Source organism: Gossypium hirsutum, chromosome D06, assembly GCF_007990345.1.
Source record: "Gossypium hirsutum isolate 1008001.06 chromosome D06, Gossypium_hirsutum_v2.1, whole genome shotgun sequence".
Taxonomy (NCBI): Eukaryota; Viridiplantae; Streptophyta; class Magnoliopsida; order Malvales; family Malvaceae; genus Gossypium; species Gossypium hirsutum.
Window position 1 is genome coordinate 33,050,749 of NC_053442.1, and position 72,089 is coordinate 33,122,837.

Here is a 72,089-nt window from a genome sequence, read left to right on the forward strand (position 1 = left end):
GGAATCATTACCGGCTGAAGTAAACCCGATGGTACTTGATGCTCAGCTTTCACTTGTTGACAAATTAAACACTTTGATACAAATTCCGAGATATCCTTTTTCATGCCCGGCCACCAACACTATTTCTTCAAATCATTATACAATTTCACACTACCTGGATGAACTGACAAATCACCACTATGTGCCTCACATAAAATGGTCCGAATCAACTCATCATTTCTCGGTACACATACCCTATCTCGAAACATTAGACAATCATCTGATCTAATTCGAAAATCTGAATCCACACCTGCTTCACACTGAGCTCTCTTGGCTTGTAATTCACTACCATTCTTTTGTGCTTCCCGAATTTGCTGAAGGAATAACGGTCTAGCCCTCAATTCAACCAAAATTGAACCATCATCAGATAAAATTAATCTCGTACTCATAGCTCTCAAAGCAAATAAAGATTTTCTGCTCAAGGCATCAGCAACAACATTAGCTTTTCTAGGATAATAATCAATCACTAGCTCATAATCTTTTATTAGCTCCAGCCATCTTCGTTGTCGCAAATTCAAGTCTTTTTGATTCATTAAATACTTCAAACTCTTATGATCAATGAAGATTCGGCATTTCTCACCATACAGATAATGACGCCAAATTTTTAAAGCAAAAATAATGGCAGCCAATTCTAAATCATGCATTGGATAATTCTTCTCGTGCAGTTTCAGTTGTCTCGAAGCATAAGCTATTACTTTGCCCTCTTGCATTAACACATATCCAAGACCATTCAACGATGCATCACTGTAAATTATAAACTCCTTCCCTGACTCAGGTTGTACCAACACTGGTGCCTCAGTCAATAAAGCCTTCAATTTCTCGAAACTTTGTTGACATTTATCGGTCCATTCAAATTTGACATTCTTCTGTAGTAACATAGTCATAGGAGAAGCAATCATCGAGAATCCCTTGACAAACCGTCTATAATACTCGGCTAAGCCTAGAAAGCTTCTAACCTCGGACACATTCTTTCGCGGCTCCCAATCAACAATTGCTGAAATTTTACTTGGATCAACCTGAATACCTTCACTTGAAACTATATGTCCCAAGAATCTGACCTCACGAAGCCAAAACTCACTTTTACTGAATTTAGCATACAATTTCTTCTCTCTCAAAATCTGTAAATTCTCAAATGTTCGGCGTGCTCGGATTCATCCCGATAAAAAATTAAAATATCATCTATGAACACCACCACAAACTTATCCAAATACGGCCGAAAAATTCGGTTCATTAAATCCATAAAAATAACCGGAGCATTAGTCAACCCAAAAGGCATTACCAGAAATTTATAATGCCCATACCTCGTTCTGAAAGTGGTCTTTGGCACATCGGACTCCCTAACTCTCAACTGATAGTAACCAAACCTTAGATCAATCTTTGAAAACACTGTTGCTCCTTTTAGTTGGTCAAACAAATCATCAATTCTCGGTAAAGGGTGCTTGTTCTTTATAGTCACTTTGTTGAGCTGACGATAGTCAATGCAAAGTCTCATAGAGCCGTCTTAAATTCACACATACATATGAATGAGTAGACCCAGGGTTAATCAAAGCAACAACTTTAATATCATGAAGAGAAAATGTACCAGTAATTACGTCAGGAGATTATGCATCCTCACGAGCACGTATGACATAAGTTCTGGCAGGTGCTCTAGTTTCTGATTTCCCATCTGTATTTTTCACCACACTTTTACCATTGACTTTGCTCCTAGTATTCCTCGGTGGTCTACCTCTACTAATAGCATCACTCGACCCAACCCTCTGTAATCTTTCTTCCTCTATTCTCTTAGGGCAATCTTTTATATAGTGTTCTTAAGAACCACACCTGAAACAGGCTCGTCTAAATCCCCAACACTCACCAGCATGTCGCCAGCCACACTGTCGACACTCAGATCTATTATTCCCCACATTGTCCACACTTGCCATTGAGGTAGCTTGAGTTTTAGCTCCGGGGTATGATTTCCCTCGATCTCTACGTGAATATCCAACTAAACCAGTTGATCGTGGATCCATCCCTTTAAGCTTCTTTGGTTGGGATTGAAATGTCCTGCTCGTTGACCTTTTTCTTACATCTCGAGCTTCAATCTCCGCTCTTCTCTTTTCTTTACTCAGTTCTTCAGCTTTATAGGCTCAGTCAACCAGTACTACAAATTCTTTCAACTCTAAAACCCCAACATACAATCTGATATCTTCGTTTAACCCCTCTTTGAATCTTTTACACATAATGGCCTTCGTGCGTACACATTCCTGGGCATATTTGCTGAGCCTAATAAACTCCCTTTCATACTCTGCCACAGACATTCGGCCCTGCTTCAACTCAGGAAACTCCTTACGTTTCTGATCAATAAACCGCTGACTTATATATTTCTTTCTGAATTCCTCCTGTAAGAAGTCCCAGGTAACTCTTTCTTTTGGAATCACCGATATTAATGTTTTCCACCAACGGTATGCTGAATCCTTCAGTAAAGACACAGCACATTTCAAACATTCTTCAGGAGTAGAAGATAGTTCATCAAATACCCGGATAGAGCTTTCAAGCCAAAACTCTGCTTTTTCTGGATCATCATCAACATTAGCCCTGAAATCTTCAGCCCCATGCTTCCGGATTTTGTCAACGGGAGGTTTAATTGATCTTACCAAATCAACACTTTGTGGAGCTACGGGGACCGGTTGAGGAATAGGAAGGGGTGAAGGAGGTTGAACATTCGAATTTGCACGAACAAAGTCTTATACCAATTACTCATCATTCGAAGAAAGGCTTCCCGAGCCTCATCCTGACTATGCGTCTCATGTCTACTTTCTTCATGCGCGATCCCTTGTGTGGGAGCCGGCGCGTTACTCTCAACATCATCTGCTACACTTCAGTCAGGATCCATTTACTATATAAAACAAAATTTTAAATTGTCAGAAATCATCACACTATCACAATATATTTGTGGCATGTATAGATTGACTTTCACGCATATTTTATTAGTCCGATAATCGGCTAAATCGTAGCTCTGATACCACTAAAATGTAACACCCCTTACCCGTGTTCCTTATCGAAACAGAGTATGAGGTATTACTAGAACTTAAACACTTATATATTTTTTTAAAAAAATTTCAGCAGCATTTCTGCTTATTTTTACATAAAACCCCCTGCAAATTTCTAAAGACAATTTTAACCAACTTCAATATTTCCAACCAATTACAGTTATATATCCAGACATAATTTATCCATTAATAATCACCTACTTATTAAACCGAACAATACTATATATACATATTTATACCACATTACATAAAGTCATCTATACATGCCATGTTTCGAAAGTGTTGATTGCCAAAATACCCAAAAAGTTGATGATAGTGTGGATGATTTCCTGACTTTGTCCAAGTTCCAAACTGGCTGATGTCACTATAATCAGGGGAAAATAAAAACGAGGAAGCATATATCTTAGTAGTAAACATATGACAAATACATAAATTTCTCACAAGATTACAAAGTAACATAATTTTTATCACACATAAATTTCAATGTTTGTTCAATTTCCAGCAAACTATTTTTCTGCGTCACTGTCACCAATTTATTTTTATCTGGAGCTACAGGGCTCCAAATGAAGTTCTGTAAATTTTCCCAAAACCTAAACTCATATACCTTTCCACCATAAAATTTTCAGAATTTTTGGTTTATCCGATTAGTACATTTTATTCTCTAAATATTCCCCTGTTTCACTGCTTGATAGTTCTGACATATCCTAACTAAAATTTACTTAACTCTCTGTAAAAAATTTGAAAAATGTTCTCGTTTCTTTCTCTTAAAAATAGACTCATTAAGAAATCCAAGCATGTAAATTTAAATCCATAATTATTTTTGTACAATTTTTGGTGATTTTCCAAAGTTGGAACAGGGGATTTCGAAATCAATTCAGCCCTATCTCAATAAAATTCAAATATCCCCAAATATACAACTCTTTTGCTTTCCATTTTTCTTTCATATGAAAATAAACTCATTCAGATTCAATTTCATATATTACTCAACCTCTTATTCATTTTACACCATTTATGGTGATTTTTCAAAGTTTCCCAACTGTTGTTGTTCAAAACAGTTTTACATTTAAATTTGCTCTTTTGTAATTTTGATATTTCCTTCCTTCTCACACATGGGTTGATTAAGTATCAAACTAATATTGCTCATTTAATCTTATCCGCCATCGATATATATTCACCTTTCCAATTTTCCTATTTAACACTCGAAATATTATCCGTTATCGGTGGATTCAGCACTTAGCAACCACCAGTGATTCAGGGAATTAGCACTTAGCAACCCCTTCACATTTAAGATACGATGGGATCAGCACTTAGCAACCACTAGTAATCCGGGGAATCAGCACTTAGCAACCACCAGTAATTCAGGGAATCAGCACTTAGCAACCCCTTTCACATTTAAGATACGGTGGGATCAGCACTTAGCAACCACCAATGAGTCGAGGAACCAGCACTTAGCAACCCCTTGGGGGAATCAGCACTTAGCAACCCCCTTTTATATTCAAGGATACGGTGGAATAAACACTTAGCAACCACCAATGAGTCAGGGAATCAGCACTTAGCAACCCCCTTCGTATTAAATGTACTCTGGCTTATTTCTAGTGTTCAACCGGAAACCGTGTTTTCAACACTTTACCACCTTTCCCAACTTAACCACATTTTTAAGATCTTGACAAATATTTATTCTATGCTCTATTAAATCTCAACATGTATTGAATAATATCAAAATAATGCATTAAATCACATGTTTACTTACATCGGTGCAAAATATCGTAATTTTACAATTTACTCCACTATCTTCTCTTTTCCACGTAATTTTGCAAAATATCGTAATTTTGCAATTTTGCAATCTCTAAACATTTTTCCCTTCTATGGAAACATCAAATTCTCACTCTAACACACACTTTTGAACATTATGTATTTTTACCGATTTTGTCAATTTACCCGTTTTCGTTTAAAATCGCTTAGCAAAAGTTGTTTAACATAATTTCTAGCTTCATATTCTACCATAAAATAGAAAACTAAACACTTTTCACCTATGGGTATTTTTCCAAATATAAACCCTAGGTTAAATTATTGCTAGAATAAGCTAAATTAAGCTATCGGGACTCCAAAAACGTAAAGAACATTAAAAAAGGGGCTTGGAATCACTTACTATTGAGCTTGGAAGCTTAAAAACCCTAACTATGGCTTCCCCCTTGCTGATTTCGTTCACCATGAAGAAGATGAGCACATTTTGCCATCTTTTTCCCTTTTTTATTTTTTTATTACTAAATGACTAAAATGCCCCCCATTTAAAAAAATCTATTTCACCCATTTCTTATGTCTATTTTTGTCCATCAATTAACTAATTGTCTAATTGTCATATAAGGACCCCCAATTTATAATTTCATAACAATTAGACACTTCTAACATGTAGAACTCAACTTTTACACTTTTTACAATTTAGTCCTTTTGACTAAATTGAGTGCCCAAACGTCAAAATTTTCGAACGAATTTTTTACAAAATTTTTCCGTGAAATTGTATACCATAAAAATATAATGACAATAATATTTTCCCTTTTCAGATTTGTGGTCTTGAAACCACTGTTCCTACTAGGCCCAAAATCAGGCTGTTACACTACCCATATACATACTATACTTTTTCATAGTTACAGATTCATAGTTCAAACAGTTTCCTATAGGTATTTTATAGATACGAATAGTATACATGCAAGAGTTAGCATAGTACTCACCTGACACTCGCTTACAATTGCTCTACTCTAAACCAAACATCCATCAAGCAAATCAGCAACAAAGACTGCCATAGAACATAGAAACACCCTTAAAACTTATTCACATACATTTTACCATCATCACTAACATTAGAAACCCCATGCAAAGTCATATATCTTTATCTTATTATTCAACCACTTCTAATAGACTTAATCTTTCAAAACTCAACATGCAGAGTTGATTACTTACCAAGACATGTACTGATTGATGAGATCCAGAATTACAACTTCCAGCTTAAAAGAAAAAGATATGTTTTTGGTTCAAAAATGAACCAGATAGTAATGGTTTAGAAGAAGGAAGAAGAAGAACCCTCTATCTCTAAGTTAATTGACCGCCTTTAGATGTACTAACGTCCAAAGTTTGAATATTGCAACTAAATATATAGATTTAAAGCAGTGTCCGTAAGTATATGGATCAAGTTGTAATATAGTTACAACGAAATAGGTAAGTACTTTGAGGATCGTACCTCAAGGATTAAAGTTTAGGGAATAGTGTTATCAAACTAATTACGGGACATAATTACTAATCTACTTGAGCCAGGAATTACTAGTTTGAATATGGAAGCAAGATGATAATAATATCAATAAACTAAATAAATTAAATTAAATCTAAATCTACTCCTAAGTTCATGTATTAGCTTTTCTATCCCTTGTTTCGACTACACGAGTTTCTTTAGCCCAAATTCAATTATTTTACCTAATTACTTATTAATTTAGGGTTTTAATCAATCATCTAGCCAATACTCTAGCAGGATCTCCCGATACATCCACTAGAATAATGACTTGACAAGAACTACTTATCTTCCAACCTCATAGTTCAGACCAGTTCAGAGTTAAGGTGTTCACAGATAGACCATGCTAATTTTGGGTTAATTCCCACCTAAATGACTTCCTAGGGTCGTCAAGCCTAGGGTTTAAATTCTTCCTCTCCCAAATAGTTGGTTTGCTAATAAACTATATCCTTCAATCAATTAATAAGATTATAATAGTTGAAACCATGTGAGCTATGTATAAAGCATAAATTGATTCTAATCTTTACACAAACACTCAATTAAGCAATGTTAAAGAAAGAGATATAAAGAATAGAATAAAGGAAAGAGATATAAACAATAGAATAAAGGAAAAAAGATGCTCATGAATTTATCAATGAAAACATGGCTCTGGAACAATCTCAACTCACGAGACTCTCACTTCGGAATAAGATCTTTCGAATACAAGAACATAAAAATGCCCCAAGTAAAAACTAAGAATAAAATAAAAACCCTAAGTATATTTTCTATCTCCCACCAAATTTTGTGTTTAAACTTATTGCAATGACCTTTATATAGGCTAAACTCAAAATATTAAAGTGCCTAAATTATTCTTAAAGTCTTTAGAGTTCGACTAGGACAGATACTCTTAGTTTCCCTCAAAAAACATAATTAAAACGTGCAGGAGTTTTCAGGCTGTGTAAGGGCTTGGTTGCAACATAGGCCTGCGATGTTGCAACCACCCACAGAGGGTATGTTGTGACATAAGAGGGTCGTGTCACGACATTGAGGGCAGTTTCGCTCTAGAACTTGTTTTTGGCTTCTGTCCTCGATGTTGTCAATGTCTTGGTGTCGCGACATAGGCATCGATTTTGGCCCAAACAAGCATCTTTAGCTCCCGACTTGACTTACAAGACCATGTAACCTTATTTAGATATATAAGATATAATACAAACTATTAGAAACATAAATTACTACTTTAATTATGAAAACCTAAATATATACTAAGATGCTTTGATTTAACTATTAAACAAGTTAAAGGTATGTGTAAAAAGGATGTAAATCATAGTGTAATTCATTCCAAATCAATCCCCTACACTTAACTTTTTGCTTGTCCTCAAGCAACCAAAACACATATATTGGAAAAAGAGAAAATAAAAAAATTAATACGAAAATGACTTAATTTATTTCTTTAAACAAGCTAAAGTTAGTGGATAAGAACCTCACACCTAAACTTTTCCCCCACATTTAACTTTTTGTTTGTCCTCAAGCAAACCAAGTCTAGACACAAAGCATGCAATAAGAAGGCACCCTTTGAATTTTATTACTACCATAAACATGGTTGTCAAATATTAAATGTATAACAATTCTTATCGCATATATAAGTTAATATTGATAGTTTGATACCTTGAAATTTTGAAAGTAAATTAGGATTAGTTTTCAAAGTTACATTATTAGCAAATTAGAAATAATTTTGATGACCAAATGTTTAACAATATCATCATTAACATAAATATATATAGTAGACACAATCATGTGAATCAAAAAAAATCATTAAATAAAATTGTTAGCAATTCTAGAGGATTATGCATAAATCATGCTTATGTCACATTGGTCTTCTCGACTTGTAACGTTCTGAGGCTTAGGACAGTGTGAGTTCAAAGAAAAATATGGCTCAAAATGGTTCAAACACTAGTAGTAGTTAGGCACATGACATTGTTCTCTCTCTTCTCCCTTAATGTCCTATCCAAGCTCATCGCCTTTTGTCTCCCTCTCTCACCTACCTTATTTCTCCATGTAGGAAGATACAATATAATACTAGTAAATATGGTCAGCTTAAAGAGTTTTGGTGTACTAATGATTGAGTTTTCTCTCACTTTTTTGACTTTTTTGTCACTTTGACTTTTTACTCTTTTCTCAGTCATAGTGCTTTTGTTTCTGTTCTGTAAATTTTCTTCTTTTAATTTTGATGTTTTCTAGATTTTTCTTTGTCGCACATTTTTGCCCGACCTATAATCACTGTATCATATTGTTTCTTCCTTTTTTGCCCTCTCTCTTTTTTTTCCATACCATTGTGATGTATCTACCTAAATCATCAATATCCATGACCCGGCATCTATTTTGTAATGTATTAAAGGACCAACAATAGGGAAGAGTTTAAGTTTTATGTGTGGTCCTTGGGTTTCAATTTTTTTGGTTTCATCAAAAAGGAGTTATTAGGTTCAAATAAGAAGACTAGGGATTCATAGCATCAAGGTATGGTTATTTGAGAACAAGTTATTCAAACAATGCCTTAGGTCATCCCTAAGCATCCCACCATACACAGTTTCTTTCATGCTTCGAATTAAACCAAATGAATAATAATCAATTCAAGCATTCATGTCTCTATAACTATCTATAAGACTTATATCTCATATGGCATCATCAAACATTCTTACTTTAGTACTTTTAATCTATTATGCAATTTAACTAGGTAACCTAATCAATTTCCCTTAAAAATAATCAATTTATCTTATATCAATCAAAAATTTCATGCTTGACAAGAAACATTACATGTCCAGCAGTCTATTTTTCAGTGGTGTCGGAAGCTGTGGCTTCGGGACCACGAAACCGATGTGTCAATTAGTAAATATTAATTATTCAATATTTACGAGGTCATTAGTATCGTATTAAATTTTAGTTATGAAATTTTATCATTTAGATACTTAATTAAGTAAAAAGGACTAAAGTGTAAAAAGAGAGAAAGTTGATTTCTAATTGCGGAAATTACCAAATAGCTAAGGTAAGGTTAATTAAGGGTCTTGGATGATAAATATACCTTAGTGTAATTAGTGGGCAGTTCTAAGGTTTGAAATTGCATGAAATTTGATTATAATGGTAAAGGCAAATTTGTAATTAATTAATTATCATTATAAACAAAAAGGAAACATGATGAAAATTAAACCATCTTCAACCTATTTTCTTCCTTTGCTGAAACCCTAAACAAAAGAGTAGAAAACATTCATTCTATATTTGTTCCTTCAATTAGGAAAGTAAACTTCGTCTGTTTTTAGTGATTTTTATGTTTTTGAGTTTGTATTAGTTTAATCTAGCTAACCCAAGGACTAATTTGTAAAATTGTCAAACATTTTTTATTGTGCCATTGATGAGTTTAGTTATTTCTTGAAGCATTTGAAAGATTTCTAAGCTTAGATGTTACATTGGACTGTTTTGTAAAGTAGTTTTTGATAATTTTAATGTTAAAGGACTAAATTGCTAAAATAATGAAATTACTTGTACATCATATGAAATATTTGCAAATAGGAGCTGCTGGAAAACCATGAAAGGTTTCGATTGAAATGGGTCTAAGAGAAAATGGGTAATTTGCATGTTTGGGCCTTAGGGATTAAATTGAATAAAAGAGAAAAGTTGAAGGCAATTTTGTAAATTTCAAAAGGACAAAAATTGTACATAGTTTATTTAATTAATTTAGTGAAACTATTGTTTTAGATCACAAACATGTTGAAAACCGAGGAAAAGACAAGGTATGGGAGTAGTCCCTGTACTTTGGTTATTGCTACAAATTAGCCTAGTAAGTTTGTATTTCTAAATTTTATAACTAGTGTTTCTTTTCATATAATTTCTATATTTAAGTTTTGGAATTTCTAAGCATACTAGATCAATTAAGAGTTGGTAATACGAATGATTAAAGTGATTCAGCCTTGGGCCGGGGCGTGAAGTGATGAAATGATTAAATATTATGTCCGATGATATGGGCTATTCTGATGGCTGAGTATCCTGTATAAGTTGTTGATTCTCAACAGCTTGTGTGAGCAGCATCGAGATCTAGTGAAATGACTAAATGCTCTGTTCTGATGAATGAACCGTAGTGATGGCTGAGGTCCTGCATACGTTGCAGACCCTCATCAACTTGTGTGAGCAGTATTGCGAATGGTCAATGTTCTGGAACTAGATTGAATGAGCGATACTTTGCATTTCTGAAATGACGAACTATGATATCTGAGCAAATTGATTTAATGAAATGTGTAGCACTTACTTGTGGTAGATTGTGAACGACAAGGAATTTCTATTTTTTATTCAATTGTGTTGTTAAATTAAATTGTAGTAAGCTCTATCATTATTTTACAAACTTACTAAGTTTCAACTAAGCTTATCTCTATTTATCCTTTCTTTTCCTTTTTGTAGATTTTATTTTGTAGTTGGGAGATCGGATCAAGCTCAAATAAACATACTATCTCAAGGACTATTTTCGTAGATTTTTTATATCTTGGTTATATGGCATGTATAGGATTTTGTGTAGTGATAGTTCATGAATGTGTTAATGAATGTGTTAATGATCACTTTGGTAAAAATATGCTTTTGGAGTTTAATTCTTGTTTGATAAACTTTAAATGCATTGATAAGTTTATGTCTTTTGGTCACTTTTAGGTACTTGGAATATATAACCCTTTTGGTATGTTTGAAGTGAAATGTGAATGGTTAAATTGATTGTCATTTGGTAGTTAAAAGAACTAGGTATTGTGCTTGAAATGTGGTTATATTGCTTCAATTTTGGTTAGTGATGTTTTGGTATATGTATTGCGGTGCCTTTGAATAGCATATTGGTTCGTTGAATTAGGTTGTTTGAAATGGCATGATTATGTGTATTTGAATGATGCTTAAGTCCATCAAAAGTGTGCATAAATGGATTGGTTAGTTATGCATGAATTGGTTATGAAATGGCTTAATTTTAGGTAAATTTGGGGTTCACATGGCCTGGCAATACGGCCTTGTGTCATTTGAGATTTCTTAATATTCTAAGTCAGTGAGTTACACGGCCTAGAAAATGGCCTGGCACAGAGGCATGTGTGGAAACTTAGACAGTTACACAACCTAGCACACCGCCTGGCATACGGGCATATGGGGCATCTTAGTGAGTTACACGGGTGAAGACACGGGCTGGGACATGGCCTTGTGTCCCTTGTTCGAATGTTACACAACTTGGGCTTTGTCACACAGCCGTGTGACCCCTGGTTTCCAATTTTTGCATCTTTTTCTTAAACTTTCTATTTTGTTTCATATTAGTCTCGAATTACTTTTAAACTATTTTTAGGGCCTCGAAGGCTCGATTTATGGACAAAATGCATGACATTGAATGATTTATACTATGTTTAATTTATCTAAATTTTATGATGTTAATTATTTTTCAATTATACGGTAATGCTCTATAATCCTAATCTGGTGACGGAGACGGGTTAGGGGTGTTCCATTTCGTGGTATCATAGCTACGGTTTACTCCATTCTTGGACTGAACATAGTATGTTAAAGCTTAGAATTACATGCCATATAAACCTAAAATAAGTGTGAGTTTGATTGATCCGATCTAACTCCCATCTCTCTTGTATATTATTAAAGATGTCTAATAATGAACGAGGTGAGACTAATGAAATGAATAGTAACATCCCGACTACACCGATTTGAGTGCGAGTTAGAGTATGTCGATTGCACGAATGACTGAAACTGAAGTTAAAAACATGTTCTTTGGCTTAATGGGACAGTGGATTTTTGAATTCATGAGAAATAAGCTGATGGTTCAGCAACCTCCATCCTCTATTGCACATCCTGCTGTACCTTCAATAGTACCTGCACCTCCAGTAACACGTCCTATTAAAACTCCACCCCCTCTATTGGTTGAACCAAGTCGACATATTCCTGTTGATAAGGTGAGAAAATATGGGGCTAAAGAGTTTTGAGGCAGAATCGAAGATGACCCGTCCAGAGCCGAATACTAGTTAAAAAAATCCAGAGAGTTATTGTTCAAATGGCATGTCCACCAGAAGATTATCTGAGATATACAGTGTTAATGTTAAAAGATAAGGCTTATGGTTGGTGGTCTATGTTGACGGTAGTCAACATTAACTGGGAATTCTTCCAAACAGAGTTTAGAAAGAAGTACATTAGTAAGAGGTATCTGGACCGTGAAAAGAAAGAATTTCTAGAACTGAGACAAGGAAACAAGTCAGTGGTTGAGTATGAAAGAGAGTTTGTATATTTCAACAAGTATGCTCGGGAAATTGTACTGGCAGAGGATAAGGTGTGCATCCATTTTGAAGATGGGTTGAATGATGAGATTAAAATGATGATTGGTGGTACAAAGATTTGATAGTTTGTAGTTCTGACTGATCGGGCACAAAAAATGGAAGAAAGTTACAACCATAAGAGACAGAGAGAAAAGAGAGCCCGAGAACTTAGCAAAAGACATCCTTCCAAAACATATTCTGCATCTCGACCGAAGAAAATGAAAAACAAAGATAGTCGTGTTACTGCATCATCTGGGTATCCGAATAGAAGCAGATCACATCAGCCTGAGTCAAATTTTCAAAATCGGCCTGCTGATAGTGTGGCCAGTGTACAAAATGCTCCAAAACAAATGTGAGATCATTGTGGCAGATTTCATCTAGGTGAGTGTAGACTTAAGGCAGGCACATGTTTCAAAAGTAGGGTGGTTGATCATTTTGTGCGAAATTGTCCGAAAGCACCGGAAGAAAAAGATGACCAAAGTGTAAAAGCCCCGACCACAGCAAAAGGTAGACACCCTAGCCAGAGTAGTAACATGAGAGGAAACAAAGGTGACACTAAGGATGGGACTGCTAGATCTGAAGTTCGAGCACCTACACGGACATATGCTATTAGAGTCAGAGAAGAGGCTACTGCCCCTGATTTTGTTACTAGTATATTTTATCTTTTTGATATTGTTGTATATGCTTTAATTAATCCTAGTTTGACTCATTCCTACATTTGCACTACCTTGGAAACTGATAAAAATTTACCTGTTTAGTCAATTGAGTTTAATGTTCAAGTTACAAACCCACTGGGTCACAGTGTGATAGTAAATTTAGTATGTCGTAAGTGTCCACTGAAAGTACTAGGCTGTGAGTTTTCTGCCGACCTATTGATGTTACCTTTCTATGAGTTTGATGTAATATTGGGTATGGATTGGTTATCGCTACATGATGCGATAGTTAACTGTAGATAGAAACGAACTGATTTGAGATGCCCATCAGGAGAAATGATTACAATTGAGCCTGGAAGACTGAGTAGTACTACTAGAGTCGTTTCAGCAATGTTTGCACAGAAGATGATTCATAAGGGCTACAAGGCATTTTTAGCTTACATACTGGATACCCGAGATTCTAGATCGAAGTTGGAACAGCTGCCTGTTGATAATGAATTCAAAGATCTATTTTCTGAAGAATTACCGGGTTTACCACCAAAAAGGGAAGTGGAATTTTCTATTGATCCGATACCTGGGACTGCACCAATATCAATTTCACCATATAGAATGGCTCCGACTGAGCTAAAATAACTTAAAGCACAGTTTCAAGAATTACTAGATAGAGGTTTCATTGGACCGAGGTGTGCATCAGTTCTCTTTGTGAAAAAGAAGGATGGTTCGTTGAGATTATGTATAGACTATAGATAGCTAAACAAGGTAACAATAAAGAATAAATATCCATTACCCCGTATAGATGAACTATTCGATCAGTTAAAAGATGCAACTATATTTTCAAATATAAATATCAGATCTGGATATTATCAGATGTGGGAAAAGGATTGTGATGTACCAAAAACTGCCTTCTAGACCCGATATGAACACTATGAATTTTTCGTAATGCCTTTTGTGTTGACTAATGCCCCAACAGCTTTTAAGATCTGATGAATAGGGTTTTTCAACCTCAGTTGGATAGATTTGTGGTTGTATTTATTGATGATATATTGATCTACTCCAAAACAAAGACCCAACATACTTAACATTTGATTATAGTACTGCAGACTTTGTGTGAGAAGCAGTTATATGCAAAATTTAGTAATTGTGAGTTCTGGTTGCGGAAAGTTGGATTTCTTGGGCATGCGATTTCTACAAGGGGTATATGTGTTGATCCGAGTAAGCTATCTGTTATAATTAATTGGAAAGCTTTGAAAAATGTTTCTGAGGTATGTAGTTTTCTAGGACTGGCAGGTTATTACCGAGATTTGGTTAAATTCTTTTCTATAATAGCTTCTCCAATGACCAAATTACCGCAGAAGAATATTCAGTTTGTTTGGTCAGACAAATGCCAACAGAGTTTTGAACAGTTAAAAATAATGTTGATAGAAGCCCCAGTTTTGACATAGCCTGAGTCTGGAAAAGAATTTGTTGTTTACACTGATGCTTCACTGAGTGGATTGGGATGTGTACTGATGAAAGATAGAAAAGATTATGCTTCTCGTCAGTTGAAACCTCATGAAAGGAATTACCCGACGCATGACTTATAGTTGGCTGCCATTTTTTTTACTCTAAAGATTTGGGGCCATTACCTCTACGGTGAAAAATGTAACATATTCACAGATCATAAGAGTATGAAGTACTTGATGATGTAGAAAGAACTGAATCTGAGATAGCAACAATGGTTAGAGCTATTAAAAGATTATGACCCTGTGATTAATTACCATCTTAAAAAGGCTAATATAGTTGTGAATGTTTTGAGCTAGAAATCATTATTTACTCTAAGGGCAATGAATATACATTTGTCTTTGGAAGGCGATGGTTCTGTTATAGCTTAACTCAAAGCTAGGTCGTTATTTCTTCAGTGAATTCGAGAGTTGCAAAAGGATAACCAAAAGTTATTAGCCAACCGTGAACTGATCCAGAGTAATTTGACTACAGGATTCACTATAAGTGAAAATGGTATGATGTTTTTTTCATAACCGGGTGTGTATTCCAGATAATCCCTGGTTAAAGCGAGATATTTTATCAGGAACCTCATAGCAGCACATACTCCATTCATCCGGGTAGCATAAAGATGTTTAATGACCTAAAGAAAATGTATTAGTGGCTAGGTCTGAAGCGTGAGATCTCTGAATTTGTGACTAAATGTTTGATTTGCCAACAGGTAAACGCCGAGCATCAAGTACCATCAGGATTATTACAGTCTTTCACTATTCTTAAATGGAAATGGGAACGAGTTACGATGGACTTTGTATTGGGGTTATCGGCAACACTGAGGAAGAAGGACTCGATCTTGGTTATAGTTGACAGACTAACGAAGTTAGCTCATTTCATTCCGGCACGTACTAATTTTTTACTTGAAATGTTAGAGGAGTGGTATGTATCTGAGATTTTCAAACTGCACGGAATACCATTACCTATTATTTCCTACAGAGATTCGAGATTTACCTTGAGATTTTAGGGTAAACTTCACGAAGCTCTGAGTATTAAACTTAATTTCAGCACCGCATATCATCCACAGATAGATTGGCAATCTGAACAAGTGATACAGATTTTAGAAGATATGTTACGGTGTTGTACGCTTAAATTTGAGGGTAATTGGGAAAGATATTTATCGTTGGTAGAATTTGCATACAATAACAGTTATCAGTCCAGCATTAGAATGGCACTGTTTGAGGCTTTCTGCAGAAAGAAATGTAAAATGTCGCTTTATTGTCTGAATTGAGTGAATCTAAGTTGGTTGGTTCTGATTTGATACGAGAGACAGAAAATAAATTTCAAATAACTCGAGACTGATTGAAAGCGGCATTTGATCGTTTGAAATCATATGCTAATCTAAAAAGAAAGGATATAGAGTTTGTCATTGGCGATCGAGTGTTTCTAAAAGTTTCACCATGGAAGAACGTACTTCGATTTGGCCGAAAGGGAAAATTAAGTCCAAGATTTATTGGGCCATATGAGGTTACAGAGAGGATTGGCCTTGTCACTTATAGATTAGCTTTACCCTCAAAACTTGACAAGATTCACAATATTTTCCATGTTTCGATGCTAAGACAATAGAGTTCACATCCTTCGCATGTAATTACCCCTTGTGAGGTTGAGATTAAGCCTGATTTGTCGTATTCAGAAGAACCAATTAAAATTTTAACACGTGAAGTAAAGGAACTCCGAAACAAAAGATTGTCGTTGGTTGAAATCTTATGGAATCGTCATGAGGTGGAAGAGGTTACATGGGAAATAGATGATTCGATGAGATCACAATATCCGAATCTATTTACCGATAAGAAATTTCGAGGACAAAATTTTCTAAGGAAGGAGAGTTGTAACACCCTATTTTTTAGTGGTGTCAGAAATAGTAGTTTCAAGACAACAAATCTAACGTGTCAATTAGTAAATATTAATTATTTAATATTTACATGGTCATTAGTATCGCATTAAATTTTAGTTATGAAGTTTTATCGTTTAGATAGTTAATTAAGTAAAAAGGACTAAAGTGTAAAAAGGGAAAAAGTTGATTTCCAATTGTGGAAGTTACCAAATAGCTAAGGGAAGTTTAATTAAGGGTCTTGGATGATAAATATACCTTTTCATAATTAGTGGACGATTCTAAGGTTTGAAATTGCATGAAATTTGATTATAATGGTAAGGGCAAATTAGTAATTAGTTAATTAGCACTATAAACAAAAATGAAACATGATGAAAATAAAACCATCTTCAACCTATTTTCTTCCTTAGTTGGAACCTTAAAATAAAGAGTAGAAAACATTCATTCTATCTCTATTCCTTCAATTAGGTAAGTAAACTTCTTCCGTTTTAGTGATTTTTATGTTTTTGAGTTCGTATTAGCTTAATCTAGCTAACCCGAGGACTAATTTGTAAAGTTTTCAAACATTGTGGATTGTGCCATTGATGAGTTTAGTTGTTTCTTGAAGCTTTTGAAAGATATCTACACTTAGATGTTAGATTGGACTGTTTTGTAAAGTAGTTTTTGATTATTTTAATGTTTAAGGACTAAATTGCTAAAACGATGAAATTGCTTGTAGTTCATATGAAATATTTGCAAATAGTGGCTATTGGAAAACCATGGAAGGTTTTGGCTGAAATGAGTTTACGAGAAAATGGTAATTTGCATGTTTGGGGCTTAGGGATTAAATTAAATAAAGGAGAAAAGTTGAGGACAATTTTGTAAATGTCAAAAAGGACTAAAATTGTACAGAATGATTAAATTTGGCTGTTGATTTAATTAATTGAATCAAACTATTATTTTAGATCGTGAACTTGTTGATAACCAAGGAAAAGACAAGGTACCGAAGTAGTTTCTATACTTTGGCTATTACTACAAATCAGCCCAGTAAGTTCGTATTTCTAAATTTTATAACTAGTGTTTCTTTTCATATAATTTCTATATTTAAGTTTTGGAATTTCTAAGCATACTGGATCAATTAAGAATTTTTACTATGAACGATTAAAGTGATTCGGCCTTAGGTTGGGTCGGGACGTGAAGTGATGAACTGATTAAATATTTTGTTTTGATGATATGGACTATTCTGATGTTTGAGAATCCTGCATAGGTTGCGCGTTCTCGACAGCTTGTGTGAGCAGCATCGAGATCTAGTGAAACGACTAAATGCTCTATTTTGATGAATGAACTGTAACAATGGCTAAGGTCCTACATACGTTGTAGACCCTCGTCGTCTTGTGTGAGCTACATTACAAAACGGTCAAGTGGAACTAGCTCGAATGAGTGATACTTTGCATTTTTGAAATTACTTACTATGATATCTGAGCAAACTGATCTAATGAAACGTGTAGCACTTACCTATGGTGGATTGTGAATGACAAGGAATTTATTTTTGTTATTCAATTGTATTGTAGTAAACTATATCGTTATTTTACAAACTTACTAAGTTTCAAGTAAGCTTCTCTATTTATCCTTTTTTTTGTAGACTTTGTTTTGTGGTTGGGAGATCGGATCAAGCTCAAAGAAACACACTATCTGAAGGACTATTTATGTAGATTTTGGATATCTAGGTTATATGGCATGTATAGGATTTCTGTAGTGATAGTTTATGAATGTGTTAATGATCACTTTGGTACAAATATGCTTTTGGAGTTTAAGTCTTGTTTGATGGGCTTTAAATGCTTTGATAAGTTTATGTCTTTTGGTCAATTTTAGGTACTTGGAATATATGACCCTTTTGGTATGTTTGAAGTGAAATGTGAATGGTTAAATTTATTGTCATTTGGTAGTTAAAAGAACTAGTTATTGTGCTTGAAATGTGGTTATATTGCTTTGATTTTGGTTAGTGATGTTTTGGCATATATATTGTGGTGCCTTTGAACGACATATAGTTTAGTTGAATTAGGTTGTTTGAAATGGCATGATTATGTGTATTTGAATGATGCTTAAGTCCCTCGAAAGTGTGCATAAATGGATTGGTTAGTTATGCATGAATTGGTTATGGAATGGCTTAATTTTAGGTTAATTTTGGGTTCACACGGCCTGGGACATGGGCTGCCACACGGCTGTGTTAGACACACAGCCTGGCGACACAGCCGTGGGTTATTTGAGATTTCTTAGTGTTCCAAGTTAATGAGTTATATGGCCTAGCACATGGCCTGGCACACGGGCGTGTATGGCATCTCAGAGAGTTACACAGCTTGGCACACAGGTGTAGACTTGGGCAAGGACACGACTGTGTGTCCCTTGTGCGAATGTTACATGGCCTGGTCATACAGCCGTGTGACCCCTGTTTTCCAATTTTTGCATCTTTTTCTTAAACTACCTGTTTCGTTTCAAATAAGTCTCAAATTGCTTCTAAGCTATTTTTAGAGCCTCGAAGGCTCGATTTAGGGACAAAATGCATGTCATTGAATGATTTATACTATGTTTAATTTATTTAAATGTTATGATGTTAATTGTTTTCTGATTGTACGGTAATGCTCTCTAACAAAAATTATGAAATATAATGTAATAAAAATAAAAATAAGAGGAAAATAATTAGTGTCGATAATGGATGACAGAACGTCTCAAATTAACTTTGCCCTTCAACGTTTTGAGGTTGTCTTCTATCTAGGATGTCGTGACATTAGGGTGTATCGAGCATAGTTTCTGGCTTCTTCGATTTTTTTGGTTCTGTCACTCCATGGTATCTACACTTGCTGTGGGAAAAAAACTAAACACAATTAAGATTAATAAAATAAATGAATAAAAGTAATAAATAAATAAATAAAACTAACAAAATTTAAAGTAGGAAATAGAAGTTCTTTTAAAAACCAAGATGATCTGTGTCGCCACCATAGAAGAATTTCCAACTGGTTCTTAACACTTTGATTCGATGTTTATTTCACTACTGATATATATATCAACTTGCCCCTTCAGTCACTTCCAATGATGTTGCCTTATTTTCAACCAATGCGACATTCATATTACAACCCATTTGGTACCAAATCTGAGCCAACCCCAAATTCTTTTCTAGGGTATTATTTCCTCGAGCTTCCTCCCTTCCATGTCGCATGAAATTTTGATCACTCTAGCTTTGTTTCCTTTGTCAGATAAGAAGGAGTTGAACTCATCGATCTCTTCGGCCGACACATTCTCTGCTATAGCTAGAAAGTGTATTAGCTCTTCTACACTTTATAGAATCGGTTTAAGCTCCATGTTAGTGGTTACTTCTACTTTTACGCCAGTGGCTACATCCATTGTTATGTCTGATTCTACGTCAATTGGATTAGAGACTGCTTCATCCATATTCAATTTATCCTCATGATCTTTAGTTCTAAACTCTTGTTGGCTATTATTATCTAATTTAGGGTGGTTAATGATAATACGGGGATCCTCTGGATCAAGCTTGGGAACATCATAGACGACCTCTTCCCTTGGAGGTAACGCCTTAAATATCTCTTAGAGCATTTCCCTCATTTGTTCCATAATGTCTAACATTTTTGATAACTTTTGGAGTTTGACGGCTCAATAGTTTCACATGAAGGAATCATATGTAAATCACAAAGAGATTCATCTTAGTGTTTGGGTATATCATTGTCTTTGTCGTATGACTCATAAAAAAGTTCGTATGAGTACTTATTGTCCTCACACTCATTATCACCGTTCCATTGGTTCGTCGTGGCTCCATTCGACCAACCTATTATGTAATTCCATTCGTTGTCCCAAGAATTCCTTTCATCATTAAACCACCTATATCAAAATTTTCCATAATTAAATATTCTAGTCAACAAGGTAAATAAAAAAATTTGAGAAAATAACACAATTAATGAATATAAAAATTAGTACACTATCTAACTCGTTCGTCTTTCAACTAATATTATTTCCAAGTAATCGATTCAACCGTTGCAATCCCTGATAACGACGCCAACAACTTGACCGCCTCTGGATGTACTAACGTCCAGAGCGTGAATACCGAAACTAGATATATAGATTTGAGGCGGTGTCCACAAGTATACGGGTCAAGTTGTAACATAGTTGCAACAAAGTAGGTAAGTACTTTGAGGATCGTACCCAATGGATTGCAATTTGGGGAAGTTTGTTATCAAACCAATTACAAGAAATAATTACTAATCTACTGGAGTCACGAATTAGTAATGTTAATATGGAACAACCTGATAATAATAATAATAAACTATATAAAGTAAATTAAACCTAAATCTACTCCTAAGTTCTTGTATTGGCTTCTCTTATCCCTTGTTTCGACTACATAAATTCCTTTAGCCTAGATCCAATTATTTTAACTAATTAAATGTAGGGTTAATCAATTAGTCGATACCCTAGTAGGATCTCCCGATACGTCCACTAAAATAACAAGTCGAAAAGAACTACTTATCTTTCGACCTCATAGCCTAGACTGTTTCGGGGTTAAGGTGTTCACGGATAGATCATACTAATCTTGGGTTAATTCCAACCTAAATTACTTCCTAAGGTCATCAAGCCTAGCTTTTAAGTTCTTCCTCTCTCAAACAGCTAACCCGCTAAGAAGTTCTATCCTTCAATCAATTAATAAGATTATAACAGTTGAAACCATACGAGATATGTATAAAGCATAAATTGATTCTAATTTTTACGCAAACATTCAATTAAACAATGTTAAAGAAAAAGATATAAATAATAGAATAAAGGAAAAGATATGCTCGTGAATTTATCGATGAAAGCGTAGCTCTGGAACAATCTCCATTCGCTATAGTCTCACTTCAAAATAGGATCTTCCAATTACAAAACATAGAAATACCGTAAGTTAAAACTAAGAATGAAATAAAAACCCTAAGTATTTTTTTTATCTCCCTCTAAATTGAGTGTTTAAACTGGTTACAATAGCCTTTATCTAGGCTAAACTCGGAATATTAAAGTGCCTAAAATATTCTTGAAGTCTTTAGAGTTTGACTAGGACAGATACTCCGAATTTCCCTCAAAAATGTAATTAAAACGTGTAAGAGTTTTTGGGCTACATAAGGGCTTGGTTGCAACACGGGCTTGCGATGTTGCCACCAACCACAAGGGGTATGTCACGACATAGGAAAGTTGTGTCACGACATCGAAGGTAGTTTCACTCTAGAACTTGTTTTTAGCTTTTGTCATCGATGTTGAGACATTAATGTCTTGGTGTCACAACACAGGCATCAGTTTTGGCTCGAATAAGTATCTTTAGCTCGCAACCTTAAGTATAAAACCTTATTTAGATATATAAAATGCAATAAAAACTACTAGAAAGCATGAAAACCTAAATATATACTAAGATGTTTTGATTTAACTATTAAACAAGCTAAAGTTATGTGTAAAAAGGATGTAAATAATAGTGTAATTCATCGCAGATCATTCATACACATATATAAATAGTCAAATTTCACTTATAAGAGCTCAACATGTGTCACTTGAATTTAGAGCTTATCTTTCATAATGGGCTATAGAATCTAAGAATAAAATAAATGAAAATCCAATATTTTGAATACTCGGTTATGCACTCCAATTGACTCCTAACTAGCTTACCTTGCATCATAACTTGAACAGTACTTTAGACATACTAGCGCACTATACCTCTAGCATGAACTCATACCATAACTACCTTTTTACTTTGTTGTTTTCATTTTTCCAACTAACATAGTATCTAGCAAAGAACTATCATTAACTTACACAAAGATTGAAATACGCCCATCCTATACGCCAAAAAAAATATTTGGGTGGATACTACTTCGCCACACAAACTATTTTAAAACTACACGCTATAACCTAGAATCCACAAAAACTGGGGTGTTACAAAACATTTAGCTAATAGCCCCTAGGTACATGCCACAAGACCACAACGTTTGTGTAACACCCCAAACTCGGCCTAGACGTTATGGTTGAATCTAGCGTGTCACATTGAAGTGTCTTTCAAAAATTGGACTTGTTGGTAAAAAATACGTTTCTAAGTTTAAAAAACCCCTTTACTATTATTTAACAAATCATCTAGTCAAAACGTTTGCCTTGTTATCTGCTATTGTTATAATAGGTTGATCTAAAATCGCGGAGCTTTTGAAAACTCTAATATTTAAATTTTGTGTCTTTGAAAACAGTAATTATTTTGTAAATTCGTCTTCTACTAAATTAGCAGTTTAAGATAAGTAATCAAAAGCCCAAAAAATTTAAACAAACATAATTGGTCTTATTACATAAACAAAACCCAACGCAAACTTTAAATTTAAATAAAGCAAGTGTAGAACAGCTGTAGTTGTGTGGCCACCTCCGAGTCCCTCGCAGCACCGACCCGCCTACAACTGGGGATTACCTGTACAGTTAAATAGAAGAGTGAGTTTATGAAAACTCAGTGTGTAATCCCCTAATAAGCAAACAATCAATTAAACAGTAGATAAATGCAGTTTGAGCCCAAGCCCATTGCAGTAACAGTCCAGTTTAGTGTGGGCCTAAGCCCTTTTCCATAACAGTAAACGATTGGGCTTGAGCCCATCATAATACCAATAATCACTAGGGCCTTTGCCCAATTTCAGTAATAGTATCAATGGGGCCTTGGCCCATAACAATAACATATATCAGCATGCAGTGAACAGTATGTAATATCATTAATCGATGCAGTAACAGTAATCATTAATCAGTACAGATATGTTGTTAGAAATCCTATCCAATCCAACCTCTACACACCACTCCGCCCCGCCAAACACACCATGTAGGGATAAAATCGACCCACCCAGCCAGACACACCAAGATTAGCACCGGTTGCGGCACTAAACAGTATTGCAGCAAAGCTGCCAGTAAAATAAATAGCATATAGCCATCAGTAGGTCCACAGTCGTCTTGGGCAACCCGTGCAACCTTATCAATACGATACACTTCCTCCAAATATAACAACTCATCCCCATGTAATATAGCGTGACATAATATCATACGTGTATGCAAAATGTCATGCTCAATCATAGTCATACATATCATAGAGCAAATAAGTCATACATAACATAAGGTCATAACAGTCATTTCATCTTCTAAGGGTATAACAGTCATTTTACCCTATGAGGGTATTTCGGTCATTTTACCCTATGGGGGTATTTCGGTCATTTCACCCTGTGGGGGTATTTCGGTCATTCTACCCTATGGGGATATTTCGATCATTTTACCATATGGGGATATTTTGGTCATTCTACCCTATGCGGAGTATTTCGATCATTTTACCATATGAGGGTATTTTGGTCATTCTACCTTATGGGGGTATTTCTGTCATTTTACCCTATGGGGGTATTTCAGTCATTTTACCCTATGGGGGTATTCCGGTCATTTATCGACCTCTCGAAAGATCTACAGTCGCCTCGAGCAACTCAGGTAATCTAAATGGTCATAACAGTGTAAATGGGCCCAAGGCCCATTACTCGGCCCAAGTGGGCCCATACGCTCGTGCAACTCGTTCAGCCCAGATTTCACCATGGCTATGGGATCTACATAGCCCAGTCCAGTATTTTTCACAAATCGTGGATTTCATCCGTGTGAGGCCCACGAGCCCATTAAGCCCACACGGCCTAAGCCCATGAAAATGCTCATGGAGGCCCCTACAGTCTACTGCCCATGATTCGCAGGTTTGGCTTACCACACGAGCGATAGCACACTCGTGTGGTCTTAAACGTCGTATTTCAGCTTTTTGGCTTTTGCCGTTCTACAGTTATAGTGGGGTGGTTACATACCTGATGCGATTTGTAGATTCCTTTTGTTCTGAACACTCTTATTCCGAAAATCAATGATAATCACACCTTTGGTTCCCAGGCAATGTGCCAATCAACCTCGACCACCTCGTCGATCTCCCATCGAGAACAAGGAACAAATGAGATGTGATATATATCTCTCCACAACAACAACCTTCCCAAATCCCAATATTCTCTCCAAATATCCCTCATCAAATCTCTCTATGACCAATTCAAACTCCATTTAGCAGTATTTTAATCCAGCTTTACCACCCACACGAATTAGGCAGCAGAATAAATATTCCCTTTTTATGTGCCACCACTCGAACCTTAGACCCCATGTACACTCCACACGCCCCTTACCACTAAACTAACAACTCCTTTGTATCATATTTTAACCACAATAATTTAAGAACCTACTATCTAGATCTAAGGATTTTATTCACTTAAAATAAAAAATTGGCATAAGCCAAGGCTTGAACCCCTGACTTCTCAGACACTTCCAAGCACTCCTAAATCACTTAACCACTAAAGCAGACAATTATTTATGTCACTTCCTTGCACAACTAAATATTTATGTGCAGTCTCCTAACTGCTCCCTTGTTTAAAACCTATTTCTTCTAGGCCCAAAATTCAGGGTGTTACAGATTGAACTATACAAACTTTATTGAGTCAAAATCGACCGTCTGGATGTTGACTTCAATTCTCGGGGCTTTTAGGAATTCCTAAACATGCGCACAGAAAAAATAAGTTGTACGCTGAATAATAAGGCTCGGTGGTACATTTATAATTCAAGGTATATGCAACATAAGATTGAACATTATAGTTCATGCTAAAACATGCAATTTGCACATAACACCTAACCAATTCATATGCTAACTATTAACCTTTCTATCGTCAATCCAAATACACAAGACATACTTATATCAAATACCAAAATAACATAATCAAATTGTACCACATATATGTCCAATTCCACTTATATATTAATAGGCAACTATACATTTCATACCAATACAATATAATTAAACATTCTTTTATAATTCTTACCACATATCATTAACATTAAGCCAACCACATACTTTAACGCAATTCTAGAGTCTATCGACTTATGCACAGTCATTTAGGTCCTCAAGGCTCAATTTCATTTGATTTTCATAATCGTCAACATATTTCCCATTTTTTTCTCAATTCACATATATACATATTTAGTTCAGTAGCATCATATATTGCCATATGCACATAATTTATTAAACCTAAAATTTACCACCCCTATTAACTTGACTACGACTCGGACGGATACTTGAATCGTCCAACCAACACACCAAATTTGTACCAAAGTGCATCATTGAATAAACTGAAGTAGGGTAACTAGTACATAACGTGCATAATGGCATACAAAATGCATCCTGGTGCACAAAGCACATACTGGTACAAAAAATGCATCTTGGCACATAAATACATAATCCTGTACACAACTCAATTCTATGGCATGCCAACTATATCTGACTCAGCTCGAATCACTAATAGGGTATTATAATCAACTCATTTGCCATTTAGTACAATTACCAGTTATACACAAACACAATCCAACCAATTAACATATCACACAAGCTTCATGTCATTCAATACAATTCCATCAAATCTTATAGCACATCATAATTCAAATAATTCATAATATTTTATAACTTATTCAATTTAGTCCCTCATTTAGGCAATTCATAATCAAGATCAATTCAATAGCTTTTACCATCACTAGGTTTACCTTGATATTTCTAGATGTAGTTAATATGAAGATGCAATCAATTAATACGAGCCTAAATCGTAAATGTACAAATCGTGTTCTCACATCACTCGTCAACATCCCTCAATTTGCATTTCTCTCTCGAAGGTTCTGTGCCAACATTAGCTATGAATAATCACAAGACATATCATACTATTAATTTCCATCCAAATTAGAATCAAATATCAAATTTCACATATTTTGAAAATTATCCAATTCAGTTCCTAAAATTTGGACGAGCATAACTTTCAATTTAAGGCCTTGGATTAGAATCTGATTTCACCATGACTCATTAGAGACATTCTAATTTCTATCCCTACCAACAATTCATGAAAATTTTGCATTTTATTTAATTTGGTCCCTAATGTACGAAACTAACAATTAAGCTTTGCAATCTAGTCCTTTTCATATACTAAGCTTAATTTCTAACAATTTCACATGAATTTCATTCCATTCTCAATAATGGAAACTTTTAAAAACTTTAGCAATTTTATAAATTAGTAAAAGCTAAATCAAGCTCCCATGATCTCAAATCTATAAAAATTACAAAAAATGGACTTAAATTTGCTTACCAATTTATGGCCGAAAGGTTAAGAATTTACTTAGGTTTTTCAAACAGTAATGGATGAAGAAGATGACAAAATCCACTAACTTTAGCTTTTATAGATGGTGTAATGGTTAACTAAGCTTAGTTTACTTAATTAATTACGCTTTCTTAACTAATAAACCTTTATTTTCTAAATTTAATTAACACATACTTTACCGTCCACTAGCACATGATTTAAAACGGTTTATTAGCCATCTTGTCCCTTTGGATAATATCAATTTAAATGCTCAAGCCTTATTCTAATTAAAAATCTATAGCGATTAGACTTTACAATTCAGTCCCTATACCTTAATTAATCACAATTTGGCTAAATTACTTATCCAAATTTCAATTCATCTATACACTAACTTCGTAAATATCCTTATTTAATATTTACAGACTTAGTTTACATAAACGAGGTCCTAAAATCACATTTTCTGTCACCACTAGAAATCTAATCATTACAATTTGACTGATTTGTCCTTTAAAGGTGTTGATTTGGCTAATGTGGCAACACCAGGAGATGACCATTTGTCAAGGTTAATTTGAATTTGGAATAATCTCCATATGCAAAATTTTAATTTTTTTAAATTATTTAAAAAATAATTAATAAAAACTACATTTGGAATGAACCTGGACATATGGATGTCTAAGACCATTTGAATTTGGACACCAGTTTGTCCATATTCATTTTAGATGAGTTCAAATCTAATTTTTTTTAAAAAAAATTATACAAGATTTCAATAATTATTTAGAACTTCTAAAAATTTGAAAAAAAAAGTTCAATAATTTTATAAAAAATAATTTATACATATTTGAATAATTTTATATTATATAAAAGATTACAATAATTTTTATGAATAATTTGTTAATAATAATTTATATATGCGAAATTCGAATATAAAAATTAATGATTCAATTTTTCATTTTAAATCTTTTAAATTTGATTGAAAATTTTATTTTCAATTTTCAATTTTTCAAATTGAATTTTTTATATTCGAATTTCAATTTTCATTTTTAATTTTTTACATTGGAAATTTAAAAAAGTCAAATTGAATATTTTGAATTAATAATTTTGTATTCAAATTTTGCGTATAGAAATCATTATTAAAAAATATTAATAAAATTATTAGAATATTTATATATAATATAAAATTATTTGAATATATAATTTTTTTATAAATTTATTGATTTTTTCACCTTTTTAGAATTTTTAAATAATTATTATTATTTATTATTTTTTTTAAACTTCTTTTAGTTTTAAACTTATGGTTGTTCAAATTCAAATGAACCTAGATAATAGTATGTCCAGGCTCATTTCAAATGTAATTTTTGTTAATTTTTTTATATTTTTTAAAAATATTTATTTTAAAAAAAATTGGGATTTTTTCTACCGTCCTACCACATGTCATCTTCTAATATTGTCACGTCAGCGCCTTTAACGATCAAACCTGTCAATTTAACTTTATCTCTCAAAGTTATTTACTCCTCTCATCATTCTCTCTTTTACTTCTTTTTCTCATCACCAACTTTCCATGGTTGAAATTATGTAAAAGAATGCTCATGAATTATTTTTAAATATGTAAACACTTTATTTCCATGAAATTTGTAAGACCCCTTATTCCCAACCCAACTACCAAGTCCAATATAGGAATGTCACATTTGAGTTCCAGAATAATCTTGGCTAAATTCAATTATATAAACCCTTTTTCGATCATATTTTAACCTTACGAACATGTTTTTAATATATTTTCAGTGTACAACTTAAAACCAAGTGAAACTTTTCAATAAAAATTCATTTTGAATCATTTATATGCATAACAAGGCCTAAAGTATTGATACTAGCACTAATGTATCGATACTTGGGATTAGGTATCGATATCCCTGTGCTGTATCGATATCGTTTTAAGCTTTGGAGTTGAAAAATTCAAGAAAAATACCTTATGTATCGATACCTTGTCCAATGTATCGATACTTCCTTTAGAATATCGATACTATGAGCTTGATATCGATACCAAAATGTCATTCGATGCTTTATTTTATTGCAAGGTTAATTTACCACCTTAGTTCTTCATATGTTACCCTTTTTAGCACATGTTTACTTGTCAACTTTATCCATATCAATCCATATACCAAATTATCTCCAAACATCATTTAATCCTAATTCCATGCATCAATTCATAAGCATATAATTATCTCATATAATTTTAAGCAAATATCAAGTTTTACAATTAAGTCCCTTTTTCATTTAAACCTTAAAACATATCAACTTTAATATAAAAAATCATTACCCATCCACTTATTTCTTAAACATATGATGTTTTGTAATGAACTTTATGAACATGCCATTAATTTCAAATTTATAAATTTAACACAATTATAAACTTTTTACTAATAAGTCCTTTAGAAGGCTTACTCTAAAAATAGTTTATTCTCTCTATATGACATTATTATTTACCAATCAAATTGTCAATTAGGGCCTCCTTAATTCATTTTATGTTAGCTACTTAGTATTTCAATAAAACGTTTGCACTTCCTTTATGTATTAGTAAAATCATCCTATGTAACAATTTCTTAGAATTATAACTCTTCAATTATTTTCCTTCTCCTCCTCTGTAATCCACATGCTTATTGTTTTTTTAATATACATAAATATTTGGCTCTTAACATATCATGCCTATGTGTGACATTAATTAAAGATTCAACCTTGTATACCTAAATTTTTCAATGAGGAACTAATGGTTGATTTTCAAAAAGAAGTTATTGAAGCAGGGAAATCAATGTCACCTCTAAAAGCATTTGGTAAGGATGGCTTTCTTGTTCTTTTCTATCAAAAGTATTGGCATGTTATATGGGATAATATTTGTAGATACTATTTGGACGTGTTGAAAGGAACGAGGGATTTACAGGAAATCAATAGAACAAATATTATTTTAACCCCTAAAACAATTTCATCAAACAATATGAACCAGTTTAGACCGATCAGTCTGTCCAATGTGCTCTATAAAATAGTACAGTTCCTACAATATAGTAGGAAAAATATTATTTAGTAGAAAGTAATTAATATTTGATTCAATTAATAAATTCAAAATACCTCGTCATTAGCTACACAAGCAAAACTTTTCCACCCAACTGTGTGCGTGAATTTTTGTTTTTGCCTACTTGTAGTTCCAACTCGCTCATGATCCTACATTATGAAATTACTATTACGTATATAGTAAATACTATAAACTAAAATAATGGAAGTACGTAATACCTCTCCTTTCTTTGAATTCCAAAATCTAACAGCATATTCCCATTGGTACCTCAGCATTCCCAGCAGGACATTTCGCAATTTCTCTTTGAGGCTTATATTTTTCTTAAAATATTCCTTCTTTAAAACACTTTTATGGTCTCTCCATTTTTTTCCTAATGCCTTCTTCACATAATTATCCAAGACCTCTAAAGCAAATCTCTCCTACAAATAACACAAGTTTAGAAAGTAAATATAAATTAAACTTAAACCAAAGTATTATAAATTACATTCACGTTATTACCTTAATATTATCGAGAGCTTGATTTTTGTTACTATTAGGCATTTGATGTCATGACTCGTAGTTGATAGGCAACAGATTGACATTTTGTGCTATAATGCCCAAGTGCCTGCTAAAAGTTGAGCTTCTAATCCAATAGGCTGACCATGATTGTTTCTAGCTAATTTGACACGCTCGATTAAATTTAACTCATATAAATCTTTTAATAGCATACTTCCTCGAGTTTTGCGCCTCCCACCACTTTTAGCTAAAAAAATGGTATATTATAATATAAGAATTTGAAACAAAAATCAATAATAAAAGTCAACATGCATGTAAATTAAAGTTAACATTACTTTGAATTTCTGCAGGTTTGTCAGTTGTATTCAGAACATTCGAAGATCCAATAGCAGTCTGTTGTTCATTATTTGTTTCTTCTGAATTTGGAGGATTTTGAATAAGACTTAGATCTCGCAATCTTCTTCTAGGCATTTTATCTGCAATACACATAAAATAGTTGAAATATTAGTAACTAATTACAACAATAATAGTACATGTAAAATAGTTGAAATATTTAACAAGATCAAGATTTAAATTATAATATTACATATAATTAAAAAATCATAAAATCTAACTATATCATGATTCGTAAATATCTTCATCCACATCCTGGCGAACCCATTGAAATTTTGTACTAGTACTAGGGATAGTTTCATTTAAGTTTTGTTCTTGAAAAGGCAAAGTTTCTGATCTTCCATCGATGTCATCTCTACTTCCATTGCCCATGTCAATTAAGTCTCTAGGGGTGTTACGGAGTACAACATACCAACCCTCATCAGTTGGATCTTTCAAGTAAAAAGCTTGTTTGACTTGAGAAGAAAATACATACGGCTCGTCTATCAATTGTTGTCCAGTGTGAATTAATCGAGAGAATTTCATCATTGTAAAACCAATTTGATCTTTTTTAATTCCGTGAGCAGTATTAACATCAGTCCAATCACATTGAAATAATATAACCTTCCATTTATCATAGTAATCCAACTCAATAATGTCAGTAAGAAGTTCGTAATACTCCACATTTCCCTCAACAGGATTACTATCATTAGCACTAGCATAACTTGTAATTGAAAAATCAACAACTATTCCAAAATTCTGAGTCCTCTTCAATCTTTCGCGAGATTTTGTATGAAACCTGAATTCATTAATGAAAAAGGCAATATATCTTTTTACTACTCTATTCGAACCTTGGGAAAGCCATTTAACTTTGTAATTAACGTCCTTTTCACTCCAAACCTATTGAATCGAAAGTAAATTGATTAATTATAAATGTTATACGAAACCATTATTATTTGTCGTGAAAACTTCAGTTGCATAACATTTGCCCTAACCATTCATGAAAAGACTCTGTGAATAACTTATGAATCTCCCGATGTTGTAATCTTCAATAGCGTGAACGAGATCTCAAGACTTATTTGTACTCACTATGTTAAAAAGTGGATTACTTGGTCAGAAGATAAACAAATTAAAAAGATGAATATTTATCAAATTTTAAAACTTCCTTGCGTAATGTTTCAATTGAATCGTGGTGAAAAAAAACATATCGATGTGCTTGTACCCAAGATCTATCTTCTAAGTGTGCAATTTCAACTTTACCGATTGGTTCTCCATAACTTCAAAATAGATAAGTTTCGGCTAAGTTATGATTAGTAAGCCCAGCATTTCTACTTGGTTTATTCAGTCTTGTTTCAACATCTTCTAAATATCTAGAGTAGAAATTCATACACTCCTCTGCCAAGTAACCTTCAGCAATTGATCCTTCTGGATAACGCTTATTATGACAATAAGACTTCAATTTGCATAGGAACCTAAACACGATATACAACATTATCAAAATTTGTAACTAAAGGTATATTCATGAATGAAAACTTTACAAATAAATTAGCACCTCTCTATAGGATACATCTACCGATAGAAAACCAGTCCACCAAGTTTTGCTTCATAAGGGAGATGAATTAGCAACTGCACCATAATGGTGATCATTATATTGTACTTTCTCAATCTTGTACTTTCTCAAGTTCTTCAATAATAAAAACTTTGCCACAAATAGCTTTCATTATATCGGGTAGGTCAATTATGCAAGACGTCACATTTTTTGACATACAACACCGTAAAGCAACTAGCAGTAAATCTTGCATCAAGATGTGATAATCATCTGATTTTAGGGAATATAGTCTTCAACCTTTAAGACTCACAAATCAAGATATATTTGATGCATACGCATTTGGGACCTTTATATCCTTCAACACCGTGCAGAACACTTCTTTTTCTTTCTTTAACATTGCAAAAATAAAAGGCGACAATTGAGATTTTCCATTCAGTAGTAATTGGGGATGAAGATCATGCAGAATTCCTAAGTTAACTAGATCAAGTCGACGCTGAAGATTGTCTTTCGATTTTCTATCATCATTCAGAATTGTCCCAATGATGTTCTCTCAAAAAATATTTTCTATATGCATGACATCAAGATTGTGTCGCAAAATATGATGCTCCCAATAAGGCAACTCAAAAAAAAAACTTCTTTTTTTCCATAAGTCTGCCTCATTAGGATCATCCTCTTCATCAGATTCATCATCAATCTATCGATCAAAATCACCAACATACGCCTCCCTCGGTCTTCTCTTTGTTTGCGTGTTGGGTGGTTGATTTATCTTCCCATAACTGAAATTGATATCTTTTAACATGAACAAGATTTCAAATCCACTAGTTTGCTCAGTAGCTTCTCTGAACTCCTCAGTACCATCAAATATAGTCCTCTGAAATCTAAATCTATAATTTTCATTTAACCACCGATGATGCCCCATATAAGAGAACTTTTTCCCATTATATAACCACTTCGAACATGTTTGTGTCGCATAACAAGGACAATGATAACGTCCTTTGGTACTCCAACCAGATAAATTGGCATAAGCTGAGAAATCATTAATAGTCCACAACAAAGCTGCACGTAAATAAAAGTTCTTTGTTCTCAAGATATCACATGTTTCAACACCCGCCCATAACTGTTTCAACTCTTCAATGTAATAGCCCGTTTTTTAATGGTGTCAGAAACAGTGGTTTTGGGGCACCAAATCTGACAAGTAAGTTTGTAAATATTATATTTAATATTTACAAGTTATTTGTGATTTTAAAAAGGTTTTTGATATAGTGATTTTTATTGTATAAATGATTTATTAAGTTTAAATGGTTTTAGAAAATAAGGTATCGGGGCCTCGTTTCTATAAACAGAGTCGTAAATATTTTTATAAGTATTTACAGAGTGTAATTAAGGTGGTATTAAAGTTTTGTTGGAAAATTTTCTCGTTTCAATAGTTAATTAAGCAAAAAGGACTAAATCGCATAAAGTACAAAAGTTGTGTTCTATAAGCTAAAGGTATTAAATAGCCGTAGAAATTTAAAGTGGAGGTCCTTATATGGTAAATAGACCATTAAAGGTGATAGTGGACGTGCATGGCTTGGCATTAGTGTAAATTTTAAAGTTAGTTAAGGGTAAAATAGTAATTTGATTATTAAACTAAATAAAATAAAAACCAAAATGTTATATCATCATTTTGGTGTCTTCTTCACGCATGAAAAAAAAAAAGAAGCCATGGATGCTAGAAAATTTCAGCCATGTTTATTCATTGCATGTAAGCCCCTAAGCTATCAATTTCTTGTAATTTTTATGTTTTTGAGATCGTTGCAACTAGGTCCAGCTAGCTCGTACCTTCGATTTTGAAACTGTTAAAGATTTTGAATGTTTTCATTGATTGATCTTGTGATTTTTTATGTGAGATGATGAATTTGGAATGTTGATTTATATTTAAAAGTATTTTGTTAAGTGATTTTGATGAATTTTTTATTAAGGACTAATTTGTTAAATTAATAAAAGTATAAGGATTTAATGTGAAATTGTTGCATAAATGGGCTGTTTTGGATGCCATGAATATTCGAATAAGCTCAATTCTGGGTAAAAATGCTTAATTTTCATGTTTGGTGGCTCAATGACTAAATTGAATAAAAGTAAAACTTTAGAAGCAATTTTGTAAAAATATAAAAAATGACCAAATTGTATGAAATGAATTTTTTTATTGTCTAAATAAATATATTGAATGAAATTATTAATTTAGACCAAGATCAGGTGGAAAATCAAGGAAAATGGAAAATTTCTAAAGTGCCCCTAAACTTTATTATTTCTGCAATTTAGCCAGGTAAGTTCCTATGAACTATACTATGTATATTTTTGATTAAATTGAATGTTATTATATGAATTTTATTGAAAATGAAACGATATATATGTTATTATACAATTTAGCTTATAATGAAACGAGGAAAATTCAACGACGCACGAAGAATACCGAGCCCCATTTGAACCTTAGGAATTCATAGGATACAAATGACATGTCATTAGGGTTACCGATTCTAGCTCTTATGAGCTTATTGATACTCAGCTTGTATGAGCTTACTGCTATTCAGCTCGAAGGAGCTTATCGTTATTCAGCTTAGAGGAGCTTACCGTTTATAGCTCGTATGAGCATACATAAACAGGAATTGACAGATTACAGTTCAGTATACCTCGTGTATACTACCCGTGCATTTAACAATATTCTAAGTGGTTCAACGGGCACAATTCTATTACGAGACAATATGAGTTCGATACAAACTAATACAGGTATATACATGAAATACATGGAAAAGATGGTACATGATATATTGATATATTGAAATGGATGATATATGTATATAATGAAACGGTAAAGTAATGATATGCATCATGACATGTACATATATGAATATCTTTGATATGTTGATACATGGTAATTATGTAAGTTGAGACGAGTAATGAACTCAAGTGTGACATGTTGAGAAAATAAGGTTATCAATGTTGAATTTATATGAAATATGTTCAAGTATGCTAACATGTGTTGCTGTTTTATGCTTAGGCAAGTCCAAGCTGTTGGTTGAATGGTATTATGTTTACTTATAAGTCGTATTGAAATGGTAAGTGCTCAAATGAAAATATACTTGTACTCTTGAATAAGTGGTAAGGTTTAAATTATGCAAATTCTAGTGAAATGGTTTATCATGTGATTAACTCTAAAAGAGCTATGTTTAAATGCACTAGCTTGTGGCTATGGTTGATGATATGCTTGTGTCTTGTGTATTATGCATATGAAATGGAACGATGAGTTAAATTGATGATGTTATTTAAGCTAAAGAAAGTAAATGTAATGGAAAGTAATGACATGCAAACGAAAGAAATAAAATTGAAAGAGATTTAAAGTTTTTATAAAATCCTCCTTTATTAGAGATGATAGGTATAAGTGACGCTGTGGAATTATTCAATTTGTGAGTTGTTAAATTTGGTTTCATGAATCGTGTGGTATCTATATATGATTATTCTTGATATGTATAAATTTCATATTTGAAATGGATAGATATGATTAAAGTTTATACGATATTACTAATCATTCATTGCTTACGTAGTTATTTTTCTTTACTTTTCAGACTATCGGAAGCTTGATCAGGTTGGGAGCTCATCGGAGATTTATCACACGATCTAGCGATTATATTGGTAGATGTTGATGTCTTGGTTAAGGTTATAATGGCATGTATAGGTATTTTGGCTAATGTTAGCCTGTGTTTTGGTTGTGGAAATGATCATTTGGTTAGTTTGCATTTTGGCCTTGTATTGGTAAAATGATATAGATTATAAGGTGTATATAAGTAGCCTTGTAATGATTGATATATGACTTGTTATGGTTGAATGATGGTAGATAGAAAAGTAATTGAATGTGCATATTAGATATGGCATATAACTTGTTGTGAATTGGTGTTTTGCCATAGTAAGCATATATGTATTTTGATACTAATAATTATGTGGTATTGATAGAGGGGTTGCGCGCGGACCAAGATCGAGTTGCCAAGTCACAGGAAACTCCTACGAAAAACCCTAAACAATCAGATCTGAAACGAAATAGAAAATTAAAAGATTAGAATTTTGAATTTCCAGATCTGAAATAAAATCCCCAAAACAGCAAAGAATCAAATTGAGAAAAGAAATAAGTGTTAATAAGGGTTCTTGAAACCCTAAAGGAGATTGCGATTCTGCCCAATTGAACACCAAGATAGTTTTCCCCAAATTTTGACAATCTAATTTCACCCAAAAAGAGTATGGAAGAACCCTAGAAATTGGGGATTTTTGGGTTGATTCCTTAAGATAGAAAAAGGCTGAAAACACAATAAGAACAGAAAATAAATTAGATAAAGATTCAGCACAAGCAGAAATAAAGAAAGAATTGACACCAAGAAATTAAAAGATAAGTCCTAAGAAGCCTGGAAATCCCGAAAGATCTTACAACTCCGTTCAAACGGCTCTAATCTCCCCTCCAAAGAATATCAATGGCAAGAAGAAGGCTGAAGATGGCTCCCACAATCAAAAGATTGTTAAAACAACTTCTAAAGAAAACTCAAGAGAGAATTCTTGGAGAAAAACTCAAAGAGAATTCTGCACTTAAACAAATCTGATATTTTTGATATATTTGAGAAGTTGTTTACAAGGTGGCTAGCCATGCCTTTAAATAGGCCTTATAACTAGTCCTAATCTAATTAGAAAACTAAAATAAAAAAACTCCTAATTATTTTAATATGAAAATTCAGCCAAGGGTCTTTATTTGGGACTCTGGGACTGAATATTTACATAAAAATTAAACTAAGTAAAAATAAATAAATAAATAAATAAAAATAAAAATAAAACTTTACAACTTGGGCCACATTGACAATTTGCCCTGATTTTCAACTAAGTATGGGTGGATTTCTTGATTGGGCTTGGAATCTTCTTATTGGGCCTTGCCTTCAAGAATTTGGGCTTGTGATCCATCTCCTACTGAAATTGAATCGTTGATGCTCGTAACGGAGATCCAATGCGCTTTGGCTGCCAGATTTGGTTTCTTGGACCAAGATTCCTAATATTTGAAATCTTGATTTTCCCGTTCTTTCATGTACGCATCTAAGGCCTTGCTAACAAACTCCTGAATGGTCCCATTTAGTTTGGAATGCATTTGTCGGGCCTTTGATCTCGTATCAGGTATAGTAGGTATCAAATGGTATGTTTTGGTAAGTGATTTACATGTTGAGTAATGATGCAAACTTAGTTAGAAGTTAATCAATTATTTTGGCCAAATTGAATACATGGTTATACATGTTTTAATGTTGTCATTTGAGGTGTATTTGGGCATATTGGTTGGATGTTATTATACCATATGTGTTTAAGTTGATTATGCATGATTTTGGTGCCCTTTGAGGGCTTAGGTATATGTGCAAAAGAGATTATAGGTACATGTTGAAAAGGGTGAGAAAAATGGCTTGTAAAATAGCCTATTTTCGTCCACACGGGCAGAGACACGGGCGTGGGTCTCAATCGTGTGTGACACACGGCCAGGTAACACATCCGTGTGTCCCTGTAGTTTTCAAAGGGTTATAAGTCAGGTTTTACATGGCCTAGCACACGAGCATATGAGGTTATTTCGAAGGGTACACGGTCTGGCACACGGGCGTGTGGTTTGGCCATGTAACCCAAGTCAGTGAGTTACACGGACACGGGCTGGGACACAGCCGTGTGTCCCTATTTTGAATGCCTACATGGCCTAAGACACAGGCGTGTCTCTTGGCCGTGTGATCCCTGCAATTTGTAAATTTTCATCTTTTCCTGAAATTTCTATATGTTTCTAATTTAGTCCCGATTTGTTTCTAATGTGTTTTTAGAGCCTTGAAGGCCCGTATAAGGGACAATATGTATGCTATTGACTGGTTTTACTATGATTGATGATATGAATTAAATGTACTAAAATTTTTTATAGTTCTGAAATGTAAACTCCGATAATGCTCCGTAACCTTATTCTGACGACGGATACGAGTTAGGGGAGTTACATTTAATAAGTGGCTTCATATAAATGTCAATATCATTTCTGGGACCTTTCTCTCCAGGGATAATCATAGATTAGATAAAAGAAGATTGCTTCATGTAAATCTATGGAGGCAAATTGTAAGGAACAAACACTACAGACCAAGTACTATACGAAGTTATGTAAGTTATGATCTAAAGTTTTTTTTTATTCTTTAAATGTTTATGTAAATTATGATAATCATAAACTTTAAATGTTTATGTAAGTTATAATTATCATCTTTAAATTTTAACTTTAAATTTTAACCCTTTAATTATACTCTTTTAATTTATAAATTTGTGTTTTTTTATCACCTTTATGTTTACTATACTTAAAATAAAAAAATAAAAAAATTAATAATTATATGTTAATATTTGTTAATTTTTCATCTATTTTAATTTAATATTTAAATTAAATTTCCATGAACTTTTTAACTTTATACTACACATTAAAATCGATCAATTTATTTTTATGATAATATTTATGAAAAACATTAAAATAAATTTAACATTAAGATAAATATTATTTTCCTTTAAAAAATTTATTTAATTAAATAATATTTATTTCTATGATAAATATTATATTATGTTTTATTTTTGAAATTTGAACTTTAAACTATATACTTTTAAGGATAAATAAAAAAATATTATTTAAATTAAATTTTCTATGAAAATTTTAACTTTAAAACTAAATATAAAAATTAATGAATTTAAATTTAGAATTTAAAATAATAAATTAATAACACAATTAAAATCCAAATGTTAGAACTCAGGTTATTTTAAATTTTAAAATAAAAAAATTAGAATCAAAACTAAAATAAATAATAAAAATTAGATTAAATATAAAGATATCAATAAAATAAGATATTATAATGAAGTTACTTAAATGAAATAAGGACTTAAATCATAACCATGTAAAATATAAGATTTGAATATCTATTCCTATGTGAAATATCAACATTGATTATTTAAATTGATCAACTTAGGCTGCTAATGAATATTCTCTTTTCTAAGTCAAAATTCCAATTCGTGTTTTTCTTCTTTCAACTCAAATAAAAATAAAATGTTGAAAACAAAAAAATTGAATAAAAAAATAGAATAATAGCGAAAATAATAAAATAAATGAAAATTAAAAGAGTATAAATAGAAAAATTACGAGTTCAAATAGAATAAACCAATTTGATAATATATTTAACTTCAGGGTTGTAAGAGATAATAGTTAATAATGGATATTCTTTTATCTTTGGTAAGTTCGTAATTTGGTCAATAGAGCATCCTACAAAGGCCTATCAGGACATTACCTACCCATAGAGTAGTGACTGGAACTTAAAGTTCACAAGGAAGTAAAGGCTGAAGGTTCCTTGGACTGCTCCAAGATTGAATTCCCAGCAGTTTATCAAATGATCGAAAAGGCTACTTTCTGATGCAGTTGACTACAAAAACATTATACAGGTCAGATGATCAGTAAGGGAAAGAATTTAATTCATAGACAAAAAAAGAAATGGATCATCTATACAGAGATGAGCCAAGCAATATCCTTTTTTATAATTTCATGAAATTGCAAAGCATGCAAAAATGTTTACAACTAAACAACCTATTGAAATTCAACTCCATTCTCAAAGTATCTACCAAAGAAAATGTATTGTATTTAGCATATTGCAATATTTTCAAGCATCAAATATCCAATATCTTAATACAATAAACATTGCTGAGTAGATATCATCAGTTTACAGAACACATAAAAGCCAAGCTAGAGAAAACAATAGTTTCCTGATCTGGCAAGACCAAAAAATGGAGAAAAGAAATAGTTTCCTAACAGCATCTTAAATGCACCCATTTCTCATCACATTTTCCATAAATCATATTATGATAAATAAAAATAAATAAAAAAGAACTCAATGAACCAATGACACCTTGGCATGCAACCCACAAATTTTCATGTCATTTTATGAACTTTTAACATATATGGTTTCTTCTTTTTTTTAACAAGAACACACACAATTCAATCATCGAGGAATTATGTTCTTTAATATGTCAATAAAATAATTTTATGCTACAATAACAACTTAAACTTAATCTATCATTTAATACTACAACTATAGAATATAAAATATCTTGATGATCTTACAAATTTTAAGGAAAAATTTAGCATGTGAATTAATGTCAATAGGTCAATATGTTCTACTTTTAGAACCATTAAAAATGATGGTAAAACATGCCCATATAGTTAATTGCAGTATAAATTGGACAAAAAATAAATGTAGAACAAAGTAACTTCAGCCGTGTTTAGCAGGTAGACCTGTCCATGGGCCGGGCTGGACCGGGCCCACAAAATTTTCAGCCCGTTTACTAGGCCCAGGTCCGGCCCGAAATATGGGCCTGAGATTTTGCCCAGGCCCGGCCTGAATAAAAAATATGGGGCTCGAGCCCGGCCCGGCCCGGCCCGTTTTTAATTAAAATTAAAATTAAAATTATTTTTTTAATAAAATTAAAACTAATTGTTATTAAAATTAATTGTTAGTAAAATTATCAAATTATTAATTGTTAATTGTATTAATTGTTGTAATAAAATCTAACATTTGATTAGTAAATTTATCAAATTATTAATTGTATTAATTGTTGTAATAAAATCTAACATTTGATTAGTAAATTTATCAAATTATTATTTGTATTAATTGTATTAATTGTTGTAACAAAATCTAACATTTAATTAGTAAAACAAACTTGATGTTTTATTATTATTATTTTGTAACACTAGTCAAGGAAATGAAAGTAAATAAACTTAAAATAAAAAACTATTATATTTTAAAAATAAAAAATATATATTTAATATTATTCGGGCCGGGCCCGGGCCAAAAAAATCTTGCCCGAGGCCCGGCCATTTTTTAAACGGGCCTAAAATTTTGCCCAAACCCATATTTTGGGCCTATATTTTTACCCAAACCTTTTCATATTTCGGGCGGGCCGTCGGGCCGGGCCGGACCACCCGGCCCATGGGCAGTTCTATTAGCAGGCATGCAAAGGGAAAATTGAAGAAACAAATGATTCAAAAACAATAATGGAAAATCAAACTTCTCAGGAAAGAAATCACAGGCTTGCAAGTGAAATGAAGTACCAAAAATTGAATAACTAATTGAGGCAGCAACACCCATCCCACCCTTTTTACCTAACACAGATAAAAATGACTTCGAAACAAAGATTCTACCATAAGAAGACTTTCTAAGTTTTCATGATCTGAAATCTTTTAATTTTGATTTCGTTTTTTGGTTTAATAAAAAATGTCTTCGTCCGTTTTACAGTTAAAGAGACTAGTCTGGTCGAAGACTAATCTTGTTTAGACTGAAGTGATATATAGGTAAAAGTAAAACTCTCGGTGATGATTCTAGAATTCGAACTCCCTTGAACTTCTTCTAACCAATGATTTCATTTAAACATGATCAATTATATAACATGATAAATAGAATCATAGACTTCAACTTTTACAGATAATAAAACAAACAAGAAATAAAATAAATGGTAAAAAATAAAAAATAAATAAATTTCGGTTCATTTGCTCTCTTTATTTTAAAAAGAGAATGACTTAACTTAAACCACTTTAGATAGGTGAAGATATGTACTATCTTTCGTCTCCATGAAAATATCTTAACCAGCCATGAGTAACAAAGTTTTGAAATTCAAAATTAAAATATTTTCCAAAAAACTCTGTTAATTTTAAATTTTGAATTTTCAAAAAAAAAAAACTCTAGACTTGACTGAATCAATCGGTTATTTCAGTTATAACAATATCTTTGATCGTAAAACAATTCTTTAAAAATTTTAAAAAATGCTTTAAAAATTCAAATATATTCTCAATTTGCTGCCATACTTTTAGCTCCGATAAGAAATAATAAAAAATATAGAAATAATATTTCCAAACACAATGTGAGACTTCATTCTTTCTAACATCTGCAACTTTACCCCAAAAGATATGACGTCATTTTCCTATAGTTAGTTTCATGTATTTCCAAATTCATAATCCGCATGATTCATTCAAAACGAAAATAAAAATTGTGATAAAACCAAAATGAGACAAATCATACAAATTTCTTTATACAACATACCTGTTGTTTCATCTACTGCTTCCACCCAATCTTCCACGTGTCTTGTAGCGAATGGGAAATGAGTACTCGAAGATGTTTCTACAGGTCTTTCCCATTGACTCTTTCCTTTACTTTCATTATAATAATATGAAGCATCAATAGAGGGATCTTTTGCTCCCACCTACAGACGAACTAATAGAAGTCAACATTGTCGCAACAGAAAGCAGGAAAAAACATCTTCTAGAAATAAGGAAAAAAAATTGACATCCAGTTAAGAAAGTTTTCATTTTTCCCTTCTCTTTCTCTAGCATAAGGTTACACCCATTTGTAAATAGAACACCAAAAATAAAAGAAACCTAGTCAATAGTAATTAATTCGGATTGCAGAAAGCTCACATGAAAAGAATTCTAGCAAAGAAGTAGTTGCCTCTAGCCGAGCAGACAATTGATATTTTCCTACAAGCATTAGAAAGAAAAAAAAAATCAAAATTCAATGGAAACAGTTATAACATTAGAAGTAAGAAATAAAAATTGGGCAACATTCAAATAACACCAGCAACAATGTTTCTCCATCATGACATCAATTGCACAGAGACAAAGGGACCACGCTTTCGCTGGGCCATAAGCTACTAGATGTTGAGGATGGTTTTGAGTTTGTTAATGTGCATAATGAGCTTGTCTAGTTTTAAATCTTTAGTTTTGGTTTTTAAGTAAGTCTGGGCTGAAACAATTACTTTTTTCCAAACCTAAGATTGCTTAAGGTATATATTATTTGATTCGTAAAAGTATATTGTGAAAATTTTATGGACTAAACACCATTGTAAATCACATATTTCAGTTTCGGTAGGTAAAAATAAAAAAATAATAAAAAAATCAGAAGAACTGAAACATCAATGAAAACCCCAATTTTCAAACCACCCAACTAGCATAACCCATAATTCAAAAGAAAAGAGAAAATAAATTACAGTAGATCTAGAAATTAAAGAAAAACACAAAAATAAAAAGCGAATAAGAAAATTAAAAAAGAAAGAAAGAAATGAAGCAGAACTGTCTTACATGAGACAATGTCAATTGAGACTGAGAGAATACTGATATTTTTTTCAATGTGAGGAGTAGCTAAAATAGAAGAACAAGGTATGTATATTTTTCTCAAGCAACGAAAAGACTGAGAAATAAAAGGGGCGGGATTTTGGGGTTTCAAGTAAAGAAAAGTTTGAGAACGAAAAGGGACCGAATTTTGGGGTTTCAAGCAAACAAAAGACTGAGAAAGAAAATAATTCGTGTGTGCAAGGGAGTTGATATCTTTGTGAAAAATGGTGCCGTTTTAATAAAAAGTAAAAAAAAAATTGTGGCTTTTTTTCCATAAATGCCGCTATTGCTTTACCTGTTGTGGCGTTTTTCTCATAAACACCGCTATTGTTTTACTTATTGCGGCGTTTTTCTATTAGCGCCACTAATAGTATACATTTGCAGCGTTTTTGATACAAACACCACTAAAAATGCCGCTAAAAGCCTAATTTGCTGTAGTGAAAATAGGGTGTATTCTTTGTGCAAGCTTTAGGTTTCTCATCATGCCATCGGGCATTGCAAAAAGCTATCAATCTTCTCCCAAATAGTGAATGGTTAACCATGAGCTGATATTTCCTTCAAATTGCAGTAGTTGAGATAGCTTTGAAATTTCCATATGCCCATGCATACTTGCATGGTCAAATGAGAACTTGTCCTCATTACGTAAAACTTGGTTAAAATCACCCAATCATATTGAAATTGAATTTTTAAAACTCAAATTTAGCTTGCCGCATTTTTTTTTTCAATTTTCAATTATTTTTTAGGCCCGCAACAAATTGCAAGTCTTATTCAAGTATATACAAAGTAATTAAACAAAAGTATCTGAAATAAATATACTATAAAACAATTTATAGAACTCATATCTGAGTTTCACGAGTTAATTGAAAAATTATTAAAAATGAGATTTAATATTAAAAGTGGGAAATAAATAACATGATTTGAAATTAGAACACTAGAATCTTCCCAATATATTTTTGCATAATTCCTTTTTACTTACAGGGTGTGCCAACTACATATTCGGGTAAAATTTTCACCAAAATTCAAAGTGAAACCCTTCTTTATTGAATTTTTCACCGCAACCCCAGACGAACGGTAATTCCACTAGCCGTTCTCTTTTCCCATTCCTGATTTTCTTTTTCTCATCTCGCTCTCTTTTCTCTTTTATCGTACGCTCGTATCAATTTACCTTCGCACGTGCGATTCAGGCGGTGTTTCGCTGTCCCTTTTTCCTTTTCCGATCACCATCATCGCTTCGTCGCGATTCTTGGTCTTAGTATCGCAATACTCGAAGCTTCGATCGCAGCTGCTCTTGCTTCTGCCTTGAATTTGAATTTCCCCAGCTTCCATCTTAGGGTTTTCATCTTTTTCCTTGATTGTTTTAGGAAATTAATGTTCTGGTTAGTTCTTTTTTAATGCTTTATTCACTAATTAGGACCGTGGTTTATTTTGGAATTCTCCATTGGGGTTTTTTCTTGCCTCATTGACTGAAATTCCCCTAATTCTCATCTAATTTTGCTAATTTCAGTTTCAATGCTGTTAAACAATGTTGAAAATTTGAAGTTAAGATTGCATGATTGAATTTTGAGTTAACTTTTGAAATTTTCTTGAATATATATAACCAGGATAAATAAAATACAAAAATGCCATAAAGTGATGTATCTGAAGTGAGAAGCATGAGTGGTGGAGGATGGTGCAACTGTAAAGCTAGAGAGTGTAAAGCGATTTTTTTTTAGTTGTGGCCACTACTAAGACAAGGGGAAGATGAAGAAAGAATAAGGATAGAAATGAATGTGCAGTCACATATGTCAGGACAGATATCAGGACAGTTTTCTAATCAAGGGGGATTGCCCCAGCAAAATGGGAACCCTCTTCAGTCTGCTCAGGTGCAGAATTTAGGCGTTGCTGGAGTTGTGAGTGCAGGTGCCATTGTTGGTGCTGGAGGTCCTCCCCAAAATACATTGAATATGGTCCCCGACATCATCAGAACACGTGAATATATGCAAGGACAGATGTAAGATATTCTAAAACAGTAATTTTATTTACCATGTATAAAATGCTTATGTTTGCCAATTGATTTAATTTAGATTATGGAAAATTGAAATAAAGCTGCCATAGAGGTTGAGTTATTGCTGTCTGAATGCTCTGTAATACCATAGAAGCTTCTTGTTTATTTGCATTTCATTGTTTCTGAGTGTGTGTGCATGCGTGCATGTACAACTGTACATGTTTGCGGTGTGCATGTACTGCTGGATGCTCAGTTGCTTGTTAGTAGCATTCTTTTGTATAGATGGTGGCATCATTGGTTTCTGTTGTTTGTATGCCACTTTTAATTATAGCCTTCAGTCAAGATAATGTTTGCATTTTTTTTTTACTTCTACAAAAATATGCATGAAAGCTTGCATACTAAAATGCTTTAATCGCAAAATCACTTTGGACATTGATATCTATATTTCGCTTAGACTTAGCGATCTATGCTATATTAAGCTAATTGGTAGGACTCTAGATCCTTGCTTTGAATAGTTGTGTTGATTCTTCTTGAAGATACATTGATATATGCATAGTTGGAATAGTTGTGATATTGACCTTTGGAGAATCACACCCCAAAAGCTACCTATTGAGGTTGGAGAATCACACGGCTGGCTTTGCGCTAGATTAATCTTGGCTCAGGTGAAAACTGCAATACTGGCATCACCACTTGCGCCACACAATTGCAATTGATATGGACCTTTGGAGAACCACATCACAAAAGCTAGCTATTGAGGTTGGAGAGCCCAGGTCCATATAAACCTCACTAGGAAATCCCATGCTTTCCTATGTTTGGGCACACAACAGGTTGTTTCTAGTTTCTACAAATTAGGGGTCCATTTTCTAGTGCAATTGAAAGGCTTCTTGTTCAAGTTCAAGTTTCTTAGAGCTCTCTTCTGCTGTCTCTTTATATATATACACACACATATATCTTCATTCTCAAGCTCAAGTTATATATATATGTATATCTTCAAAATAAAGGAAAAGCCTTGCTTGTTTGTTCTTCTTAAGACTGCAGCTGGTTGGGAGAAGATGCATGTAATGATCCTAGTAATTTCACATTGATATGGAGATGGGTATTTAAATTATAAGCAATGGAAAATTATTTTCTTGTCATTGATTTTGTATAATCACTATAGTTCTTTAGCTTCTGTGTGAGATCAATCTATGTATCAAGATTAGTATTTTCATCGTCGAAAATTTTGTTATTATATTTGTGTTTAGATTTCAATTTTTATGACTAATGCATTTTTAATCTCCCTTTTCGTCAGCACTGATTTCTTGAAATCGCGGTACCAACGTCCTATCACTGAGACATCAATGCTTAAGTTACGTGATTTCGCAAGACAGTTGGAAGAAGGCTTATTTAAGATCGCTCGTACAAAGGTTAAATCATTTTGTTAAATTTCCATGTTTGGAGCAAATCTGTTTATTGACTTATATTTTCCTCCATTTCATTAATATATTTTCTTTCTTCACCTATTCCTTTTTCTTTTGCCCATTGCTTTGCATTTGTCTTATCACTGTTACTCATATGTTCTGCAACTTTATTTTCTTCCCCCTGATTTTGATTCTTGAAATTCGTTCACTAGGATGACTATACAAATTTGAGTACTCTAGAGCACCGTTTACAAATTCTAATGAGGGGGAGCAGAAATGCACACAACCAAAGACGTCCACAGCTTGTTAATTCGACATCAGCACCAGTTGGTATGATACCAACCCCTGGTATGTCACATAGTGGCAATCCTAGCATCATACATCTATCAGTGCTTCCAATGCAAGCATAGCTCCTACAAATGTCAATACAGGATGCTTGTTGCCTACTAGTGGCTTTAATAGTGGTTCCATTGGTAGATCTGATGGTAAATTTGAGCCTTGCAGTCTTGCAATTTTACTTAAATAGTATGTACCGAGGGTAATATGATGGTATTTTTGTAGGAAATATACATAATGGGTATCAACAGTCGGCTGCAAATTATCGTATTGCTTCTGGTGGAATGTCATCAATTGGTGTGCAAAGAATGACAAGCCAAATGATTCCTACTCCTGGATTTAGTAGTTATAACAATAACAGCAGTGTTAATAATCAGTCTTCCAATAATGTTGCTGGGCTTTCAACTGTTGAATCAAAGGTGGTATCTCAGGCACAGCAGCTAAAGCAACAAGTGGGTGGTCAAAACAGTCATATTTGGCATACCGTTGGCAGCCAAATGGATACTGGCATCAGGTCTGGCTTGCAGCAGAAAACTTTTGGGTTTCCTAATGGGTCCCTAAATGGTGCATCGGGGATGATGGGTAACAATTTGCAAATTTTTAATGAACCAGGGACTTCTGGTGGATATCAGTGTACCACACCTTTTTCTAATTTGCCAAAACCATTGCAAGGACATTCTGATCAGCATCAACAACCCTTGATGCAAGGTAACATTGTAATTTCATCTTGTTGTCTCTGTTTCCTTTTGATCTCATAATAATGAATCTGAACATGTAATTTGTTATTGGGACATCCGAGTTAAAGCATTTTTTGTGTCAGCTGATACTTATGGATTGAAGCATGCTGATTCTTGTGGGTCTGGGAGCTTGTTGTATGGTGCTGTAACATCTGTTGGATCAATGACAAATTCTCAGAATTTGAATCCAGTTAATTTGCAGTCTATTTCCAAAACAAATTCTTCTTTGATAAGTAATCAGTCAAATTTGCACGGTGTGCAACTGGCTTCCTATATGAAGCCCCAGTCCATGGATCAGTTTGAAAAGATGGATCTCCAACCTCTAGACTCTTCAAGAGACAATATTCTTCAAGCTAATCAACAGCAACAATTTCAGCAGCAGCCGCTTCAGTTCCAACAACAGCAGCTTCTGCAACAGCAACATCACCAGAAGCAGCAAAATGAGCAGGATCAAAATTTGCTAGGCAATAATGATTATCAATCTCAGCTGGTATCTGATATACGCAGTCAAGTGCAGCATGAGCCTGGAGTGGAACAACATGACAAGGTTCCGCATCAACAAGCTCCTGAACAGTTTCAGCTTCCTGAATTGCAGAATCAGTTCCAAGAGAACTATGCTGATGGGTTCTCTGGTCAGCAGGATATGCGTTCATTGCTGCCACAAAATTCACAAGAAATGCAACATATGTTGCATCAATACCAGTTGATTCCAGAGTCTCAAAATGATTATAAACTTTCTGCTGGAGCACATCTGGAATCAGTTGTTCAGAGCCAGTGGCACCCTCACTCAAAAGATACGGTTCAAATGCCAGGGAACATGTCACATGAGCAGCATGTTCAAGAGGATTTTTGCAAGCGAATATCCAGGCAGGATGAAGCTCAATGTAACGAATTATCTGCAGATGGATCTACTATCGGTCTGATGGTGGTTCCTAGAAGCTCATCGGATCCTTCAAATCCAAGGGGTGCCATCTTTAATCGTGGAAATGGGAGTCATGATAGGCAGTTCAGAAATCAAGTGAACTGGCTTTTATTTCTGCGCCATGCTCGGCAATGTAAGGTCCCTGAGGGTAAGTGTGACAGCTATTGCTTTACCGTACGAAAGTTATTGACTCATATAGACACATGCGAATCATCTCATTGCTCATACCCTCGTTGTCATCACTCCAAGTTATTAATTCGTCATCAAAAGACTTGTGCGAATCCAGCATGCCCTGTCTGTGTTCCTGTTAACAATTATGTACAGGCTCAGAAGGCACGAGCCTGTCTAAACTCAATTTCTGTCTTGCCATATATGGATAATGGGTCCACTAAAACATATAGTACTGGAGATATTTCAGCTAGAATGACTTCTAAAACTGCACCAATTGATACTTCTGTAGACATGCTGCCTTCACTAAAACGCATGAAGGTAGAGCAGCTTTCTCAGCCTGTTATTTCTGAAAATGAAGGTTCTGTTGTTGTTGCTGAATCTCACATAGCTCAGGACATCCAGCCCCGAGATTACCAACATGGTGACAGGCGTATGCCTGTTAAATCTGAGCCTATGGAAATCAAGACCGAAGTCCCCATGAGTTGTCCTAAAGCTAGTCCTGTTATTAACAAGATGAAGGATGTTGTAGATGACTTCAGCAAACAGAAGACTGATGGTGAGCCTATTACTTGTACTGAATTTGGTGGTCTACCCAATCAAGAAAATGCTAAAATTGAGAAGGAAGCTAACTCAGTTAAAAAAGAAGATATGATAGAGTCTTCCGAAAGTGCAGCTGGAACTAAGTCTGGGAAACCGAAAATAAAAGGGGTGTCACTGACCGAATTATTCACCCCTGAGCAAGTTAGAGAGCATATTACAGGTCTCAGACGATGGGTTGGCCAGGTATGCTTATAGTGTAGTATTTCTGATTTGTTTCAGATACTGTTTTCTAGTGTCATATAATATACCACAAAATTTACTTGGAGGATGAGGTATATTGATGATATATATAATTGTCTTTTACAGAGTAAAGCAAAGGCTGAAAAGAATCAAGCAATGGGGCACTCAATGAGTGAGAACTCCTGCCAGTTATGTGCAGTTGAGAAACTTACTTTTGAACCAGCACCTATTTATTGCAGCCCTTGTGGTGCTTGGATTAAGCGAAATGCAATGTACTACACAGTGGGAGCTGGTGATCCACGGCATTACTTTTGTAATCCATGCCATAACGAGTCTCGTGGTGATAGCATTGTTGTTGATGGAACTATAATTCCAAAGGCAAGGCTTGAGAAGAAGAAGAATGATGAAGAGACTGAAGAATGGGTATGTACAATGCATACTTATCATTATTATGTTTCATGGTCGTCCTTAACAGTTGCTCTTGCATTTTGTCTGTTTATAATAAAATTGTGCAGTGGGTTCAATGTGACAAGTGTGAAGCTTGGCAGCATCAAATTTGTGCTTTATTTAATGGTCGGAGGAATGATGGTGGGCAAGCTGAATATACATGCCCCAATTGCTATATTACTGAGGTCGACAGAGGAGAGCGCAAGCCCTTACCACAGAGTGCTGTACTTGGGGCCAAAGATTTGCCGCGAACAATCCTTAGCGACTGCATAGAGCAACGATTATTTAGGAGACTGAAACATGAAAGACAAGAGAGGGCAAGGGTTCAGGGAAAATGTTATGATGAGGTGATTAATATTCTCTTCATGTCAGTCGATTCTATGTTGTATATGGTAATCTTTGTGCTACTTTGAGGTTGCTGAAAGACTTTCAGAATTGCTAAAAATTATACACAAAAAAAAAAAAAAAAAAAAAAAAGGAAAACACAACACCCTAAGAAAAACAAAAATGGGAAAGATAAAAACTTCCAATTCCCTTTACTTGGGCCTTTTAACTTCCTTCTATATATGGAATCGTTCCTGTTATTACTGTTGGTTTTTCCATTGCTTCTCATGGACTTCTGCTGCTTGAAGAATAAGCTTATTTCTTTTTCTCTTTAATTGATATTTCCAGGTTCCTGGTGCCGAGGCACTTGTAATAAGAGTTGTTTCATCAGTTGACAAGAAGCTGGAAGTGAAGCAACGTTTTCTTGAAATCTTTCAAGAAGATAATTATCCTACTGAGTTTCCATATAAATCTAAGGTGTGAAGGATATAAATTAAGTAAATACATGCTTGAATGCTGAATATATGGTTGTCATTATCAAATGCTTATAAGTTATGTTTTTCTATTTTAGGTAGTTTTATTGTTTCAGAAGATAGAAGGGGTAGAAGTATGCTTATTCGGCATGTACATCCAAGAATTTGGATCAGAATGTGCATTTCCAAACAGCGCCGTGTTTATCTTTCATACCTAGATTCAGTCAAGTATTTCCGGCCTGAGGTTAAAGCAGTTACTGGAGAGGCTCTCCGTACATTTGTTTACCATGAAATTCTTGTTAGTCCAAACTCTGACTGAATTCTGCCTAGTGATAGTTAATTGTTACAAATTTCAATTTAGTTGGTAGTAAGAGTGCTCTTATTAGTTTTGCATAATTGTCTAACATTTTGGACTGTAAACCTTAAATTTTCAGATTGGGTACCTTGAATAATGCAAGAAGCGTGGTTTCACAAGTTGCTATATATGGGCTTGCCCTCCACTAAAGGGTGAAGATTATATCTTATATTGTCTTCCTGAAATTCAGAAAACACCCAAGTCAGATAAATTGCGGGAATGGTGAGGCAGATAGTTGTCAATATATTTTTTAATTTCTTTGTTTCTCGTGTAATATTTCTATTAATCCATAATTATTAATTGCCTTGATATGCATGAATGCTGTTTCAGGTATTTGGCTATGTTAAGGAAAGCTTCAAAGGAAAACATTGTAGTTGATCTTACTAATTTTTATGATAATTTTTTTGTAACTATTGGTGAATGTAAGGCCAAGGTGATTACTGGCCTGGTGCTGCTGAAGATCTAATTAATCAGCTCTGTCAACAAGAAGATGGCAGAAAACTAAACAAAAAAGGAACAACCAAAAAGACCATAACAAAAAGGGCTTTAAAAGCATCGGGTCAGTCTGATCTCTCTGCTAATGCATCAAAGGATCTGCTTCTGATGCATAAAGTAATTTCTTTTCTTCTAATCAGCCTTGTTACTTTTGTTCTGTGCAAAACCAGTCATACGTTATATCATGACCCAAGGGATTTTAATTGGTTATATTACTCTTTGCCCTCCTTTTTTTTTCCTTGGTACATCAGCTTGGTGAAGCCATTTGCCCAATGAAGGAGGATTTTATCATGGTTCACTTGCAGCATTGTTGCACTCGTTGTATTTTAATGGTATCTGGTAACCGCTGGGTTTGCAGCCAGTGCAAGAACTTTCAGATTTGTGATAAGTAAGACTCTCTCTCTGTCTCTCTCTGCGAGAACTTTCAGATTTGTGATAAGTAAGACTCACTCGTATAAATGCTAATATGATTCTGGAGAATGAGAATAATTTTTCAATCAGATCTATATACGAGAGGGTTATTCTCTTTGATATGCATAGTTAAGCATCTCTGCTATAGTGTTTTAATTATTTATTTTCCCAGTTTGAATCTATGCTTAGATTAAATCTTTTTCGGCATCCTACAAATGAGTGTATTTCTGATTATAAGGTCTGACTGCTGCAAGACCTGCCCACTTTGACCCTTACTCATCCTCTATTCTTGTTGCAATCTGCTTCTGTCAGCTAGGAGAAAGTGTCCTAGATAATTTATCTGGTTTTGGCTTCTTTGTGCCATCACAGGTGCTATGAAATAGAGCAGAAACGTGAAGAAAGAGAGGGACATCCCATCAATCAGAGGGAAAAACATGTTCTCTATCCAGTAAGTTTGTCAGAGTACTGCAATAATTACTTCCTGTGTTAGTATATTTCTTCGTCTGCATGCTGATTCAGGCTTTTTCTTTTCTAAATGAATTTATGTGGAAAATCGTCATTGTGCAGGTTGAAATTACTGATGTACCTACTGATACAAAGGATAAAGATGAAATTCTTGAGAGTGAATTCTTTGATACAAGGCAAGCATTTTTGAATCTTTGTCAAGGGAATCATTATCAGTATGATACACTAAGGCGGGCTAAACATTCATCAATGATGGTCCTCTACCATCTTCACAATCCAACTGCTCCTGCATTTGTCACGACCTGTAACGTATGTCATTTGGACATTGAAACTGGTCAAGGTTGGCGCTGTGAGGTTTGCCCTGATTATGATGTGTGCAACTCCTGTTACCAAAAGGATGGGGGCATTGATCATCCTCATAAGTTAACAAATTAGCCATCCATGGCTGAACGAGATGCACAGAATAAAGAGGCTAGGCAACTAAGGGTCTTGCAGGTACTCTTTTTGGAAAAATAGAATCATTGAATACTTTTTTAATAAAAAATGAAAATTAATTGTTTGATTAGTTTGGAATGATTAATAAGCTAAATCTCATAAAAAAACATATGTGCATCTACGTATTTTCATGTGTATTACTGTTCAAGTATACATTATATACACATGCACATGCTAACATCTATTCAAGGACCAGCAACGATGTGCGTCTGACAGTTGCTTCTACCTGGACCCGACGTTATTCCTTTTTGGCGGTTGGGATGGCACCTATGATTTACTTGATAACATTGGAATTGGGTGTTTCTAAGACGCTGTTGGTGCTTTCCACTTCAATATTGAAATATGCTAAATCTAAAATATTTATCTTCCCGAATTTATTATTTTTTCTGGTTTGGCAAGTTGATGGCTGGAAAACTGATTCAGATTTTATCTGCATTCTAACTGGATTGGTTTTTGAAATTTGCAGCTGAGGAAAATGCTTGATCTTTTGGTGCATGCATCCCAATGTCGTTCTGCGCATTGCCAGTACCCAAATTGTCGGAAAGTGAAAGGGCTTTTCTGCCATGGAATACAATGCAAAACACGTGCTTCTGGTGGATGTGTACTTTGTAAGAAAATGTGGTATCTGCTGCAATTTCATGCCCGAGCTTGCAAAGAATCTGAGTGCCATGTACCACGTTGCAGGTGCCTGCACCTCTGACCCTCCTAAACAGCCATATTTTATGCTCCTTTCTTTGTTTATGGCCATGGATTTAATTCAAATTTACTAATATTAAATCCATTAATGAATACAGAGATCTTAAAGAACATTTGAGGAGACTTAAACAGCAGTCCGATTCACGGCGTAGAGCCGCTGTGATGGAGATGATGAGACAGAGAGCTGCAGAGGTTGCTGCTAATTCTGGGCAAAAAATCGAAGTGTAACTATAGATCAGAATGTTTTGATGAAAACTGCATTGTTCTACAAATGGTTGTAGAAAATGGTTTGTTCACTGCTTGGAACTAAGGCAGTAATGGGGAAAACCGGGGGTGAGATAGGCATACAACACTTGAAGTGGATTGATTAGTGATGGCTTGTTAGGGAACAATTCTTTCATTCATTAACTCCCCACCACACAGAAAGTTAATGAAGTTTTTAGGAGGTGAGATCTGCCTGATACAGTGGCTAACTATTCCTAGTCGAAGTAGTGATGTCGTGTGTGAGTGCTCTCATTGGGTGATTCTTTAATTTTTATTACATATTGTATCCGCGGAGTGCTGCCTTCCTTAGGTGTTGGCCACTGAACTATAATTCTTCTATTCTCTCCTAAAGAGGAAAGTGGGAGTAGGTATGGAGGGAGGGTTTGTTGCAAAATCTTTGGTTGTCCTTTTTCCCGCCTCCTTTTTTGGTCCTTTTGTAGGATGGCTTCTTATTATAGATGAAAGAAAAAAAATTATAGCATAGCGATGGAGTAAGTGCAACAATTTATTCATTTTTAATACTATGAAATTTATGTTTATAATTTATATATATATAGCTCAACTCAATGAAGGCCTTTTTAATTCGTTCTTTCTTAAGGCTATTGGTTCTTTTATGGATTATAATTTTAATATTTTTTTATCCCAATATTTCCATCATTTGTATCTTTAACATTACTAAATTCAGATTTTTCATGTTTTCAGTGAAATAACTCTTGAAATTTCTCCAAGACCAACACTTGTATATAATTTACCTCATTAGTTCCCCCCCAAATATGAACATAAAATAGAGAATCAAATCTAGATGGATTATTATATTACCACTTGTATGCACGTTCATTAGATACCAAAGATGAAAAACGGGTAAATAAATGTGCGAAACAATATTAACGTGATTTTTTGGGCAATAAAAAGCTTGGTTGCAACTAAACCGGTTGAGAAGTTCGGTAGCAAGCCCTTTTTTTTAAAAGGTTTGATGTTTGGATAAGCAGTGTGGGATCTGATTTTTTTTTTTTGGCTATTTTTTGGGTGTCCATACCATATTAGTATCATTGGTCAACTACGATTAAGGAAATTTTGAAAATGTATTTTTTGTATTTAAAATATTTATACTATTTTATGATATTTTAGTTCTTTTATCTTTTTAAAATCAATAAAAAATTTACATATGGGATTTGCACCTATAACATTTGGGTTGTTAAAACTTTAATTTTACTATTTAACCTATATTTTATTAAAAATTATTTTGTACATTTTAATTTTATTCCCTCTATCAAATTTAAATCTATATTTAATCTATACTATTCGATTAAAAAAATTACGAAATTATCTTTTTGTATTTAAAATAAGTTATATCATTCAAAGTTAACATTTTTATTTTATTTTTTAAAATCAATAAAAAAATTGCAAGTGTGATCTGAACCCATATCATTTGCATTAATAAAACTTGATTTTACCACTCAACCAAAATTTATTTTACTTTATTATATATATTTTAATTTTATTATACATATTTTATTACCTCCATAAATTGAATATCTATACCTACTATTATTAAGCCCTTAACGTAGTTATCATCACGAGTCAACTGGATATCAATTCAACTAGAGAAATTACAAAATTATCGCTCCATATTTTAAATAAGTAATATTATTTAAGGACACTTTAATCTTTTTATTTTTAAAAGAAGTCAATAAAACAAATTGTATGTGGTGAGATTTAAACTCATATCATTTGCATTGATACCACTCAACCAAAACTTTATTTATTTTATTCCATACATTTTAATTTTATTATGCATACTTTATTACATCTGTCAATTGTATATATTGATAAAGTTGTTGATTGAGTTGGTGTTATAAGTTAACTCCCACACTAACTAAATATTGATGACAACACCGAGATAAACAACTCTAGTGCATTTAGAATTCTTAATTTGATGTATTTACATATTTAAATTTTATTTTACTCACAATTTAATCCATTTTATTCATTTTAATATTGCATATATTTCATGTGTTATTATATTAGATTCAAACCGTATGTTTAATTATTTAGTAATGTTATTTTTAAACACACATTTGTGTTCTAATTACGTAGTTTCCTCACACATATATGTGTGATAGAATTCCTAGTATTATTAAAATCCTTGAGTTAGTGTCATGAGTCAACTGGGCATAAACTCGGTTAGGAAATAAAGAAAGCTATTTGTATTTAACAAAAGCTATATTATTTTTGGGTATTTTACTCTCTTATTTTTTTCTTAAAAACCAATAAGTAATTTGCCTATTTTGAGATTTAAACCCATGACATTTTGGTTGATAAAATTTTAATTTTACCACTCAACTAATGCTTTATCATGAAATATTTTGTACATTTTAAATCTTGTTATGCACACTTTATTACCTCCATTAATTGTATAGATTAATAATGTTATTGATTGAGTTAGTGTCATAAGTTAACTCGATATCAATTCAAGATTGAAGATAACACCATGATAAACAATTGTAGTGCGTTTAATATTCTTAATTTAATGCATTTATGCATTTAAATTTTGTTTTACTCACAATTTAATCTAATTTTTCATTTTAATATTGTACATATTGCATGTGTTATTATTAATTAGTTTTAAACCATATGTTTAATTATTTAATGTATGTTATTTTCAAACCATATATGTATCTATCGGGTGAACCTCACATCAAGCGAGCCATAGTTATTAGGCAACACTAGACTAGTCCAAGGGTCAGGCTTGGGCAAGGATTTTCGCAACTCGGGCTAACTTGGCTCGACTAAAATTCAATTTAAATGATAAAAAATATTTTTAAATTTAAATTTAATTATAAAATTATGTAAAATTCCAATTAAAAGATATTATTAATATTTTAGTATTTTTTAATAGTGAAATGGGTTTTTAAGCTGGTCGACTAGAAAACAGGCTTGGGCTTCAAAAAGTTTTTGGAATTGGGCCACGCTTGACTTATGGACACCTTTAGGAAACACCATGACAAATTCTAGCTAGATCATCTCCTTTAGATGCGGATGGAGCCTTGGGCCCATTAATTACTCATCTATCCTAAGATGTCATATCATTGGCCTAGAATGCCATATCTTCGCCACTATAAGGAGACAAGATATGACTCTGCCGCCAAAAAGCTCTCCCATTTATGAACTCAACCACAACACTTGAGAGATCATAGAACATGTACTAAGATACTTAGAACCTTATTTCCAAACCAATTCCACTCTATCTGTAACATCTCAAAATTTTCAATTAGACTCGTGGCACTATTTTAGTAGTGGATGTAGTAATCTTTTGAGAAAATTAAAAAAAATGAGCCAATTAAAGTAATTCTTATGAAAATAAAGTGATTTTAGATATGATAATTTATGAAAAGAATTTTAGAAGAGAAAACGTGAGAAATGAACCAAATCACAAAATTTGAAAAGTTTGAGTACTAAAGTGCAAATTTGACCAAAATGAGAAAAGTGAGTTATTAGTGATGAATTGACATAAATGTAAGTTGGAATATGTGTTGGAGTGATGAAAATCACCTTTGGGGCTAAATTGAAAAGTACAGAGACTAAATTGTAAATTTTTAATTTTTATTGGCAAAAGAGAGGAAGTGCAATTTTTATCACTCGTGGAATTATATTAAAGATTTATTATTATGATGAACTTGAATTGGTCAAAATACCAAATTTTGAGATGAAATCATGAAAAAGGATCAAAAGTGGCAAAATGGTAATTTTTTGTCAAAGAGTAATTTGGTCATTCCTCGAGACTTTTATATTGAAATTATATTTAAATATGATATTTGATATTTGAAATTATTTCGTATCATTGGAGCCTAATATTAAGAAAATAGGCCTCAAATTGACAAAAACTGGACTTGAATAATTGGACATGGGCCTTGGGCCGATTTGTTGGTCTTTTTAAATGAGGAAATAACCCCATCAACTTCATTTTATTTTCTTCTTTTCCGTAAAACAAGAGTCTCCCATGGTTGGCCACCTTGTTTTTCATTTTCTTGAATTTTCCTCTATTTTCTCTTAAAATATTTTGTCAAGATCTCCATGGAAAGCTCAATTTCTCCATCAATTTCTTTAATGGTAGCCTAAGGTTTATAGAATTTTAGTGACAATAGTTGAAGCTAGAGTGAGAAAGGTTTAATAAGGTAAGAAATGGCTTCCTATACCTCTAATAGCTTGATATTTGTTGTGAAATATTATGAGAAAGCTTGGATATAATTTATATTAATTTTTGATATAAATGAAATGGGAAAATCTCATAAGGCTTGAGTATTAATATTGAGCTAATAAGAAACATGGAATGAAGCCCCTTTTTATTATTGATTGGAGTGAACTTTCACATAAACTTTATAAAAGACTCAAAATACTAAAGATTAAGTCAAATTAGGATAATTCATGAGTACTTACTGAGCATGCACTAGTTGTTTAAACGCGTAGGTATCAGATTTATCGAGAAATTGTGGTTTTAGCTTGAGAGCTTCTCATAACCCTTCAATGAGGATTAAAGTTTGTAATTTAGTAATTGATGGTTATTGGCATAAGAAATATGACATGTATACTAAGAATTAGCTTGTATTTGGATTTTGAAAAAAAAAAAGATTTGTAATTCAAGTTATTTTGGTGTCTTTAAACAAGCTTTGTTCAATGGTTTGTTTTGAATATGTTTGTGGCTTGTAACATGAGTTGAAATGATATTTAATTTTGGTTTAAACTGATTTGGAACACATGGAAATGTTTTGGACATGTTTAGGCTTGATTTTTAAGTGTTTTTGGACAATTTTTTAGCTTTAGAGGCATAGGGTCTAGTATCTCTATCACTGGTATCGCACACTGGTTTGGCAGAATACTTTGTTGGATAGTATAGGGACCTAGGTTTGGACCCCAAGGCCTTAGGTATTGATACCTAGGGTCCTACCAGTGTTATTGCACCGTTTTGTGGAAAATGAGCCCTCTAAGGCTTGTCTATGGTCCCAGGCACCTCTGAGCACTCTTAAATTGATTCAAAAATGGTTTTAACAAGATTGTAAAAATTAGAAATTGATTTTTATCTATTTTATATTATTTTATAAAAAAAATTTCTTAATTAATTTCTTAAATATATTCAAGTTTTGTTACATGAAAGTGGTCTGATGGCAGTGTCCATCCATACAGGTTATCGAGACCTGTGAGAGATGTTATACACAATATGAAACTTGCACGATAAATTTCAATAGTTTTTCAACATGTACTGAAGAGAAATGTCCACTGAATGTACTTTAACGAGTGGAGTATGATGATTCTCTAAGTTGAGAATTATGAAAGTCAGTGAAGACAATAAAAGTTGAAGCATTGTACATTTTCAATCAAGGTGGAGATTTGTGGAGGTTGATTAAAAATTGTGTTAGGATCTTAGCTATCTAGTGCTAATGTTCAAACAACCTGTTTGAATAGCTGTTTAAGCACACTTGTTTAGAAAGAAAAAATCAAGACAACTAAGTTCAAAATATAGTTGGCATTTTTACTTTAATCTCCATCATGTGTTACACTATCAAAAAAATAGTCTTAAGCCATGGTTTATTATATATTGAATGGTGTTGATTAAAATTTGGTAGATTAAAAGGAGGAGGGATCGACAATCTCATCTCAAGCATAATCCTTATTTTTATCCTTATCCTTATCCATTAAGCTATTTATTTATTGATTAAGTGATCTGCCACAATTTTACGCATTTTACTTAATGGGCCAATACGGGCCTAGGGATGAACTAACGACTAACTCGTGTGTGCAGCGTTGGAACGTAGGTACGTCCTGTGCCACAGCGGAAAAATATTTCTAGTGATTATCAATCATGGATCCATGTCTGAGGAAGGAATTGGGTTGAAAAAGAGTTGAAGATATACCTTTAGGATTTTCTTTCTTTCGTGATGTTGATTCCAAGCCACAACCAACGTGCCTCGGCCACTACATAGTCCACCCAGTCAAAGATTGGACAACAAAAACTCTTTGAACTTTTTAGAGAGAATTCGAAAAGTGGCTGCTAGACCTTTTCTAATTTTTTTTCTTGGTAACCCTAACACAATCAGAGATTCACTCTTTTTTTCCTTTGATATCACATCGTTAAAATGGAAATATATTCCATTAGAGAACATATGGAAAGTTTTATTATATTCTTTCCAAAAGAATATTATCTTTCATATTATTTATCTTTGGCCAAAATTATTATAAATATTTATTTTAATAATTTCGGTAAACTATATTCAGTTAATATTTTATATGAATCAAATTCATATATTAATTTTAACTATGTTCTCTGTTTGTGTACAACAAGTTTGTACATATAATGTGTTCAATATTTAACCGTCAAATTAAATTAATTCAATAATTAATTTAATTCATGTGACAACTAAACACAATACCAACTGTGTTTGGATTCTGTTTGCTTTAACCATAGGGTGTGACCCTATAGGCTCTTATAACGTTAGTAGTAATACTAGAACATTTCTAATGTTACAAGCAATGCGTGACATCTAGCAATGCACCATTGCTACCCAAGTTACAAGAAGTTGTGATTCGACATAACCTTTCTGTGATAAATTTTCATGTATTATATCCTTTTAGCCTTTATATCTAGATTGGGCACAAGTCATGGAATAGTCACACTTGTATAGTTCAATCTCATATTTCTTGATATTCTGAGTAGGCTACGGTAAACAAATAAGTGTGATATCTCATATCAACTTATTTGAGCTTGGTCATGCACTTCTAGTCTCACTCCATCAAGTGGCCTAAGATATTGCTCCCATTATGTAGGAGGGACAAATCCTATCTTGATCAATCACATCCCACTACATAGATTGTGGCATACCTAACATTAGTCTTTATAGTACAACTTATTACGGTAGACGTTTGACTATATCAAAATATACGACTCATGATGTTAGGACAATAATGATCTCATGTCTGAGGATCATATACATAGTTATCACTATGAGTAATGTTGTGATTATTACATAATAACCCAAGAAACATACTCATAGCAAGTCAGTCCGGTATGTTGTTCTCTAACACATACTCATGTATTAATTTTGACATCCCTATGTCAATGACAACACTTTGTCATCAATGAACTACACATTAGTCTCAATGCATTATTATTATCCAAGCTCACAATAATACTTGACTAATGACCTTTTAAGAATAACCATATTATTCTTAGGACATTATTATTAATCAATTTATTTACACACACAAAAAGAAACTAAAATAAGAATGACAATTCCTTATATTAACAAACAAGGTAAAAACGAGTATGTGATTACAATCATCTCATGATTGGTCTTTGGGTATATTCTAACAATCTCCCACTAGCCCTAAGACCAATGAATCATATCTCTAATACCAAGTGACTTAGTGTGACAATCATGCTTCTGATGCGTCAGAGGCTTTCTCAGTGGATCAACGATGTTGTCATCTATTGGTAATCTGCATATTTCCACATCTCCTTAATCAATGATTTCTCAAATGAGATGAAAGCACCTAAGTGTAACACCCTTAACTCACTTACAACACCGAATTGGATTACCAAGTATTACGAAGAATTTAACAACATTAACCTTACATAAATTCTATATATTACTAAGTAAATATTAATAACAAAACACATTCAAATTAAGTCAAACATGCTTTTGCAAGTCTTAAATTGAGCTTACTAAGCCTTAATCATAATTTTAAAACCTTTTGGGGCCAATCTGAAACAAACTTGAAAAGTTAGGTAAAAGTTACAAAATTTAGAAAACAGGGGTCACACGACCGTGTGACACAAGCCAGCTCGTGTGGCCAAAACATGGCCGTGTGTCAACCCCACATGCCCGTGTCCCCAACCTATGTAACTCACTAACTAGAACCACATGGCTGTGTCCCAGCCCGTGTGTTCACCCGTGTAACTCACTGATTTGAGACACACGACTGTGTCGTAGGATATGTGCTCAACCATGTGAAACCTTGGAACAACAGAAATGTGCAAGTGTACACAATCGCAACAAGTAATAAAGTGACAAGTAAATGTCAAGTTATCGTACCCACAGGGACTGTGAAAAGAATTATTTGTGAATGCAATTTAAAACACTTTGGTGAAGAAAAATATTTTAATTTGAGAAGGTGATTAAAAACTAGGATTTTAACTAAGTAAAATAAATAAAAAAAATAAAAGTTCCACGATTTCAAAAGATGATTTTAATTAGGATGACATAATTGTGTTAGATTAATTACATTTCTTAACTTAAAATTATTAAACTCATGTTCATGTTGTTATGAATAAATTCACAGCAACTCAGTAATTTGGACATACTTACCTACCAAATCCATTTATCTCTTGACTATATCTCTATGTAAATTCAACGTATTAAACAAATTTTAATAAGCAAATGTGTTAATGCACATACATACTTATGAAATTAAAATAATCTCTTGTACATATCTCTATGCCAATTCAAAAAATTAATTCAATCTCATAAGCACATAAAAGATTACATGAGGTAACAATGTATTTCTACCTTGAAACAGTTTAATCACAATAATCTTGCAAGTTATGCAAGGCTAATGTATCGTTAGATACCGTTGCTAATTTAACCCTCAACTACCTTAGATGATTAAACATGCACTGATTAAGTATTGTGCCAATTAATTACAATTGCAATCTGTTTAAATAATTAATTCATTAATTACCTTACAATTGTAATGCAAGAAAACTTAGTCATGGTTTTACTTGATTAAACATCTTACCGAGACCTATAACAACACAAACACAATTTTAATAACTCAAGTAGATGAAATGAAATCAACCTAACACAAATTAAATTTAAGCCATATTAATTAAATTAAACATATCAAAATCATAAATATTAATAGACATGTTCATAACAACAACAATAAAATTAAAAGGATAAGTAACAAGAATCAAATCTGGTGTTTTTCTGAGGTGTGACTAGTTTGCTCCGCTCCTCCTTCTTCGCTTGTTCTTGTTGAACTGAGGCTTCCACGAACACTTGAATGCTGCTCCAAATGGTGGTTGAATGACTCTTTTTCAAGAGGTGAAATTGACAAGGGAATGGGGAAGAAAATGAAAAATAATGAAGAGAGAAAAGTGAGAGAGAAGTGAAGAATGAATGGTTTTGAGATGTGTTTGAAGTGAGCAGCCAAGGGGGTATTTATAGGTTGAGAAGACTGCTAAAAATAACAAAAAATTAGCAGCCATAGAGTCCCCCCATGCTTGGCCACACATGTGGCAAGTTTGAAGGTTTAAAACTTGCTACTTTAAGGTAGGGGAAAATCTAGAAAGGCATAAATAGTGGAGGGGTTGGAATGCAAAATGAAAGAGTCTTCGAGGGCTATTTTGCAAGCCAAATAATCAGCAAAAAAAGCTGATTGGGTAAGCATGTGGGACGGTTTTGGGCTGTCCAGTGCTCGGTTGGATCGGTTTTCTCGGTTCAACTCAATTGGGACTTTTTTTCATAATTAATTAAGAACAATATATTTAACCCAAATTAAATTGGATTAAAATTAAAATTAATTATATTATGAATTAATATTCATAATTTGGACCATCTTTGGCTGAAATATAATTCACCTTGATGCTTCAAAATTGCTTCTCGATTTTACGCTTCTAACAGTGTCTGCCGAGCTAATTTTAGCCCTTTATGTGAATCTGTCAAAAATGATCAAAATTAATCAAAATTCATTGTAAAATTAATTAAAATTAAACATGTTAATAATTTAAGTACAATTTAATTATTTTATAATTATTTTATATTTTTCGACAATAATTTTACTGAAACTGCATGAATTTGAGTTAAAAAGGGCATGAAAAAGTGTGTATATTTTTGTGTTTCCACACCACCAAACTTGAATCATTGCTCGTCCCGAGTAATGCACAAATTGAAAATAATTTTTTCAGAAACTCCTTTGAAAATTTCCTTCAAAACAACGTTCTTACCAGAATTATAAATTTGGTACTTATGCTCAAGAACAAGAATTTCGAGATTTACGCTATTAAGTATACATATCATTCAAATTAATCTCAGTTATTCTTATGATAGCAAAAATAGACTAAATGCTTCCTAATAAAGACATGTTAAATCCCTACCAATTTGATTTTATTCCCTTATTCAAGATTAAGCTACAATCATTAAGTTTAACTTATGCCTTCATATGTTGAACATAGCAATTTCTCTTCACTAATGTAGGTAGCATATAAACTTGAATCAATAGGTCTTTAAAAAGATTGTAACGTGACTAGGCTAGGGGTAGGTAAAAGATAGATAAATTTAGGCTAAAAATCCTAGACTCAACTTGAATTGGACCTTCGGAATAATTACCTTCAATATACCAACTTACTTTGCTTCCACATGCTCTTTTGTACACCTATTTTCTTTCAAGTACATATTCTCTTCTTTTCTTTTTTTTACGAGCATTTTGCTGTATGTACTACAATTTTTTGAGCATTTGATACTCACCTAAACTTATTTTCAAAGAACATCCTGAATAGTACTAAGTCTAGTGTTTGGGACAATTTAAAAATAATTAAGAGAAAAGTGACGGCTAAATATTGCAAGGGTTCAAATAAAATTAGGCCATATAGTCTCAAATTTGGGTTTCAAGAGATAAAAATTCATTAAGGTTGGCTTGAAAGACTCAAACGGTCCAAACAAGAGTTGCCTAAATCATTTTCAACATTCGATGCTTCTTAGGATTTCACCTTAAGAAACTACTAAGTCAATTCTAGAGACTTCGTACTTTCATGCATGCCGAACTTTCCTAAGGAATTAAAAATTTTATGGTATGATTTGCATGCTTTATTAAAAATACATTTATGTCATAATTTAGCTAACATAACAATTACTGAAGTAATCAAACTTTATTTATACTGAAGTTTAACATACTTAACAAAATTTCAAATTTTTGAACAAAATATATCCTAATCATAATTAAAAGAAACATTTATTCTGAGAGGAAATAATTTCAATTTTTCGGTCCCCCTACTTAAGATGAACAATGTCCTCATTGTTAAAAGTGAATAGATACTATACACCAGGTAGGATTCTAGAAAAGAGGAGGTGAGTCAATTTGACTGCTTAAGTACCAAGCTCTTTTTAGATTCAATCCTAGACATGTATATATCTATTACCACACTTTGTACTTTGCAACTTGTTCATTTTTATTTATGATTTCCACCTCTTGTTTTATGGTATGAAATTAAAAATTCCTAATAAAAACTAATCCTAAAATATTAAATAACCTAATAATGGAAATAAAATAAAGTCAAGATCCTTCCTTTTTATTTTTTTTGCAAATCCCTCCGAATTCGACTCATCTTTTGCTCTATCTTCTTTGTTTTTGCATGAATCGCTTCGTTCCCTCTTCGATAGTGCACTCCATGGTTCAAATATGAAATCTGTAAACTCAGGCACAAAAGTAAACGGGTTATTAAATATTTTCGTAAGAGCGCTTCCCATTGACTCATCCCATATTTCTGAATAGGTCATGTCATAAATTATACGTGGATGCAATATGTCATACTCAGTAGCAGTGAAATAAATATCATAAAGCATACGGTCATACAAAGCATAAGGCCATAACAATCATCTTATCTCTTAGGGGTATAACGGTCATTCTACCCTTTGGGGGTATTTCGATAATTTTCCTATCAAGGGTATTTTGATAATTTACCCATCGAGGGTATTTTAGTACAGTTAATGACCTTTTTGAAGGTCTTCAGTCACCTCGACCGACACAGATGACCCAATTGGTCGAAACCAGACAATTAGGCTCAAGCCCACTATTCGGCCCAAATGGGCCCACACGCTCGTGTGACCCATTTGGCCCAAATTAAATCTCGATTATACGATCTACGTAGCCCAATAAAATTTTTGCTACTTTTCGTACTTTTTATCCGTGTGGGGCCCACGAGCCCATTGGACCCACACGACCCATTTCGACCCAACGAGGCTCATAATGGCCCAAGTGCACGAGAACACTCGTAATGGTCTCTTCGATCTACCGCTCTCAGTTGTGGGCTCTATTTTTCCACACAAGCGATCGCACACTCGTGAGGCCTCAGATGCCGAAGTTTTAGCTTTTTGGCTTTTGCCGATTCTTAGCGGAGATAGTGTGATTAAATCCACGGATGCCGAACCTATATTTGGAAATCAACTTCATTAATTGATTACACAGTTACATAGTTAATTACACTTAAGTCGTCAAGATTGCTCACTTACCCAACTATGATCGAGCGAAGAAGAACAATTTGCTTACTCAGGTATTTGCCAACCTTCGTCCCTTCTCAAGATTCCTAGGCACCAACTATAATTGATAAGCACTTAAATTGATTTGATAAGGGAAAAGAATTTATTTTACTATACTTACCCAACGTGCGAGAGTACAATGGCGAGAAGTAGCCTGACGATTGGCCCCAAAAAGAAAGGGGAAAATGGTGATCAGATAAAGCAAGAGGCGGAGAAGTTGGTTAAGAAAACCGAGTGGGTGAGGAGAAAAAGAAAAGAAAGATGAGGAAAACTAGATGTGGAATTCAGCCACAAGGATTCGGCCTAAAGAAGAAAGAGTAGATGTTGGGGTTTGGGAAAATAAGAACGAGAAAATAAGCAGCAAAGTGGAGAGGGAAAAAGGAAAGAAAATTTTGGTAGAGAATAGTAGAGAAGGAGAAAGAGGTTCAACCAACAAGAAGAAAGACAATGGAGAGATTTAGCCAAAAGCAAAAATGAAGAAAAAAGAATAGAGAAGATGAGCAGAAACGACTCAAAATTTGCCAAAATCGGTACCAAACGCCAAAAGCAAAAACTGACCAGAATTTTCACCTGTGCAAGAGAGAAAGACTCCAATACCAAATACCTGGAATGACCAATTTAGCACTTGTATTCCCCTTAGTCGAAATTCCTTGAGTGCTAGAGTCCCAAATTGACACAACTCCTCCCCTCCTCAACTCTTCGATTTTCTCCTTAAATCTCTCCCCTTATCACTCCACCAATTTCTCCTCAACTCCCTCCATGACCAGTTCAAATTTCCTTCGGTAGTATTCCACTCCAACTCTGCCACCTTCACGGCTCAAGCAGCAAAATAACAATCCATTGCGCAACCCAGGACTTGAACCTTAGTTCGATTGCGGATTAAATTCCCTTTGATTAGCTTCTAGAAAAGCTAAGTATTCATCCTCCTCTTCATCACTTGGAGGGTTTGATGTCAAAATTTGCTCCAACGGGTCCTCAACAAAGTTGAGTTCCTTTTCCATGATTAATTCCTTTAAATCAAACACTATAGAGCAATCATCAAGTGTGTTAGAAAATCACATAGACTTAAAAACATTAAATGTTACTTGATCCTCCTGAACATACATAGTAAGCTCGCCCTTCTGCACATTAATAAGGGTCCTTCCAGTTGCTAGGAAAGACCTTCCTAGGATGATTAACACTTTTTTGTCTGGTTCAAGGTCTAGAATAACAAAGTTAGGAGGAAAATTAAATTTATCTGCACGTACCAATACATCCTTAATTTTTCCTTCTAGATGTGCTAAGGATTGATTTGCTAATTGAAGTGTAACCGTAGTAGGTTTAACTTCACCTGTCCCTAACTTTCTAAATATTGACATGGGCATCAAGTTGATATTCGCACCCAAATTACATAGTGTCTTACTAGAATACGTTGCTCCAATGTTGCAAGGTATGGTAAAACATCCAGGATTTTTCAACTTTGGGGGTAGTTTATCATGAAGATATGCACTGCATTCCTTTGTTAAGTTTACCATATCAAATTCTTTTAGTCTTTGTTTCTTGAACAAGATATCCTTCATGAATTTGACGTAGTTCGGCATCTGTTCAAGTGCTTATACCAACGAGATGTTGATATGAAGTTGCTTGAGTACGACTAGGAACTTCTTGAATTGGACTTCATGCTTCTGTTTCTAAAGTCTTTGAGGGTAGGGTGGTAGAGGTTTCTTTACTGGAACTGGTTGATTCGTCTTTTGTGGTAACTCTGTATCTAACGAGGTACTTAGTTTATCAGAATTAATTGGTTCAAAAATTACCTTATCCAATTTTACAAATTCTGGTTTTGGCGCAATTGGAATTTCAACACTCGGTTGAACTTCCATTGAGTCTTGAGCATCAGCTGGCTTCTCTTTAACTTCGACGGTGTTGGACTCTAATGTCTTTTCGCTGCTCAATGTTAATGCTTTACAGTGCTCCTTCCCTGGATTCCTCAGATTCATCGTATTACTAGGTAAAGCACCTTGTGGTCAGTTCCTATGTTCAGTAGCAAGTTGACCTATTTGATTTTCCAAATTCCTTAGAGTGGCGTCATTTTTTGCCATATATGCCTTCAATAGGTTCTCTAAGCTATTGGAAGGTTCAAGTGGAGTTGGTTTTTGAACTTGTTGGGAAAAGCCGGTGGTTGGTTTGGTCTGGGTTGTGCATAAGTGTTACTAGTTCCAGCCCATTGGTTACTCCAAGAAATATTCGGGTGGTTTCGCCACGATGGGTTATAGAAATTGGATTGCAGTCCTTGCATTCCTCGATTTTGGTTCTGGTTACCTATGTAATACATGGATTTTGGGTTCGATAGATGTTCTTTGAACAGATGTCCTTCCCCACAATAGACACAGGTTATATTTTCAAATTGGTTCAGTGGTTGAGCTGCAAGACTTTTAAACCCATTAGTGGTAAATTTTTTAAGCGTTGCGGAAATCAAAAATACCTGAGATGCAAATGAGGTGAGAACATCGACTTCATGTACTACAACGACTTGTCTTCCTGACGCTACTCGACTGGTTGGCCATTGATAATTGTTGCTGGCAATCCTCTTGATGGTTTCATAAGCCTCGTTATAAGACTTAGAAAGGAAAGCACCATTAGAAGAAGCGTCCACTACCATCCTCGTGTGAGCATTGAGACCGTTATAACACATCTCAAGTTAGATGCAACGAGGGATTCAGTGATGAGGGCACTTCCTTAATAATTCTTTGTACCTTTCCCATGCCTCATACAAGGACTCATCATCCATTTGTTGGAAAGCAGTGATCTCGTTCCTCAACTTAGCATTCTTGCTCGGCGAAAAATACTTCATGAGGAATCTTTCTGCTAACTCTTGCCATGTGAAAATTGAATTTGATGGCAATGAATTCAACCAGGCTCGAGCTCTATCCCTTAGAGAATATGGGAACAACTTCAATCGTAGTGCATCTTCGGATACTCCAGTTAACTTGAAAGAATCGCTCACCTCCTTAAACAGTCTTAAGCGAATATAAGGATCTTCGGTAGGCATTCCACTGAATTGGCCCACTGTCTGAAGCATTTAGAACATGATTAGCTTTAGCTTGAACTGTTATGCCTCAATTTCGGGTCCCCTAATACCCGAATTAAGATCATGAAACACTAGCATGACATATTGTCTTAAAGCTCTATCCCTATCATCAGCAATAAGGATAGGATTTTGAGCAGGGTTTGCTCTGTTTCCTTGATTCGGGTTTTCAAAGTTCATCTTTTCGGTCCTTTTCTGACTTGCTTGTCTTTTTTGCTGTCGAAAATTTCTTTCAATCTCAGGATCTACGGGGAGTAAACCGATAATTCGATCAATACTCATGAACACCTGAAACAAACATAGAAAAAAATTAATTAAGTTAAAATTGAATAGAAAATAAACCAAAATGCAAAATTAACAAATTCACAAATAATGGCTTTTTAAAATAGTCTCCGACAATGGCGCCAAAAACTTGGAACAACGGAAATGTGCAAGTGTACACAATCGCAACAAGTAATAAAGTGACAAGTAAATGCTGAGTTATAATACCCACAGGGACCCTAAAAATAATTATTTATGAATGCAATTTAAAACACTTTGGTGAAGAAAAATATTTTGGTTTGAGGAAGTGATTAAAAATTTGGATTTTTACCAAGTAAAATAAATAAAAATAAAATAAAAGTTCCAATGCACGATTTCAAAAGATGATTTTAATCAAGAAGACATAATTGTGCTAGATTAATTACATTTATTAACTTAGAATTATTAAACTAATGTTCATGTTGTTACTATTAAATTCACGGCAACTCGGTAATTTGCTAACTTATGAACATACTTACCTACCAAAATTCATTTATCTCTTGACTATATCTCTATGTCAATTCAATCGATTAAAAAAATTTTAATAAGCAAATGTGTTAATGCACATACATACCTCTATGTTAATTCAATCGATTAAACAAATTTTAATAAGCAAATGTGTTAATGCACATACATACTTATGAAATTAAAATAATCTCTTGTACATATCTCTATGCCAATTAAAATAATAAATTTAATCTCATAAGCACATAAAAGATTATGTGAGGTAACAATGTATTTCTACCTTGAAACAGTTCAATCACAATAATCTTGCAAGTTATGCAAGGCTAATGATCGTTAGATACCGTTGCTAATTTAACCCTCAGCTACCTTAGATGATTAAACATGCACTGATTAAGTATTGTGTCAATTAATTTCAATTTCAATCCGTTTAAATAATTAATTCATTAGTTAACTTACAATTGTAATGCAATAATAACTTAGTCATGGTTTTACTTAATCAAACATCTTACTGAGACCTATAACAACACAAACACAATTTTAATAACTCAAGTAGACGAAATGCAATCAACCTAACACGAATTAAATTTAAGCCATATTAATTAAATTAAACCCGTGTCTTAGGACGTGTGTACCAAAATGTACCTTAACAATAAAGTTTACCAATTACATTTTCTTATGTCACAAGCATACCATTAACCAACCTTTAAACTTATTCAATATTTACCTAAATAAGACTAAGACATATAAAAAACACACATAAACAATCTAATTCCATCAACTAACCAATGTACCCTCATTGGTACCACATGTAAATATTCAATGAACCCAACATTATCACAATCAAAATCTCATCTATTCAAATATTATATATGCATAACAAAATATATTTACAAGCATAAACACCAAAATACCAAGCATACCATACAAACATAAAAATGACCATTTCAACTACTAGTTCTACTACATTATATCATAGTACCACAAGACCCTTGTTAATTACATGCTACTTTTATCCAACATAAAAACAAAATACAAAATTACTACCAAAGAGTGGATGATAGTGTGTGAGCTCTCAAACCCATCCAACAGACGACACAATTCCAAGAGATCTACAAAATGAAATTAACCTAGTAAGCTCAACATAGCTTAGTAAGTTCGGGAAATTTACCTAATTTATTTTTAGCTTGATTTGAATTTTAATAAAACATCAATAACCTAGAAAACTTGATACACCAGCACAAAGCCTGCTAGGCATTAAGCCTAATTGACTAGCATAAAGCTTGCGAGGCACTAAGCCTAAGTACCACCGACACGAAGCCTGCTAGGTGCTAAACCTGAATAACACACTGGCACGAAGCCTGCTAGGCACTAAGCCTGAATAACACAATGACATGAAGCCTGCTAGGCACTAAGCCTGAATAACACACCGGCATGAAGCCTGCTAAGCACTAAGCCTGAATAACACACCGGCACAAAACCTAATAGGCACTAAGCCTGAATAATTATAAGGTACAGCCAATCGTTCTGCTGAATTACTTCTCAAATAAAAAATTTATAATACCATACTGATTTATAGTGCAACTAATAGTGATAATTAATTGTAAAAATAAAGTGTATAGTACGAACTTACCGGAATTCAATAGATGTGGAAATGAGACTAAGTCTACTC

The 72,089-nt window shown here is 33.5% G+C and overlaps 1 long non-coding RNA gene, 1 other non-coding gene and 1 pseudogene across 2 annotated transcripts; 2 read left to right on the plus strand and 1 right to left on the minus strand.

Moving 5' to 3' along the window:
- Window positions 1–39,174: 39,174 nt before the first annotated feature.
- Window positions 39,175–43,717, minus strand: LOC107901681 (uncharacterized). The gene is made up of 4 exons (XR_001685364.2): window positions 43,496–43,717; window positions 42,836–42,895; window positions 42,462–42,621; window positions 39,175–39,794 (listed from the first exon to the last, which is right to left on the minus strand). It is a non-coding gene; the product is annotated as an uncharacterized lncRNA (long non-coding RNA).
- An 802-nt stretch (window positions 43,718–44,519) lies between these two features.
- On the plus strand, window positions 44,520–54,880 carry LOC107901682 (histone acetyltransferase HAC1-like; annotated as a pseudogene).
- A 14,404-nt stretch (window positions 54,881–69,284) lies between these two features.
- Window positions 69,285–69,391, plus strand: LOC121219020 (small nucleolar RNA R71). Its single transcript, XR_005915503.1, has one exon. It is a non-coding gene; the product is annotated as a small nucleolar RNA R71 (small nucleolar RNA).
- The last annotated feature ends 2,698 nt before the right edge of the window (window positions 69,392–72,089 follow it).